Source organism: Apodemus sylvaticus, chromosome 1 (genome assembly GCF_947179515.1).
Source record: "Apodemus sylvaticus chromosome 1, mApoSyl1.1, whole genome shotgun sequence".
Classification (NCBI taxonomy): Eukaryota; Metazoa; Chordata; class Mammalia; order Rodentia; family Muridae; genus Apodemus; species Apodemus sylvaticus.
This window is the reverse complement of record NC_067472.1, coordinates 90,689,687-90,761,775: the sequence shown is the minus strand read 5'-3', so window position 1 is coordinate 90,761,775 and position 72,089 is coordinate 90,689,687. Positions and strand designations below refer to the sequence as shown.

Sequence of the window (72,089 nt, the reverse complement as noted above, 5' to 3'; positions counted from 1 at the left end):
AGGAGGAGGAAGGGGCGGAGGAAGAGAAGGATGAAGAGGAAGAGAAAAAGAGAGTAAGAAGAAAGGAGGAGAAGAAAGGAGGTGAAGAAAGAAGGAGAGAATAAGAAGAGAGAAGGAAGAAGAGGAGAAAGAGGAGAAAGGGAGAGTAGATTAACATACGTTTGCCACAGCAGGGGGACTTTGTAGCCACAGAACACATCCTACTTGCCCAAGACCAAAAAGCCCTGGGTGTCAGTGTGCCAAGTGCTGCAGTTCTGTTGGGGATACCCAGGCTGGAGGAAACTCAAAGGGCAACTGCTTCTCTCTAGAGTTGGATACTAGTAAGGAGAAAGTCAAATTTGTGGGCCTGCCATCCAGACACCAGGATTATGGCATTTAAATCTCACCAGCTTATGCCTTGAGTGTTTGAAAAGGCCAGTGGCCTCCATGGGGCCACCTCCTAAGACCAGTAGAGCTGGGGTGATCCCTGAACAGCTGGCTCCACACCATAGCTTCTATGGCAACAGACTCTCTCACCAAATATTGCCACTTCTAGGTTGGCTGCCCTCACTTCTTTAAAGGGCAGGTAATCTAATCTCTTTTTCTCCCCAGAGGAGAATACTGAGACCAAGAATTGTACAAGAAGCCCTTTGCCCATGGACACTGCCATGGGTTGAGTAAGAAATATCCTGACTACGCTCTGGTTTTGAACTCATGTCCCCAGAGGGTAGAAGCAATTAGTAGATTGTGTAACCTTTAGAAAGTGGGGTCTAGCTGGGATTTTGCAGTCCAAGCTGGCCTTTCGGGTGACAGCATGGCCCCACTCCCTATGGGATTCTGTCTCCTGATATGCTGGGATCTGAGTCACGATACCCCTTTCTCCTTACTCTATAAACTCTGCCATGCCTTTTTGGCCATGACATCTCAGATCCTGAGCCTAAATAAATCCTTCTTAATTTTTGTTGCTTTAAGTGTCTTATCACAGTAATAATAAGACAGACAGACAGACACTTTACACCCCAAAACTTTGAGAGAAAACATAGATACGATTCTAATCTGATAGCAACCGTGCTGGGGAGCCTGCTTGCCCTGGACTCTGAGGTGCATTTCAGGGTCACATTTTAACCTGCCATGACAGGGTCATTTGTCTTGGCCTACTCATGACTGACTGAAGATGCACTCACTCCTGGCTCTTCGACTTTTGAGGAAATAAAAGTAGGTGATGGAGCCCGTTTCTTATTGTGTAATAAAAAAAAATCATTCCTTAAATATAAAAAAAAAAAAACACTTCAGGGTGGGTCTCACAGTTTCTAAGTCAAGTGCTTTTAGGGAAAAAAAAAACAAACCATAGAAATGTACTTAGAGTTGAAAGAATTCGTCCCTAAAAGTGAAGCTGCTTGGGTAGATGTACTAGTAACTGGGCTTCCAGAGTCCCTGACAGCCACTACTTACACTGCTTACAAGTTGCAATTAGTACCAAAGACTGCGATGAAGAACCATCCCATCACAGGCATATTTATAAAACAACTTCCATCAGCCGAAGGAAAAATGGACAGAACTCTATTACAAGCTTTTTATATTTGAAGAGCAATTTCTAATAATATCTCTAGCAGCCATTTCCGAAATTGACTTAGTGTGCATGATCTGGGATTAATGTTTTCTGCGAAATCACATGCTCGTTTGAACATAAACATTTTGCACTTCCGTTCCACCTCCTGGTTCAGAAGAATGCACCTCCAACGTATAAAATGATCTATCAAAATTAATTGTGAATGCCCTAATCCAATCAAGTCCACCTCATTAGGCAAACATTTAAATTATTAAGTTAAATAGTGGGATATTTCAATATAATCTTGTTAGGCTATTTTTATGGCATTACAAATGCCGTCTACATATGGGCTCAGCCTCCCAGCCTCCCCTTTGTTAAAGTGTTCACATCCTCTGGTGCTGGACTTCACGGGTCTGGCATTGCTATGAACCCTATATGGGTTTCATGTCCTCCCCCCAGGCATTACTAAAGGAGCACTGGGGGGAGATACAGGAACTGAGGTTCTGAGAGGCGGAGCTTTTGGGTAATCACAGAGCAGTCTGTGACAGCATATATGAGGAACCCTAGCTTCCTGCATCTGCCTGCAAGCCTCTGCAGCCTCTCTTTTCTCCCCTTCTCTCCTCTGCCCATTTCCCTCTGTAATTTACATGTAAATGTATTAATAAACTAGTTCGGGCACCTTTGATGTCTTTTAAAGATTTGTCTCATTTGTGTTTATGTGTGTTTGTTCAATGCGTGTGTAGGTGCTCCAGGAGGCCAGAGAAGGGCAGCAGATGCCCTTGCAGCTGGAGAGAGGAGCAGTTGTGAGCTGCATGGGGCGTGTGCTGGGGGGGGGGGGGGGCGGAATTTGGATCCTCGGAAAGAACCAAGAGTGTCCTCAGTAGCTGAGTCATCCCTCCAGCCATCTTGCTTTAAATAATAACTATTGTGCAAATTATTTTTTTATCCACTCTGTTGATACAAGATCTTTCTCCCAACCTGGTTGGTTGTGCTTCACAGAGCTTTAAATAGCTCACCCTTTCCAAATTCTTTCAGTCAGCAAACCACTACTTATCATTCAATAGTTCCTTAAAGTCCAGCCCAACAGAGGCATGTTGAAGAAATAAGATCCCTCAGAGCCAAGCGCTTTACTTAGTCTCTCCAGGTTCTGTCCATTAGGAGGAGGAAGAGTGAAGGAGGAAACTAATAGGAGCTAAGGCCGGCTGGAGAGATAGCCTTGTCTAAACAGGCTAGAGGGATAGCCTTGTTTAAGGTTCAGATGTCATTGCCAGGATCGTCTTGGGAAGCCTAGAGTAGATGCCATCCTTACAAAAGAACTTGACTTCAAGGTGGCCAGCTCCGTGATGCCTGTTTAAATTTCACAGTGGCCTTGGAGGAAGGTTAAGGCCTTCTGCCCACTTCTGCTACACCGTGAAATGAGGAGCGGAGTGCGCAGTGTCCTCATGTTCTGTTCAAATCTAGGCAGGATCCTCCCCCTCTCCACCCTCCATCCTCTTCCTCCCTCCCTCCCTCCCTTCCTTCCTCCCTCTCTCCTTCCTTCCTTTCTTCCTTCCTTCTTCCCTCCCTCCTTCCCTTCCCCCCTCTCTTCCTCTCTTCCCCCTCTTCTCTCTTCCTCTCTTTTTTCCTCTCTCTCTCTTTCTTTCTCTCTTTCTTCCTCTCTCTCTATTCCTCTCTTTCTCCCCCTCTCTCTTTCTTATATCTTGAGGCATGGCTGGCTCAAAGTTTTAACTATCACTAAGATATTTTTAAAGGAACCTGAACCCACAAAGTGTCATGAGTTCCAGCTGAATCTTTCTCTGGTTCCAAAGTCATGTTATGACCTTCATGGACTATAAGTACAACTGCCTTCTATTTAGATAGAACTGTAGATGGAGATACACACACACACACACACACACACACACACACACACCAGTTATAATGACAGTAATGCAAAGAGGAGTGTATTAAAATATCTTAAATTATGTTTTCTTCGACCTAAGATTTTCCCCAGATTTTTAAAAGAATGTAAACAGTGGTGTGTGTGTGTGTGTGTGTGTGTGTGTGTGTGTGTGTGTGAATTTTGTGGATTCTGGCACTTAGAAGACAATGGCTATGGGAATCCCAAGCAGTAAGAGCTACTGGCTATTTCTTCATCTGGCAGATGGGTACCAAGAGACACAATCGTCTCAGAATATCTCACTTCTTTGTGCCTGGGTAGGAAGGAATGACAGTCTTTCCAGTCCTCATCCTTCCTTTTTCCTGCCTGGAGACAGATTGAAAAGCATTGCTGGAAACAGTTGTCACCTTGCTAACACCCATGGAAAAGGCACGTCGAAGTCCTTGCTGGAGGTAGGATGATGATCACTGCCCTTTGTCCTCACAATCAAGATATGGTGTCCTTGCCATCGTTTCACTGGTCTCATGTGCACCATGTTCCTTGCCCACTGACACATGACATATAATCTGGTAAAAGTTTTTCCAAAAGGAAAATAAACATGGAGGCCATCCTGGAGTTGCAACACAAAAATAAATATAGGAAATTATGGAACCCTTGACACAACAAAGTCAAGACTCAGCCTTGTTTTTATTTGTTTGTTTGTTTTTGTTTTGTTTCTTAGACTACTAACTCAACTATTGCCACTCTTTGCTTTTCTCCCAGCAGTTTGAGCATGAGAAGAAATGTCCAGAAGATGGACGGGAATGTGTGCCTCCGAGGAGGCTGGGTGAGTCTACTTGTGTGCTTTCCCTTTAAAGTAACAAGCACTCCTGAGCAGGGGCTACAATTATGCTCATGATAATATTCAAAGATACATGTGAGAGCTGCCGACTTCACTGCATGGGATGTCAGTATGAGAAATCCTGGAGATTAGCCAACCCCTTCTTCCTCAGAATCTGCATGCAGAATTTCCAAATCTCTTCAATGAATGTGCACACACTCAGAGCATGCTCTTCAGTGATACCAAGGAGGTCATCTGTGAGGCACAAGCTACTCTTTCTAGAAATACAAAGAGAGACACTGGGAAAGAAAAGGCAGCAATAGCTTTAGACATTACATGCTGCAGCTACAATTTTCCAGGGAGGAGATGCTTACTGGCACCATAATGGCACAATTGTTGTAGGGGTAACCAATTGATTCCTAAATGGACCTGATGTAGGCTCAGTAGAAAGGAGTTTATAGATGCATTTTTTTTTATTGTTACTGTTGTTGGTGATGGTTTAGTGTGTTCATTTTTAATATCACCAGCATCTAGACTGTGCCCAGCACCTACCAGATACTTTAAATAAATATATCTTATATAATAAACAAATGAATGAATGCCCATTTAAGACCCAAATGTCAAGCCATCCTTGTCCATTAAAACCCAATTCATCCACCAAGCTATTTCAAATTTTATTTCCTGCACACGTATCTCCATTTCCTTACCCCTGACTTAATGGGATTTCCAGCCTCTCCAAGGCCTCCTAACATTCTATTGAACTCTGTTGTGGACTGTTTCAATCTCCCTGGGCCAGGAACATTTCATATCACCCTCAGCATCAGTCAGCACATTCCTTGAGCCCCAGAGACCCGAGCATTTTCTTTTGATGATGCCCATCTATGCCTGTACTTGTACTAATACATTATAATGGATCTTTCATAAAGCAGAGGCTCCTAGGCTCCTAGGTTTGTTTGCTTATTTGTTTGTTTTTTCTAGTTCTACAATTTTCTCTCTAGACATACAACTGCCAACTGCTTCGGTTCTTCAAAAACTTACTAACTATACAAAAATAGAAAGAGACCCAGGGACCAGCACAGACACTTTCAGGGAGCAGCCAGTGTTGTGCACCCTTTCTGTGCAAACACCTTAAGCCCAAACTATCCCCATAGAGAGCAAACTAACACTCCCCAGGAAACCCCACACATTCAGGCATTCACACTTCAGAGAAAAAAAATAAAGATTCTGAACAGGAGGGGGGAGGAATGGAATCATGGGCCACAGCCATCACATACAGTGAGAAGCACTAATTATTCTGTGTAGCCTGAGTTTTTCTTAGTAGGCAAACTCTTTTGAATATTAACAAATATTTATTTAGGAATTAATAATTGACATCTATTAAAGCATAATTTATGGAGAGTGAATTCCTCTTGGTTTGGGTTCCCACTGCTCTGCTACAACTGGCTTACCCACAGCCACTGCTTCTTTTGTTGAAAGCAAGATGCACCGTGTTGTGTTGGGGGTATATAAGCAAGGGGACAGGGTGTACTATGTTGACCATACAGATAGAGCCTGGGAGAGAGGGCAGTGGGTTAGAACATAGGTGGAAACTAGTAGTTCTTTCAACCCTCCCACTCCTGTCTGTTTGTCTTGGGGTCCCACCCCTACCCAATGTCCCACTCCTACCCCAGGCCGCACCCCGACCCAATGCCCCACTGGGCATCTCTATATCTCTGCATTGCTTAGCATATGAGGAAGATGACATTTCCCTATCCACCTTGATTGGGTTGGAAAGACTTGTTTACCAGGAAAGAATCTCTTCTGAGTCTAAGCTAGAACACAGTGTGTGTGTGTGTGTGTGTGTGTGTGTGTGTGTGTGTGTGTGTGTAATGAGGCGAGGTCACCTTCTGGGGGTCCGGTCAAAGGTGTGACTGGATCTATAGGACTGCTGGGTGCCAGGACAAGTCAGCCCTCATACTATCTGCTTCCCATCTCTGCTCATTCTTTATGCATTTTTCTTTCCCTTATTTTTTCTCATTTCTTTCACTTTTATGATCCCCATGGCAAAAGCACAGCCTCTTCACAGCTCCCGAGCTTGCCTGACACACCAGAGAAGGCAGTACACATCTCTTTGTCTATGCTTGCCCCTCAGCCCTGCTTTGTGCTTCATGAAGAGATATGTATGTAAAGCAAGCCATGGGCAGCAGTACCGGCATTAGATACAATGCCTGCAGCTCATCATACATGCAGTAATTAACTCAGTATGTACTCAGGTCCCACTGTGTGCCAGGCAAGTTCTGGGGACAGAAAAGTGTGCAGACCAGACAGGACCTTATCTCCATAGCATCAGGCCCTTCTGAGGCAAGAAATCAGCATCACCAGAGAGCTGATAGGAATCCACTCATTGGATCTGACTTATGTGTGTGATGATGTCCAGTCAGTCTTCAAATTCTGCACAACTACAGGTTGTTGCTATGATCATGAGCATTTTCTAGGAAATATGTAACCATATGTTTAAAAAGGAATAAAGTGGAGGAGATACAGAAGTAGGAAATGCAAAGGTAGGTCTATAGAAATCAAAATAGGACAGAGATTGATTTTGGACCAACACAGTAATTTAGTGCTTGGGTCCTGGAAAATTTAAATGACAATGGCAAACTCCAGCTTGATGTCTTCAGGGAATACCCAAGTCAAAGCTAGAAAGCCTCCTGTCTGAGCTGACTTTAGGCCAACCATGGTCTGGGCAAGAGACAGAAAGGTAAATTAGCTGGAAAAGTACTCTGACATTCTGTAATTCTAGGGATCAATTTTCAGAGCCCAATCCAAGGACACAATGCCATCCTCCTGGTCTTTAAGCAGAGCAGTAGCTCATCATCTTCTCTACCCTCTCAAGATGAGAGTGTACACCTCATTTTAACGTTAACTAAAAAGCAGCATGTCATCTCCTCTGGAATGCAAAACTGTGAATTTGAGTGAAATATGCAGTTTTCATTATGTTAAAAGATCTACTCATTACAATCAGGATAAGAGGATGTGAAAAGACAAATTGATCCCCACTTTAAATGTATTAATCAGCTCGCAACTCTTGTCACCAGTCAAAACAGAACCAGCAGACATTTATTCTGTCTCAGTTGTGTTTTAGAGCCCATCCCAGGAGGTCACAGAATCAGTGAGTCACCCGTACCGTGTGTGGGAAAACAGCCACAGCACTTGGCAGAGTCCTTTCCAGCTTACAAGTAGGCTAAGCACACACACACACACACACACACACACACACACACACAAATATGTTTACTCATTGCAAAACTCTATGCATTCTTCCTGATCCCACACTTTGTTCCAGACATTGGTCAAAAGTGGTCCTTGTTCTTTGCCAAGTTTAATCTGGGGTAAATGAGCAGGCAAACCCTGACACTGACGTGTAACTGGAGATAAGTCAATGATCTGTGTGCAATGCTGTAGCACTAAGTTTCAGACTGAATGTTGTAGATTATAGGCAAGTGGGCAGCCTGGAAGGATCGCTTGTATAAATGCTGACTAAGTTTTAGATCTAGGAAGAGGCAGTGTTTAGTAAGGAGAGAGTCAGCAGTCTTCAGTCTGTAAACTGGGGACAAGTGTTCACTGTTCAAGAAGACTGTGTCTTCTCCTAGTAGTATAGAACTCCATGTTAATATCCAGATTAGCCAAGACACACTCAGTCCAATGAAAATGGTGAAGCTCCTATGGAGGGCCATCCTTCTTGCTGTCTGTGCTACAGTATGACTCAGGGCTCTGTATGCCCACGACAGTCAGAACTTCACAAGTATAGGAAGCAAGGGATGGAAGATTGATTCTCAGAGCAGGAAGAAGGTGAGACCCCTCAGAAGTGAGCTTCCAGGGGTGAAATAAAGCTGAAAGGAGGCCGATGGTTGGATTGGGTTAAGCTAAAGCAGGAGTTCCATAACTGAGAACCCAATGGACGGTCTTCCTAGTCTTCCTTCTCTGAGGGTGTATAATGATTTAAGGACTCAAGCATGGTGGGTATGGAGATGTTCATCAAGCTTGGGACACAAGGTGCTCAGCTTGTTCAGAATCAGACTGTCAAGAATGAGACTCATTGTTCAAGGCCAGTGTCTTCAATCCTCCTTGTCTAAGAACAGAGAGTCAAGGCAGGGTTGACCTGTGTGAGCCACTTAACTCCTCTCTCTCTCTCTCTCTCTCTCTCTCTCCATCCTGCTAATTCTCAGAAAGACAACTGGAGTGGTTAATCTTTACTGTCTAGAGAACTGGACTGAGACTCTTCATAGGAATGGCTCCTCTGCGCAGGTCTATGTAGGTGCATCTGGAAATAGCTAAGTGAGCAGAGAGGTCCACCCTGAACGTGGCTGTCAACATTCACCCATCAAGCCAGCTGAGCACTAGTATTTATCTCTCTCTGCTTCCTGTCCCTGGACAAATGGCCAGCTGTCTCACATACTTGCTGCTGTGCCTTCCTTACCATGATAGACTGTCCCCTCTAGCTGTGAGCCCAAACAAATCTTCCTTCCTTCCTTCCTTCCTTCCTTCCTTCCTTCCTTCCTTCCTTCCTTCCTTCCTTCCTTCCTTCCTTCCTTCCTTCCTTCCTTCCTTCCTTCTGTTGCCTTTGCCAGGCATCTTGTCACAGCAGTAATAAAATATGACTAACAGGATGCTTACCATTGCTGGGCACAGATTTATGCCAAGCCTGGCTACTAACTGAACTCAAGTGCTGAAGAGTCATCAGGTATCATTGGGAAGGCAGATGGAACCATCTAGAAACAAGATTTCTTTTGCCAGTTTTGCTCCAACCCTCATGGAAGACATAGAACAGTTATCTGAAGTTAAAAAAAAAAAAAAAAAGATTAAGCTGCCTCTGGTGTGACATGCTTTTCCTCTGGGCAGCCTTAGGGTCAGACAATCATTGCATTAAGTTGAACCTTACAAGTGACAGGATTTTTTTAACTCCAATTATCTGCTGTTGACAATTCCATTATGGGGAGAGAGAGGAGTGTAAGCTCCATCCAGGATTCTCCGGAGCAGAGCATTTATCTGGTTTTATGAGCCCATGAGAGACCATAATGTATATTTTATGAGCCCATTCTCATTTTTAATCTGCTGTGATAAGATCACTATGCTAGGACAGAGAAACTCACTGAAACAGGCAGCCCAGAAGAGAGGCAAGGATACTTACTGTCTGGGAGAGTCTTGGCTCTTCCAGGGTTGGCCCTTGGTGGGGGTGGTCTCTGGACTTGGGCACCTTAGTATGGTTTCTCCAGCAGGGTGCAACCTCGCTCATCCTTCCAGGTTCCACTTGATCTCTGAATGGAAAGTATTGATATGGGACACAGACTTCAGACAGTGACACAGACAGTCATCTTAACCACTCTGTCAAGTCATAACAACATCTGCACTTCCCAGTAAGAGGCTGGGATATATGCACACTAAGTTTTCATAGTCATAAAACTAGTTTGAGGCACAGATATCAAATGAAAGTTTTTTAAAGTCAAAGGTTGATTTAGTTGGACTAGGTCCTTTGCTCCAGCCACCATCCCTGACAATGGCTATCTCCAGTCATCTCCCGCTGGGATCTTTCAATCCTTTCTCAATTCAGTCTACCCAGCCAGAGACAGCTGGGTACTGCTAAGTAGAGGCACACAATCCTCTCTGAATACCCACATGTTCCCACTCCACTTCCTGGCCTCCTTTGCAGCTAGGCCAAGCACAAGCCAGACAGATCAATGGTCTGAGAGTGGGGGTAACCTGTGTTGCTTCTAGTTCAAGTATCAGAATTAGATGATGAAAATAGCCTGGTGTCTGAAAGACTATTGAAAAGGATCCTCTATGTCCCTGACACACAGAAGACTTTATGAAATCACTGGGGCTTAGAGACAGTTTGGTCTCACTGATTGGTGTGTTCCCTTGGAAGTCATGGGAAACGGGCCTGTTTATAGAACCTATCATTTTTTCATTCCTTCCTTGTCTGTTTGATTCCCTCCATATATTCTCTCTCTAACCCCATCTCCCTCCCACCCCACTCTCTTACCTAGAGGGTTAGCTGGCAGGGGCTGCTTCAGGTTGATTTCTTGGGGTAAATGAGGAAGGATGTGGAACTTAATCTACTGTTGAGGCTGAGACACACTCAGGTCCGGCCATTCTGGGGAAACTGAGGAGAGGAACATGTCAAAACTTTGATTTTTGTGGAGAAAGACTGCCCAGTGGCACACTATAACTTGGTGGCAGTCCTCTAGGAAGTGCTAGTGTTAAAAACTCTGACGGGCTGGGAAGATGGGTCAGTGGGTAAAGTACCTGCCATGCAAGCAAAGGAATTGAGAGGGTGACATCAGAAAGCTGTCCTCTGACCTCCGCATGCCTGCTGTGATGTACATCACCCTCAGTATAGACCAGCCTCTATGTACCAGGCGCTGCATTGGGTTCTTTCTAGAATTATCTCAACACATCACTGGATATTAATGCAGTTTAGGGAGGTCTAACAGGTGTCCATGTATCCCCAATATTTTATTTTACACCTACCCATCCTGGGTTCTAGAGCCTCGGATCCTGTCTTCAGACATTATCCTGGGAATCCAGGTAGCTGTCTGGACCTGGCAGGCTCCACCTTTTCTTCTGGACATGACAGTGACCAGATGCAATGACAGTTACTGGTTTTATTGAAGTGTTGCAAGGTGACTATGCATGAAATGCTGATTTCCAGGGCTGAAGAGATGGTTCCACTGGTAAGGGCTTGCCCTTCAAGCCTGAGAAGGTGAGTTCAATCCTCACAGCCTGCAGAGAACAACCAGAAGTGGTGTGGCACGTGACTGTGTGTAATCCAAGCTCCAGAGGAGTGGAGACAGGCAGAGGCTGGAGCTTCACAGGTCAGGCAACTTAAACTAATGTGTCATTTCCAAATCTGTGAGTGAAACCCTGTCTTTAAAAGAAATCACAAGGTAGATGGCATCATGAGGGTTGATACTCAAGACTGACACTCTACACCACACACCTGAACATATGATACACATGAGCACACATACCAGTACAGACACACACACACACACACACACCACATTGTGTATCTGGAGGTCAGAGGACAACTTTGCAGAGTTGGATCTCTCTAACCCTTTTACTTGTAATGCGAGTGCTTTCCCTACTGACCCATCTCCCCAGGCTGTTCAGAGAGTTTTTATTTAACATATAGCTGGACACATCATTTTCAGGCAGACTGTCACCCAGTGACTGTGTGACCCTGGGCAGGCCACTCCATTCTCCTTCTTCTCCACAACATCAAAGGCTTACAAGTTCATCTCTTCAGTTTTTTGGGATGTCCAGATCTGTGTGTGTGTAAGGAGCAACTGGAGGAATGAAAAGTAAAGAAATGCCTTTCTCTTTGTCAATTTCATTGACAAGAAATCAATCAGAAGAAACCCTGGCCAGGGTTAGGTATACAGAGAGAATGGGGGTGGGGAGGAATATATGCATATGGAGGGAACAAAAAGGAGAATCGGAAGGGACAAAAGAGAAGGCGTTTCTAGTGAAATTCCTCACCTCAAAGTTTACAAATTGACTCAGTGGCTCATTGAAGTTAACCAGCAGACAGGGACTTTTTTTTTTTTTTTTTTTTTTTTTGGCTCTGAGCAGAGGGGGCAGGAAGCACATTGAAAAAAAAATTAAAAGCCACAAACACAGAGCAGAGACTACAGATACTGAACAATAAAAGTCCTGGTCAAATTGCAGATCCAAGTGTCTGTATTAGGCTGCGTTTGTAGTCTCTGCGTGTTGAGTGATGGGGAGGCCTGATTGTGACCGGGAAGTCACACAACAATGAAGTCTGATGTTTTGTTTCCACTTTTCAAAGGCGCTCCTTTTCTTCCCCCTCCTGGTGATAAGGCCCAGGAAATGGTTAGTGACATGCTCGTGGGAACCTCTGGAAAAGAATGCACGGGTATCAATGGTGCAGCCACAGGCCCAGGGGCAGAGCTGGGGGGTGGGGGAGCTGAAGGTTCCCAGTGTGGGCTGCAGTGGTGAGATAGCATTGAGGAGACCGCTGGAGCCCTGCGCCCCTAGTCTGGGGAGTAGGCCCCTTTATTCAGCCAGAATGGGTGGAAGGCCAGACAATGGAGCGCTATATTTGGTTTGACAACAAAGGCCTCAAGAAAGATTTGATAGTGTGGGGATGGCCGGGTAGGCGGTACAAGAATCCTGCACAATATAGGCTTTGCAAAGGTATTTAGCAAGGTCCTTTATGCCAGGAGCGTGCCAGGGTATGGATATGTCCTGATCTCTAATGGTTTTGTGTCCAGGTCAGCTTCTGTTTGCTGGAGAGAAGTCCCTAGGCAGAGCTCAGAAGTGCCAGGGTGCCCTGGTGCCGCAACAGTCAGATACAGCTGCTGCCTCTCTTCCTCTTCATCCTAGCTCCTTCAAGCCCAGGACCCTAAATGAGGGCAAGCAAGAGGAGGGTCATTGGTGCAGTCACACAGGTATACTAACTGGAAAGGGGCTGCAAGTCTAGTCTGAGCATACAGTTATAAAGTTTATACAAGTGGCTCTCATACACCGAAGTCGGGTAGCTCCACAATGACTGCTTGTTACAGGGCAGAGAGATGGGGAAATTGGCGGGTGCTCAGCTCAAGATGCTGGTAGCCTTGAAACAAGAGGGCCCAAGGGTGCAGCTCCATTTCAAAGCTGAGGGTCCAGAAGCACCCAGGAGAGCCTCTGGCTCAGCTCATTGTCAGTGGCCGACAAAGTGGCATTTGGTGTCCCTGGCGATGGTAGAAGATGACAAAGTTAGCTTGGTACTGTCAGGCTGGCCTCCTCTTTTCCTCTGGAAGTTGCCAGCCTAAAGGATGGCATGGCCCTCAATCAGGGCAGATCTTCCCACTCAGTGTGCTCCCCTAAATTCTAGTTGTGTCTGGAAACACCTTCACAGGGGTAACCCAGAAGTGAGTTTTATCATCTTTCTTTTTTTTTTTATTTTATTTTCTATATTCTTTGTTTACATTCCAAATTCTTTCCCCTTTCCCAGTTTCCCCCTCCCCATATGTCCCATAAGCCCTCTTCTCTCCACCCATTCCCCAATGATACTTCTCAATCCAGCTAGATTGACTATCAAGACTAATCTTCATTTTTAACCAGAGAGAAAGTGCCCAAAAGAGACCAGCCCTGCTCAGTAAGTCTGTCCAGTGTCTAGAAAAGCAAGCTTCAGAGCATGGGGATGTCTGAGGAAAGGCCATAGACTGAAGACAATAACCTTAGAAACACAGGGTATGGGGCAGTTCAGTCCAGTGGTGAGCCCAGCTAGATCAGAAAGTGCTTTGGGCCATGGGTGTGGAAAGGGGGTTACCACCTGATAACAGTTTTGACGAATGTAGGTCAGACATGGAGTGTCGGTAATTATTTCGAACATTAATTCTGTTTATTCGTTGTTTGTTTGAGTCTTGTTAACCTTATAGGGTTGGTTGCCTTCATTCCAGGCCAAGAAAAGGAGTATGACATCAGGCAGACTTCAGTTGTGGTGAGAGACAATGTAGTCACCTCAGAAAGATAAAACACTGTGGAGGCACAGGGAGGAAATGGATACTGGCCATCTACCAACAAAAAGACAGCTCATAGAAGCCAATCCACTGTCACCCTGATATTTTATTTTATGTGTCTGAGTGTTTGCCTGCATGTATGCATGTGTACCACATGACACGGTGTCTTGAAGTCCAGAAGAGCACATCAGATCCCTTGGAATTAGAGTAACAGAAGGTTGTGAGCTTCCATTCAGCTGCTGGGAATTGATTCTGGGTCCTCTGGAAGAGCAGCTGCCAGTGTTCCTGTCACCTTGACCTTGAACCATGAAGAGAGTCATTTCTGTTGCTTATGCTAACTAGTCTGTGGAACTCTGGTGTGGCAGCTCTAGTTCACTGATCATTTTATCGCTCCAAACACTGACATTATTTGAAGGAAAGGGGCTTGGCATAATAGAGGTGCTTAGTAAGTGCTCAATGGAATAAATAGCAGCTCATTTTTACTTGGAATTTATACCAAGCTCAAGGAGATCATGCAAGCCACAGAGAAAGTGGTCCTGTTTCTAATTCATAGCCAACTTCTATCTCAGCTTCCATTACCCATGAATTAGTTATTCTTGTTGTTGTGACCTGACAGAAGTCAACTCAACAGAAGAAGAGTTTATTTGGGCTCAAAGTTCAGAGGTGCACAGTCTATCATGGTGGGGTAAGCCTGGAGATGGTAGCAAGATGCGGCTGGTCACACTGTAATCTCAGTCAGAAAGCAGAGGAACACTAATGTCGGTGCTTAGCTTGCCTTCTCTTTCACCAGGTATTATGCAGCCTGAGACCTTCAGTGTGGGCTTTTCCTCTTCAGCTAAACATCTCTAGAAGCATTTTCACACACATGCTCCTACTTGATTCTAAATCTAATCAAGTTTATAATGACTATTAATTGCCATACCTATATACAGTCAGTGATTAGGATTGAGAAGTGTTTATGGAGAAGAAATTGCTAATTTACCTAGGGTCATCTTGAAATGACTAAGTTAACACTTTCCTATCCCAACACTGTACCTTCCTGGCCACTTCCCAGTCTTCTGCCCTTGGCATCTTCAACAGCCACCTCTACCTTGGCCAAATGGACCTTGACCATGGTCCAAACCAATTATGCAGTACCTAGAAGATACCTCTGAGTCTTGCAAAGAATGAAGGTGTTACTAGGCAACTCTGAGTCTCTCACTAATGTTAAGAAGCCTCTACACCAATACTGTTGTAATTATGGTTTTATCTTTATAAATGCTGCACTCCTGAGCTTGGGCAACAACAGACTTTCCAGAGTCATGAGCTCACTCTTGACCTAGCCATTGATGAAGGAGTCAAAACTTCCAATCATCATAATTATCATAGTTGTTAATAGCTATCTCATATAGATCATTTCTACATCTCTATCAGCCACAGGACTATTCTTCAAGACAGGCTCCACACACTATGGGCTGAAATTCATGACAGAGCCTGTCTTTAGTATATACTACTGGATGACTGAGATAGGGCACATGAGCCAGAAGAATAGAAGAGGCACTAGTAAGGCATCTTAGGACAAATATCCAAATGAGTGAACTGATTTCCCTTCTGTTGTTCCTTGGGATTATTCCTGGTCCTGGGATAAATCTGGGGCTGATCCCTCCAGGAAACTGTGAGGAGTTTCTGCTTGTACCTGGCAAGCATCCAGCTACTGGTAGTGATGAGTGATCAGGAGGATGGAGAGCAAGTGTGTGTGCTAATGAGGGCTGGGCATCAGCCAGGAAGCAGCATCTGCCATAGGATGCCAGCTTTAGAGGTAAGCACTGCAGGCAAAATCTACATACATTCACATACATAGGTGCACACATGCCAACATGTGTAACTTATGTTTCTGTTAGCATGGAAGGCATTCTGCTCTATGCTGTGGCACCTACACAACACTGGGCAGGAGCCACAGGCATGATATACATACAAAGCCTGGCATGTTTAGCATGCTTATGGGCACACAAATGCATAGATGTTTCTATGACTCCATCCACTAGAAACCTTAAGTTTAGTCTAGGGTGTGGAAGTTAAGGCAAACTAACTATAATGTATGAAAGTTGTCTTTCCTCAAGGTCTATATCTCTTCAGCATTTCAGAATATCCTCCCAGGACCCAGAACAAATTGATATTTTTACTCTTTAGGTCTTCCCTATTTGTTTTCAGATGAGGACCAGAATCAGTTACTTTGGAAGTCACAAAGTGCCTCTCAGTAGATTACCACCATTATTGAATTATGGGGACAAAATGACAATATAATGCAAGAATTAAGAAAAAGCAGCAGGCTAGCAATCAGGAGATTTAAATTCTTCCAGGTATATATGGCTAACTTCCTCTCAGATTTCTTTGTAATGGTTGTGACAAGTATGTTCTGAAGCTCCAAAGAAATAGTGCCACATTTGACTAGTAATGCCTAAGTCAGCATCAAAATACAAAAGAAGATATGTATTAATCGGAGTTTTCTAAAAACATAGAACTGATAGAGTATATATGCATACATAAACATAAAATACATTAATGCTTATATATTAAAGGGTATTAGTTTCATTATATTAGATTATAGATGTGGTCTGGGTTGAGTGCTCTATCAATGGCTGTCTCACACTGGGAAGGCTAGGAACCTGTAGCTTCTCAGTTCCTGAGTCTGGATGTCTCAGCAGTCCCTGTTTTGCCCTGAAGGTCTAGAAGATGGTGGTTTGAGTTTACATTCAAAGTCTGAAGAAGGTGCTTCTGCTATTAGTGAAGGAATGTTGCAACAACAGAATAGATGAGCTTACCAGCAAGAGTGGGGACAGGCAGGCAAGGCTTCTTCCATGGTACTGCCATCAGAAGGTGCTGGCCACATTTACAGTGCATCTTTTTGCTTCAAATCTTCCAACCAAGGAAAATCCCTCCCAGGAATGCATAGCAGCTTCTGTTTTAGTTGATTCTAGATGCAGTCAAGCAGACAGCCAAAGTTAGTGACCATGGGGTATATTTGACCTGTATTTTCACAATAAAATTTAAGTGTGTGTTGTGATGGTCCTCAGTGCAGGATCTGGATGTCTGGCAGCATGAGTGAGGACAGGGACCATGCATGTACCTGTTTCTTCTCTCGCAATTCTCCCTCAATCTTAAGAAAACCTCTGGATTGCTGATAAGATACTTTGTACTTTGTGACCTATGTGAGTTCCATGGATCCTCAGTTTACCATCTGTCTATGAATGGAGAGATGCCCTTCAGGATCTCCAAGGCCATGTAGTAAAGCTTCAACCTGTGGTCATGAAAAGAGCTGCAGGGCCGCCCAGAACATTCTCTGCTCTCTGCGGATGTCCTCTGCAACTCAGTGGAACAATGCACTTGCCTTCCAGTTACCAGAGTGGTCCCAGATACCGAATCACTTCTGCATTCTCTAAGCACCGTGACTCAGACTGATGATGTAAAGGTGAAGACTTGGGCAGTACTGAGGTGTCTAACCATCATCACACTACTTAGACAAAACCAGAGGATTTAATTAGGGATGTCAACCCTGTCCTTAATTTCTGCCTCTTGATATCTCAGCTCCCTTTGCATTAATCAAGACAAATTCCCAAGAGGACCTGGATTTTTAGAATGTGCCAGACATTACACATTACACTTCAGGTTACTTACACCATTTAATATGCTCCACTTGCCTATTGTATAAACAACATATGCATTTTTAAAGTAAAAGAAAATCCAAAGAGAGACTAAATGCAGCAAAGGAAAAGTTGATCAAGAATCAATATCCTATATTGGACTGGTTTCCCCAAACTACCTGATGAAGCTGTCAATGACAGAAACTTGCATCATTACTCTTTACTGAAGAACATCAAGGTACCCTCCATGGTCATTTCCAACTGGGGATGAGCCCCATCAATCAGAACTCTCCCTAGGGCGATAGATCTGACCTTTAAAACAGTAAAAGTATTTTGAGAGCTGTGCTACTGGAGAGACCAACACTCATCCCAGCCAGTTCTCCAAACAGCACCATAAGGTTGCTAAAAGCACCGGTTGTGACAACAGAACCCACAAACTACCTTTGGGAATGCATGGCCTGCAGTCAAATATATTGATTACTTGCCAGCCTACAGCTCACTTTCCAGTCTTCGAAAAGACCTAGAGCAGAGTTCTCATCCTGTGGAGAACAAGCTCTCCTTTTACAGGGTTTGCATATCAGATATCATACATATCAGATATTTACATTATGATTCATAACAGAAGCACAGATATGAAGTGCAAAATAATTTTATGGTTGTGGGGTCACCACAAAATAAGTATTAAAAGGTCCCAGCATTAGGAAGGCTGAGAGCCACTGATCTAGAGTCTTGTTATATGATACTCAAATTATGGAAATGCAAGCCTGCTCAGTATATGAAAACCCACAGAAAACTAAAATCTAAACGACGGTCAAAACCTGTGAGTGAGGGTGAGTGTGCTAATGGGCTCTAATGATGCCTATATTAACATCTATCCTGAAAGGCTCAGAGAAAACCACCAGAGGATACAGGAAGAGAATAAGAACCAGACGACAGGAGGGGGCTGAGATGCTGTCTTATGGACAAGACATGGCTACTACACTTGTAATCTCACGGTCGCTGTTGTCACCTACAAAGCAAAGCTACATGAGAGCCAGCCAATCAAAGTTCCAGCAGAGGCAGAGTAGATGGCCTCTGGGCCCCAGTGTTTACTGAGAAGCCATTGGGAGTTGATAGTTGCTACAGAAAGAAGAGCTGTCCTTTGGGGGAACTGTAATGACTGGTAGGATTCCAGCAACCCTCTAGCAAATACCTCCAAATCTATATACACAGGAAGCACCAACCACACTCAGTAGGCTATCAAAATTATGAAAAGAAAACACCATGAAGTTGGGATAGGGATATTTTAGAAGGTATATTGGGAGATTTAGAGGGAGGTAAATGTGAGGTAGATGTGAGCAGTTTTCATTGCACACCTGTATGAAATTCTCCAGAATGAATATTTTTGTTGTAAAAGGTTTAAAAAATAATCTAGGACTCATAGGAGAATAGATGTTCTGTAGATAGTATCTCCCAAAAATCACATGGATTTTTGAAACTATCAAAAATATTACAAGTAGTAAGACTATGTATATATGACACAATAAAAAGGATAGGAACTTTCATAAAGGAACAGAGGACATGAAAAAATCAAGTGAAAATTTAAGAACTGAAAAATACACTCTTTGAAATGAAAAGCTCATGGGGTTGACTCAATAGCAGTAAGGAGAAAGAAAACGGGGCACACAAAGGTGGTTCAATCAAAACTATGTGATCTGCCCCTGCTAAGGTGGACACACATCCCATCGTCAACCCTCAGGTTCAGAAGGAGGCACAGTCCCAGAGAGAATAACCTTGGCACAATACCCTATTATTAGCTGCCTACCTAGACTGCAAGTCAGCCATGCCCACCCCTGCTGCAGAAGTAAGAAGCATCTTTGGGGGTCATCGTCTATTCACCGACTAGTCCCTGTTGCTTCCAGCACATTCCTCTGTCCTGTCCTGGTTCTTGACTTTAAAGATCATCCTCCTACTTCCTTTTTCCTTTCTGGCTTCCATCCTGACTTTTAGTCTTAATAACTAAGCATCAAATAACTTAATATCCTTCCTGGTTTGACCTTGAATTCTCTAAAGATCTTGGTCCATACTTTCATTGAATATCCACTCCTGGCTATGTACACGGGGTACATTAATCCAACAGCCCCTGGTCCAGTTAACTGGACCTCCGGGGGTGTGTGAATGTGTGTGTGTGTGTGTGTGTGTTAACACGTATGTGTGTCTGTATATGCATGCACACCATATGTATATACAGGTCAGATATAAATTGCCCAAGTCTGAATCTTAGCTTCTTTTTTAGATGATGTATTAGATGCATGACTGGGTAAGTTATATACCACTTTGTTCCTGCTTTTTCCTCTGTTGTCTGCATGTCTCTAGCACAGTATGACTTTGGGTTTTTGTTTGTTTGTTCTTGTTTTGTTTTTATTTTTGTTCTTTACATACATTACATCCTGACCACAGTTTTTCCTAGTTCCACTCCTCCCATTTATCCCCATATCCCCTCTCCCCTAGATGCACTCCTCCAAATTTCCCTTTTAAAAAATATCAGGCCTCCCAGAGATGCCAACTGAATATGGCAAAACAAATTATAGTAAGACTGGGTGAAAGTTTTCATATTAAGAGCGAACAAGGAATTCCAGTAGGAATAAAAAGATCCCAATTACATGCAAAAGAGTCAGAGATACCCCACTTCCACCCTTAGGGGTCCCTCAATAACACCAAACTATGCAAGCATAACATATATGTAGAGGATCTAGCTCAGATCCATAGATGGTCTGTGACTATCACTTCAGTCTTTACAAGCCCCTATGAGACCCTAGTTGATTCTGTGGGCCATCTAATACATGTTTTAAAAACACTTGTGCAATAGGTAGTTCTGTGGTTACGAATTCTGCTCCTTATTCTCTTTTTCCTCCATCCTCACATTTGAATAACAGGAAAGTTGAATTTCTTGTACCTTGTGTGAAATGGAAAGATAGTGAGATGAAGTTTACCTCATAAGTTGTAGTCAGAAGTGATATGTGTCTCTTGTATGTAGATAAGCAGTCCCTTAGAACTTCCTTCTTTCCTGCCACAGAGGTCATATTTCCAATATCAGTTACCTAGCATCCCTGAGTCATGACAAGCAAGAGAATCAACCATCCTTTTGAGATAAATCAGTCATGAGTATCAATCAGCCTTGTGGGGTAAATAACTGAGATTTAAGGATTAAATTTGTCACAGTTTGGTCTATACTAACTCAGTTGTTAAAAAGATTGAGATAATTTATGCTTTTAAAAAACCACATCATTTGTGCAACGTGTCCACACATACAAAATGCTCAGTCACTTTCAACTTTAACTATTTACATTGCTATAACTCATTTTAGTATTTTTTGCATGAATATTGGTGTATGCATGTATCTGTGTTTCTCTTATTGCATTAAACAGCTGATTAATCTTCCACTCTTGGCACTTAAGGGGTAAAGTGGACTGTAGCTTTAAAGGCTCCCAACAGTTATGGCAAAGTCTCTAGATTTACAGAAATGCCAAAGGGGTGCTCTGATCTTAGTGTCACCAACAGACTTGGCAAATAGCATTTTAATAGGCAAGTCCTATTATCCACTTATTATCCATGTAACTTCCCCCAAAGTCAGCTAAAGCAAAAGCAGAAAGGAGATGGTTTCTTTGGCCAAGGATAAGAGATGGGGAGAGACTGGATTAGATCATCCTTCCCCACAGTCTGAAAGATGGTGGGTCTGTGGGGACCACAGAAGACCTCCAATTAATTATTACTAGAGAGCATGAAATTATAAACAAAATTCCTTATAATAAATTTTTCAAATGAGATCACATGTTTTATTTACAGTACTGGCCCATTTTGGGCTTTAACATCTAGAAACAAAAACAAACTTTTTTTTCAAACAGATAAGAAAAGTTCTCAATAGCCTTTCTTTCTCTGCTTCTGGGGAGGACATGCTGTCTGTGCTGGCGAGGGCCAGCCAGGCTCTGAACTGGAAGAGTAATTCCCCCATTTGCCTTTGTTGACAGGACTTAGGCTCTGTGGATCTCTTTATTTAGACATGGGAGAAACAAAGTCTAACTGAGGTTCAGATGTTTTGCTTCTGCATTCAGCATAATAATTGGCTAGAAAGCAAAACATATCTAACAGGTAATCTGTAAGTGAAGAAGCTTCCAGGTCTCAAGAGATGGACCAGTGGTTAGGAGCACACACGGTTCTTGCAGAAGACTAGAGTTTGGTACCCAGCATCCTCATTGGGCAGCTTACCTGTGACTCTATCTTCAGAGAATCTAGATACCTTATTCTGGATTTCATAGGCACTGCACTCATGTATACATAACCATACAAATAGCCATATAATTTTAAAATGCTGAATAAAAATAAAGACATGTCTATGAGCTAGCTTTCTGTAGCCAAAAAATTGGGAATCCAATTAACAAGAATATTCTGCAAAGAAAATGAGCAAAGAGGAGATGAGCTGAGGTTCCCTGTCTCCTTTGCCTTTGTCTGCCTGGAGCCTTGTAAGACAGTTTATGAACCTTGGAGAAGACTACTATATGGAAACACCCCTGTTCTCACAGTCTTGCATTTGACTTTACTCAATGATGCCAGTTACTAAGCTGTCCATATTATCTATTTACTGATGAACATGAGAATGCAGATCTGCTGGAATGAAGAAATGAAGCATTAAGAAATCAGATAAAAGCCAGCTTAGGGGAAAATCCTGGAGGTAAGGTTGATGTTTTCCAATGAGTATTATTAGCCTAAGCCAGAAATATTTTGGCCTACATTCTTATAGATACTACATAAAGTCATTATAAATTTGGTGACTTACAAAGACATAGATGTGTTCTGTTATAGAGGAAAAATATGCAAAACCAGTCTTTCTTTTGTTGTTTTTAGGGTTTTTTGTTGTTGCTGTTGTTTTCTTTGTTTTGAGACAGGATTTCCCTGCATAGCCCTGGCTATCCTGGAATTCACTCTGAAGCAAAATTATCTACAATCAAAATAAAATCAAAATGTTGCAAGTACAGTGCATCCTCTGGAGTCTCCAGTAAAAAAAAAAAAAAAAAATCCATTTCTTGCATTTTCCAGTTTCTGGCAGCTGCTAGAATTTGGCTTGTGGCTGTATCATGCAAATCTCTACAGTCATCTTCTCCTGATCTTCTCTTCTTCCATCTGTCTCTCTTTCCTCCTGTCTCCTTTTATAAGGTTGTTTGTGATGGTGTGTAATTGCATTCACATAATCCACAGTTATCTCACCATTGTGAAATCTCCAATTTGTCACATCCACAAAGGCACCTTTTCTATTTAAGATAACATTTACTGGTTCTAGAAATAGGATGTTGATGGTTTTTGAAGACCATTATTGAGTTTATCCAAAGTAGTTATAAGATAAGAGTCTAAAAACAAAGTGTGACCCAACTATGGAATCCTTGGTTTTCATCTACACAAGCTTGATTTCTCCTGGGTTCAGGGTCTTGATCTTCAGACCAGAGGACACAAAATGTGTTTCACTAACCTGAAATTGTAAATGTCACCAGGACATTTGGAGATCCTGTGCAAGCAGAGTCACGGGTAATCAATGAGTGGTGAAAACAAGCATGAATGTGCCTAGACTCCAGAAGAATCACTGGGCTTACCATCTGGTTACCCTGTATTAGAAGAGAAAGTGGATGAATAGATTTAGTATGCGTTGTCCAATATAAGCAAGGCTACTGAAACTTCAGACTAATTAGGATGAAAGTCTAAGATGCAAAAATGGCCAAATATCTCAGAGTGAGTGGCTGTATGTTATGAAGGAAGAGGGACACTGGAATCTGTGGTAGAAGAGAGAAAAATAAAAATGCTCTGGAAGGTAATTGAGTCTAACACTTACCACAGATCTCTTGTGGTAAGTGTTAAAAGTTTTGAAGAGCATATCAAACTTCTGCACCATATCCAGTTTCTCCACCCAGTCATATTTTCCAAATCCTTGTCCAGTATCTAGCCTGATAACTCTCTCAATCCACACTTTTTCCAGTCCTATAGATCTAGTTCCAGTCTCACATCCAGTGTCCTGTTCTACTCTGGCCACACTATTTGCTCTGAAAACCTCTAGGCTTCTGCCTCCTCTCCCTACATATCCCTATGGACATAGGCCCCTCCCATGCAACATCTAACCTTTTCTCCTGCTAGAACTACACTCATACTCAGGTGGACAGGTACATCCTGTACACCATTCAAGTTCTCTCTATCTATCTGACTTCATTCCATTCAAACTATTTCCAATGTCTAAATACAACCTGCCTGCACATTCTTTCTTCTGCCCCAACCTACTCTGCCCACATTAGACACAGAACTAACAAGTGTTCTTAGTTCTTTCCAGACACTTACCAGTGTGTTCTTTCCAGAACTTACCAGTCCTATAGAAAAGTTTGGCACTGAGAGTCACCTAGATGAATCCTAGGACACAGAAGTTAAAGGAACAATAAAACATCATCAAAGAATTCAGGGAGCTCAAAGGAGGAATTAGAGAGATCAATGAAACTAAGAAGAGGGAATTTGTCAAGTCAATCTGCTCTGTTTTATTTCTTTGAAAAAAACAAATATTTTATTGATTCTTTGTTGGTTTCACATCATGTACCACAATCCCACTCATCTCCCCATCCCTCCATATTTACCCTCTGCCTTGCAACCTCCTAGCCAAATAAACAAAATAAAACAAAACAAAACAAAAATATACCTCCCTGTGGAAGCTGTGATGTGTCACAGTATGTCCAATAGGATACCCTTTTCTACACATCTTTACTTTCAAATGTTCTTAGCATTGAGTCAGTCCAGTCTAGCCCTGAGAATGTGAGAATGTGAGAGTTGCAACTACTCCTTCCTGGGCAGTACTGAAGAACTGGCCGTGATGGTGTGAACACAGGAGAGACAGCTCTCAGGGCTAGGCTGTACTGTGCTTCACCAGGGCCAGCTCTAGAATTTAATGAGAATAAATGCCCAAGCCATGCCCAAAGCCATGCCACAAGCTGAAGGCTGATGAAAATAACAAAGACAATCCAGGACATGAGAACAGAATTCAATCAAGGTATAGAAACATCAAAGAGGACTCAGGCTGAAATGAAGATGTAATTGAAAACCTAATAACTCAGCTAGAAAGCTCAAAGGTGCACATTACAAGTACAATGAATGAAGAGGAAGACAGAATTTCAGGACCCTGTAGTCTCTGTTCCTGGCATGTGGATCACGATGTGGTCTTTCAGTCTTTCTGTCACCATCCTTCCCCACCACTGAGGGCATCTAGCTCTCTAGAACTATAGGCAATCTCCATATGGATATAGTAGTTACTTTTTTTGTTGATGAGATCAAATACTGTGGCCATATGCAACTTAAGGAAGAATTTATTTTGGCTTACAGTTCCAGAGGGCTTGAGACATGGGAAGAAAGGCAATGACACAAACCCTCTAAGTCCTCAGTGATGTACTTCCTCCAGCAGGGCTCTATGTCCTAAAAGTCCCATAACTTCCCCTAATTGTGCCATGAACTAGCAACAAAGTAGTCACCTATACAAGCCTATGGGGGGCATTTCTCATTCAAACCACCACATTCCACCCCTTGTCCCCAATAGGCTTGTGGCCATCTTATGAACAAAACTCATTTAGCCCAAAGTCAAAGGGCCTCACAGTCTTTAATAGTTTCAGTGCTGTTCTAAACTCCCAAGTCTATAATCCTAGCACTTGAACATAGAGCTCAGACGCGTGGCCATATTTGCTGCCTGCCAGGACAGAAAAGGATCACTAGGTACTGTACCACCCTGAGCTTTAGATTTCATCTTACACCAGTCAGAATGGCTAAGATTAAAAATTCAGGAGACAGCAGGTGTTGGAGAGGGTGTGGAGAAAGAGGAACACTCCTCCACTGCTGGTGGGGTTGCAAATTGGTACAACCACTCTGGAAAGCAGTCTGTCGGTTCCTCCGAAAACTGGGCACCTCGCTTCAAGAAGATCCTGCTATACCACTCCTGGGCATATACCCAGAGGATTCCCCACCATGTAATAAGGATACATGCTCTACTATGTTCATAGCAGCCCTATTTATAATTGCCAGATGCTGGAAAGAACCCAGGTATCCCTCAACAGAAGAGTGGATGCAAAAAAATGTGGTATATATACACAATGGAGTACTATTCTGCCATTAGAAACAATGAATTCATGAAATTCTTAGGCAAATGGATGGAGCTAGAGAACATCATACTAAGTGAGGTAAACCAGACTCAAAAGGTGAATCATGGCATGCACTCACTAATAAGTGGTTATTAACCTAGAAAACTGGAATACCCAAAACATAATCCACACATCAAATGAGGTACAAGAAGAAAGGAGGAGTGGCCCCTGGTTCTGGAAAGACTCAGTGAAACAGTATTCGGCAAAACAAGAACGGGGAAGTGGGAAGGTGTGGGTGGGAGGACAGGGGAAGAGAAGGGGGCTTACAGGACTTTCAGGGAGTGGGGGGGCTAGAAAAGGGGAAATCATTTGAAATGTAAATAAATTATATTGAATAAAAAAAATTAAAAAAAAAAAAGATTTCTGGTGGTGTAAACCACCAGGGGTCTGCCTGCACTCAGGAAGTGAGCACATAGGCGGGTTTGTATGCCAGCCGACCAGGCACAGGGCCTGTGTCCTGCCCAGTGAGCTTCGAAAGGAGAGAAGCCCCGCGGCCATACTCGCTGCCTGCTGGGACAGAAAAGGGTCACTAAGTACTGTATCACCCTGAGCTTTAGATTTCTGGTGGTGCAAACCACCAGGGGTCTGCCTGCACTCAAGAACTGAGCACATAGGCGGTTCATCTGCAAGCCATTCCATCACAGGACCTGTGTCCTATGTGAGAATCAACAGAGGGAGTGACTCCCACCACAGCATCTTCGCTCCATAATAGAGCAGACAGAAAACACCTAGTTGACCTTGACAACCTAAGAATAACATTGCTTGAGGCAAGACTGAGAAGGGCTCCAAAGGCACAAAAGAGGAAGGCAGCATATCAGTAATCTGTGCCAGAAGAAATCCAGTTATCCAGTGTTGCAGAGATAACCTTAAAGATCCACAGTAGGTTGAAGCACCAGCCAGTGACAATAAGACCATCTAACACCCGGGACAACTAGATGGCTAAAGGCAAACATAGGAACATTACTAACAGAAACCAAGGCATCATGGCAGCATCTGAACCCAATTCTCCAACATTAGCAAGTCCTGGATACCCCAACACACCAGAAAAACAAGATTTGTACTAAACAAAGAAAGAATACTTAGAGCAGTAAGATAAAAAGGGCAAGTAACATATAAAGGAAGACCTATCAGAATTACACCAGATTTCTTACCAGAGACCATGAAAGCTAGAAGATCCTGGGCGGAGCTCATGCAGACTCTAAGAGAACACAAATGCCAGCCGAGACTACTATACCCAGCGAAACTCTCAATTACTATAGATGGAGAAACCAAGATATTCTATGACAAAACCAAATTTACACAATATCTTTCTACAAACCCAGCCCTACAAAGGATAATAGGGGGAAAACACCATTACAATGAGGGAAACAATAACCTGGAAAGAGCAGGATATTAAGCTGCTTTCATCAAACACAAAGAAGATAACCACACATGTATAAAATTAAAATCAAAAAGGATAGGAAGCAATAACCACTACTCCTTGATATCTCTTAACATCAATGGACTCAATTCCCCAATAAAAAGACATAGACTAACAGACTGGTTATGTAAACAGGACCCTACATTTTGCTGCATACAGGAAACACACCTCAGTGTCAAAGACAAAAACTACCTTAGAGTAAAAGGCTGGAAGACAATTCTACAAGCAAATGGTCCCAGGAAACAAGCCAGAGTTGCCATTCTAATTTCAGATAAAATTGACTTTCAACCTAATGTCATCAAAAGAGACATGGAAGGTCACTACTTCCTGGTCAAAGGAAAAATACAACAAGAAGAACTCTCAATTCTGAGCATCTATGCCCCAAATATAAGGGCGCTCTCATTCATAAAAGAAATTAGTAAAGCTCAAAGTACACATTGCACCTAAAACAATAATTGTGGGTGACTTCAATACTCCACTCTCACCAATGGACCGATCAGGAAAACAGAAACTAAACAGGGAGACAATGAAACTAATTGAAGCTTTGAACCAATTGGAGTTAACAGATAAATATAAAACTTTTCATCCCAAAGCAAAAGAATATACCTTTTTCTCAGCACCTCATGGTACCTTCTCCAAAATAGATCTTATAGTTGATCACAAGACAGACCACAACAAATATAAGAAGATTGAAATAATCCCATGCCTCCTATCAGATCACTATGGAGTAAAAGTGGTCTTTAGTAACAGTAAAAACAACAGAAAGCACACATACACATGGAAACTGAACAATACTCAACTCAATGATACCTTGGTCAAGGAAGAAATAAAGAAAGAAATCAAAGATTTCTTAGAATTTAATGAAAATGAAGGCACAACATACACAAATCTATGAGACACAATGAAAGCAGTGCTAAGAGGAAAACTCATATCTTTGAGTGCCTCCAAAAAGAAATTCGAGAGAGCATACACTAGAAGATTAATGGAACAACAGAAAGCCCTGGAACAAGAAGAAGCTAATTCACCCGGGAGGAGAAGAAGACAGGAATCATCAAACTCAGGGCTGAAATCAATCAAGTAGAAACCAAGAGAACCATACAAAGAATCAACAAGACCAAAAGCTGGTTCTTTGAAAAAATCAACAAGATAGATAAACCCTTAGCCAGACTAACCAAAAGGCACAGAGAAAGTATCCAAATTAACAAAATTAGAAATGAAAACGGAGATATTACAACAGAAACTGAGGAAATTCAAAAAATCATCAGATCATACTACAAAAACCTGTACTCCACACAACTGGAGAATCTGGAGGAAATGAACATTTTCTTAGACAGATACCAATTACCAAAATTAAACCAGGATCAAACAGACCATCTAAACAGACCCATAACCCCTAAAGAAATAGAAGGGGTCATAGATAGGCTTCTGACCAAAAAAAAAAAGCACAGGACCAGATGGTTACAGTGCAGAATTCTATCAGACCTTCAAAGAAGACTTAACACCAATACTCTTCAAACTATTCCACAAAATAGAAACAGAAGGAACACTACCCAACTCCTTCTTCGAAGCCACTATTACGCTGATACCAAAACCACACAAAGATCCAACTAAGAAAGAGAATTTCAGGCCAATTTCCCTTATGAATATCGATGCAAAAATACTAAATAAAATTCTTGCCCACCAAATCCAAGAACACATCAAAATGATCATCCACCATGATCAAGGCTACCCCGTCTCTCCATATCTTTTCAATATAGTTCTTGAAGTCCTAGCTAGAGCAATTAGACAACCTAAGGAAGTCAAAGGGATACAAATTGGAAAGGAAGAAGTCAAACTATAACTATTTGCAGATGATATGATAGTATACTTAAGTGACCCTAAAAACTCTACTAGAGAACTCCTACAGCTGATAAACAACTTCAGCAAAGTGGCTGGCTACAAAATCAATGCAAGCAAATCAGTAGCCTTTATATATTCAAAGGATAAGCAGACTGAGAAAGAAATTAGGGAAATGACCCCCTTCACAATAGTTACAAACAGCATAAAGTATCTTGGGGTGACTCTAACCAAACAAGTGAAAGATCTATATGACAAGAACTTCAGATCTCTGAAGAAGGAAATCGAAGAAGATCTCAGAAAATGGAAAAATCTTCCATGCTCATGGATTGGCAGGATTAATATAGTTAAAATGGCCATCTTGCCAATGGCAATCTACAGATTCAATGCTATCCCCATAAAAATCCCAACCAGGTTCTTCATAGAGCTAGAAAGAACAATTCTCAAATTCATCTGGAATAACAAAAAAACCCAGGATAGCTAAAACTATTCTCAACAGTAAAAGAACTTCAGGGGGATTCAGTATCCCAGACTTCAAACTCTACTACAGAGCAATAGTGATAAAAACTGCATGGTATTGGTACAATATCAGGCAAGCGGATCAATGGAATAGGATTGAAGACCCAGAAATGAACCAACACACCTATGGTCACTTGGTCTTCGACAAAGGAGCTGAAAGCATCCAGTGGAAAAAAGATAGTCTTTTCAACAAATGGTGCTGGTTCAATTGGCGGTCAGCATGCAGAAGAATGTGCATCGATCCATTCTTATCTCCTTGTACCAAGCTCAACTCCAAATGGATCAAGGACCTCCACATAAAGCCTGACACACTGAAACTAATAGAAAAGAAACTGGGGAAGACCCTGGAGGACATGGGCACAGGGGAAAAGTTCCTGAATAGAACACCAATAGCTTATGCTCTAAGATCAAGAATTGACAAATGGGACCTCATAAAACTACAAAGTTTCTGTAAGGCAAAGGACACCGTCAAAAGGACAAAACGTCAACCAACAGACTGGCAAAGGATCTTCACCAACCCTAAATCCGACAGAGGGCTAGTATCTAATATATACAAAGAACTCAAGAAAGTAGAACCCAGAGAACCAAATAACCCCATTAAAAAGTGGGGTACGAAGCTAAACAAAGAATTTTCACATGAAGAACTTCAGAGAGCCGAGAAACACCTTAAGAAATGTTCAACATCATTAATCATTAGGGAAATGCAAATCAAAACAACCCTGAGATTTCACCTCACACCAGTCAGAATGGCTAAGATCAAAAACTCAGGAGACAGCAGGTGTTGGTGAGGATGTGGAGAAAGAGGAACACTCCTCCACTGCTGGTGGGATTGCAAGATGGTGCAATCACTTTGGAAATCAGTCTGGCGGTTCCTCAGAAAACTGGGCATGACACTTCCTGAGGACCCTGTTATACCACTCCTAGGCATATATCCAGAGGATTCTTCAGCATGCAATAAGGATACATGCTCCACTATGTTCATAGCAGCCCTATCTGTAGTAGCCAGAAGCTGGAAAGAACCTAGGTGTCCTTCAACGGAGGAATGGATACAAAAAATGTGGTATATTTACACAATGGAGTACTATTCAGCCATTAGAAACAATGAATTCATGAAATACTCAGATAAATGGATGGAGCTGGAGAACATCATACTAAGTGAGGTAACCCAGTCTCAAAAGATCAATCATGGTATGCACTCACTGATAAGTGGATATTAGCCTAGAAACTTTGAATACCCAGGACATAATCCACAAATTAAATGATGTCCAAAAAGAATGGAGGAGTGGCCCCTGGTTCTGGAAAGACTCAGTGCAAGAGTATAGGGGAATTCCAAAACAGGGAAGTGGGAAGGGGTGGATGGAGAACAGGGGGACGGAAGAGGGCTAATGGGACTTGTGGGGAGTGGGGACCCAGAAAAGGGGAAATCATTTGAAATGTAAATAAAAAATATATCAATTTAAAAAAAAAGAAAAGAAAATAGAGATCAGCCTTGGCTGCATATTGAACTCCAGGTAATCTTCAGCTATGAATTAAGGCTTTGTCTCATAAAAGAAAAAAATAAAACAGAACACAAACATCAGGGTGACATGATTTCTTAGAGTATTTATTGTATGTAGACACCATCCTGAACATTTCATATATGTGATATGAGTTTATTTACAGCTTGTAGTAATCCTAGGAAGTAAGTTATAAGAAGTGATGAGATATGGATTTAGAGTTGATCCTGAACCAAGGTAACAGGGGTTCAACATGACTTCCACACCTCCAACCATGCTGCCTACCTGCAGTGTGGATAGTATTGGTGAGGATGGTGAGGACTTGGTAAATTAGGTAACTAATCTGCTGCATTTGCAGTTGATGGTCCTTCTACCAACATGTTGATAGCTGAGAAAATGCTGACATGAAAGGGCACTTGGATACTGAGGCTACCCAAGTTAAATCAACTAGAAGTGGCCTTTTTTATCCATTTGTTCTATGGCAGTATATGTAATAGATTAACTTTGGTGTCCCTGTCACCATTCCATGCCACCAGCTAAATTGATAAGCAGGTGGTTGCTAGAGGAATTTTTCTCAGCACCAACTTTTGCATTCCTGAGATGTGAGCTTCACCAGGCCAAACATCCAGATGGTTATTTTCCAAGAAGGCCAAGAAGCAAGGTACAGCATGGCTGGCTCTGTCCCCAACTTTCCTGCTTCCGAGACTGACCCTTGTGAGACATGATCAGCATCAAAGCCTACAGGGATGGGCAGGGACGGCCTGAAGGCTCTGCACTGGCCAGGCCCCATCAAAGGCTCTTGCCAGGCTCTGCTCTGCTCTGAGCCTGCACAGATCAAAGGCCTCTGTGCAGAAGTTGGGTTTCTGGACAGCTCCAGTTCTGATCATCAATTGTCACTTTGGCAGTGACAGCAGAGAGTCCAACATGACAAGACTGCCACAGCCAAAGCTCCCACGGAAGACATCAGAGCATCAACTCTAAAGGGCAGGAAGCCACTGAAGGCCCCTGTGGGCCTTGACCCCTGGTGGGAAGGGAGAAAAGAACTAGAGAGGCCTGAGAGGAAAATGTTTGGAGCAAGATCACTAGAGTAAAGTTGCTGTGAGGGTGGGGGTAGGGAGGAGAACCTGGACCCTGGCATTGATATTCCTGCCATTGAGCCAGAACTGACTGCTTCATTGTGGCTGGGAAGCACAGCTGGAAAGCTCACAAACATTCATTGTCTCACATGTATGTACATGTGGTCATAAACTCAAATGCACATACCTGGTCATATATGTGGATATATGTGATTATGACCACATCCCTGTCATACAAATTCTCATGCAGACATACTATCTATACACATATTTTCCCTTACAGTCATCATACTTACCTATATACATGTACGTGCACATGTATATATAACCTACTATACACCTCGCCATGAACACATACATAATTATGCACACATACCAGATTCTTTGCTAATTGTAAGGTCTTAGATTGGGAGTCTACCTGGGGTACTGAAGATGATGGACCCTTTGGGCAAAAGATTTATGCAGAGAATTCTTAATGTCACAAACAGGTAGCCTAGAGAGGCTTCCAAAGAGATGTTTAAGATGTATAAGGTTTTGGAGACAGGGGGCTGTCATTGGCATATAATTAATAAGTAGTCCACAGGATGTTCTTATAGTCAGGTTGTCTGTGATTTCTGAGTAATGGGGGAAGAGAGAAAATTTGGTTAATGTGTCTAGCATATGGGATGTGTCACCTATACCCACTCCTCCATCCCCATTACTGCTTGGTGAATTTCTTTCTGGATGTATATACACTAAGCATATATTCTGTAGCAGCTTCTGCCATCTTTTAGCATTTTCCACCTTCAGCATTCTCCTTGAAGCAAAGATTCGTGATTCAACAATAGTTTCTAAGTGCAGAAATTGCCTGTAATCCACATCTAATGTCAGCCATTCTCTAAGTTCTCTGTAGAAAAATATAACTGTGATGTCCAAAACTATATCAAACAGGATTTATGTCAGCTCTTGGAAGGGGCGTTCTGCCAATAGCAGCTATAAAACTCTCAGCACCTTAGACTCCTGTTCATTGAGGGATATCTGGTTTCCAGAAATTTCAACCAACAGAAATAGCTTTACCTCAGAAAATAGTTACATATTCTGAGTCAATAAAGATTTTTATTTTTTAAAGCCTAATGGCCTAGCTATGATAATCAATCAGAGGTATTGATTATAATTGGGAAGTTGAAAACACTTTAAAAAGTGATTAATATTAGAATTCCATTCAGTTTAAGATTTAACTAATGAATTTAACTAAGAACCTTTTATAATTGAATTCACGTCTTGGTCAAGCACCTCCTGATTCATGATCAAAATAACATGACTGAGAAAGTGAGCAAAAAAATTCTAAAAACTAGCTCAGGGTCTCCTCCCTGAAACCCATTCCTAGAGAAACAAAGTGAGCATTTGCAGAGGGTAGTGGCATATGCCATCAAGTGTACCATCAGAGCCTGGGCTGTTGCAAGCCATGGTAGCTGACAGGTTAAGTAAGAACCTGTTTAGGAGGCAGTCCTCCCCTGTGGTGAGGTCCCCTCCCTGGGGCAGATGTTTATAATAGCAGGCTAATGTGACTATACAAAGGTCTTGCTCTCTTGGCCCCACTGGACAGTAATAAAAGATTGTCCCAACTCCAGATTCCTGCAGAATCAGCTGAGGCTTCTGTACTGATCACTTTAGAGTTCAACTGAGGGCCCCCAATAATCCTCCTGAACCCACAGTTTTTAAATACAGAAATTGGCTCCAGCCGAAGTGGCCTGCTGTAGCAGCATCTCTCATCAACATGCTGCCATCAGACATGGCAGTGGCTCCTTATTTACCTTTCCAATCCTAATATAGCATCAGCCAGTGTATTCATGGCATATCCCAGATCTCCGTGTCTCTCCCCAACTCCGTGGCTACCACTCAGTAGGAACTACATTGCCACCTGGTCCATCACCAACAGTCTCCAACTTGGTAACCAGGTTTGGCTCTGGATCTCCACATTCTATGTTCTGCACAGTAATGAAGGCAAGCTTACCAAAAAAATAAGTTATCCACGATGTTTCTTTGCTCAGAATCTTTGGGATATTAAAAAAAGAATCCCAAGTTATGTGTCTGCTGCTATGGGGCCTGGTATCCCCTTGCTCTGTGATGTCATCTCTTGCCTCCTCCTGTCCCTCCTCTTTCTCCTTCTCCTTCCTAATTTATCACCCATTCTGTTCCAATCTCTCTCTTGTGGTTCCTTGAACACAAAGGATATGCTCCAGGCTCAGGTAATTGTCTCTCTTCATGGATACTTGGGGACTGTTCTTCTGTCATATTTGACTCTTTTCCAAACCTTACTTTACCTGAGAGGTCTTCCTCAGCTTTTTTATTGCTGTCATTTCTTCATAGCAACTGTCACCACCTATGATAGCATATACAAACATACACTAACTTCCTATTTATATCTACCCAATGTGACTGCATGTGCATCTGACTGCTGGTGTTACAACTCTGCTGCAACTAGTTATAGACAAACACAGAAAGAAACAAGGAAGAGCAGTTTAAAAATTAACAGAGCTTGGAGACTTTGGCAGAATCCAAGAGAACTTTCCCAGAATAGATGGTGTGTGTGTGTGTGTGTGTGTGTGTGTGTGTGTGTGTGTGTGTGTGTGTGTGTGTGTATTTTAGCAGGTGTTCTCTGAATGGGAAAAAAAAAGTTCCCAATATTCTCAAGCACATACATACTTGGTTCCCAAGCAGTGGTGGGGTTAGGGTGGTAAGGCCTTCATGGAAGAACTATGCCACTGTGGGTGGGCTTTAAGATGAAAAGCCTCTCACCATTTTCCCATTTGAAATTTCCAAATTCAAGATGCAAGCTCTCAGATTTGTTTCTGCCACCATGCCTGCTGCTTGCTGCCGTGCTGACCCCACCATCATGGACTCTAACACTCTAGAACCATAAACCCAAATAAATCCTTTCTTCCATAAGTTGCCTTGTTTTGTTGTTTTGTCACAATAGAAAGGTAACTGATCCAAAAGTACATCTCTAAGATAGATCTGCACCCTGCCCTCCTAAGCTAAGCTGAGGCTAGGGGCTGAGATAGAGTGACAGTTCTCAAGGTTAGTTATGAGATGCTTATGAGTCCTACTTCTCCTCGTCTGCTTGGGCCAACATAAGAAAAACTCTCTTCTAACCCACCACAAAGGGAACAGGAAGATTAGTTATAGTGGCTTGGGACATCTGGCCATAAGGTTTCAGAGCCACTGAATCTACTACAGAGTATAGAAGGTCCCCCAAAGTATAGAGTCTGCCAGGTGTGTGTCCAGTCTTTTGACACTGTGACCCAACATTGTCATTTACAAAGTTTCTGCTCAAGAAACATGCATTGAATTAACTGCATTCAAAAGGATTTAAAAAAGAGAATTCCATAATGTTTTGAGTGAGTTTACAGTTTTGTGTTAACCAAATGTATAGTTCTCCATGGACACTCCTGCATGCTAGGTTGAACACACTTTAATATTTAGAAAGTCCAAAAGCCATAAGATGATCTGTAGAAACCAATAAACTGAGGCTGGCTAGTTTACGATTACATCACACCCACTTCCTCCTTTCCTCAGCTGTTAGCCCATCGACCCAATCCCATAACTTGATGTCATGTAGCCCTCCATACATAGAGCTCTGATGCTACCATGAGGAGGAGGAATAAGAAGAGCCCCCTTGTTATTCTTTGGATCAAAAATATATCCCTAGAGGTTCATGTTTGAATGCTGGAACTTGAGGCCCTATTTGAAGCCTTTAGGAGGTAGGTCCTAGCTGGTGGTGATAGTCACAGGTCACTAGGGTCCAGATTTCTGGTTTCCAGTCTAGCTTTCTCTGCTCCTGGTCTATGCCTTGTGATTAGATACTGCCACATGTTTCAGCTTCTGCAGACAGAGGGCCTCTTCCAGCATGCTTTCCCTGCCATAAAGAATTAAAATCCCTCTAACACTGTAAGCCAGGATTGATCTTTCCTCTATTCTGTTTCTTTTAGGTGTTGTGTTACAGCAGTAATGGTAATGTGCCCTGAACCAAGATTATATTCCTTTCAACAATGGGCTTCTCAAGTTCCCAAAAGACAAACTGGTGGGTTGAGAAATCACACTGGCTCCCTAAAACCACTCCGACAGGGTATTAACTGATCCATCTGTCTCAACTTCCAGTAGTTTACCCAAAGGAATACAGGGAGCTCTCTAGAGTATGGATATGACAATTAGTAAGAATTCAGGTTTTTCAAATGTGCAGAGGTGAATTTCCAACCCTCAATCATCCATATGCCGACTATGTGGCTTCATTGTGAACTCTATGAGTGTCTTTGTCCTTGCTCTGTTTGAAATGGAACACCCCCATGGTTACCTTACCAGGTGCTGCTGGGACCCAGTGGGATGACACAGGCCCTGGCCCAGGTGAAAAATCCTTTTAATTGTCCACTGCCCCTTGCTTCTTCCTTGGCTTCATGGATAGAGTTCTTTCCACCCAAATCAGAACTAGAAACTTCCTCCTAGCAGTACATGTTCTGAGGCCTGAGCTGATATGTCTCCTGTGCCCTCTCAGAGGAGTTTAACTGTTTCCCAATACCATGTTTCAGTTCTCCAAGCTCAGCCCAGTCATAGCATCCATCACATGTAAGCTGATGGTCATGTCCATGTTCTTCTAAGCCAAAGAGCTACTGCTTAGCCCCTGGGTCCCCTTCCAACCTTGAGTTCCATGAACCCTGAGGGGACTCAAAGAATAAATAGAGGCTCTTCTTATAGGAAGTGGGTCAGGGAAGTGTCAGAGTTCAAGCTGGGGGAGAGATGGGATTGCAGTTCTTCCCACAGTTGCAGTGAGTGTCTTCTACCTTGATTCCTAAGCCCTCAGCAGCATGGCATCCTAGAAGGCTGGGGGACAGGCCTTCCACGTCATCTTTCATCTTAGTTCATGGTGTTTGTCCCTTTGATCCTTGAGCAGATCAAACAAAGCTCACTAATCAATGGCTTCCTTCTTGCCTTTCAGAGCAGATCATCAAACAGCCAGCATCTTTCCTGTTTCCAGCCCGCATCTCTCCCTGTTTCCATTTTTTCCTCTCTCTCGGATTCAGATACAGCCAATTGCTCTGAGGTCTAGCCGCTGGGCCACCTATCACCCCTGCTTACATATAAGTGTGATTGTCTGCTTAATTTATTTAATTCTCATTAGTATAGATACCTTCAAGACTCACTCGAAGATATATGATGGTTAATTGCCTCTTACCTATGCCCTTAGCAAGTGGATTCAGATCTGTACTAGTATTCCCTGTACTAGTAATTCCAGATTAGTCTAGGAAGCACATGGTCATGAAAGAAATAGAGGAAAGACAAGTAGGGCAGCCTAGCAAAGACAATTCATTTTGAGTATCTTTTTCAATATTTTTAAATGAAATATTTCCACTACTATGTACTTCACTTCGTAGTACTACACTACTATGTACTATGCATGTGGATCTGGTAAGCTAATAAATATCAGACATCAGGAGAAAGTGTAGTATTATAAGTACATACAAGTCTTCTTTTGCTACACTGTGGATTGTGTAAATATTCTAGTTACTTCTCTGTTGCTGTTGTAAACACCATGATCCAAAGCAACTTAGGGGAAGAAGGGGTTATCTTATGCTTTTAGGTCACAGTTCATCACTCAGGAAAGTCAGGGCTGGAATCCACGCAAGAGTAGAGGCAGAAACCACAGATGAAAGTGCCTTTCCGATTCCCTACCTGCACTGTCCAAAGATCAGTGTAGTTGTACAACCCAGGTATAATCCAAGTACAATCACTGCCCAGGGAATGGCGCCACCCACATGGGCTGGGCCCTTAAACCTCAATCAACAATCAAAGCAACACACAGACAACTCTTCAGGCTGATCTGGGCAACTCCTCAATTGAGATTCCCTCTTCTCAGATGATTCTTGATTGTGTCTTGGAGATAATTAGAATTAACCATGACAGTACAGAAAAACCCATTGTTTACTGAGTACTGCAACTTAGCAACATTTGTTGCTCTGTTGGTTATTTCCCTCCTTGATTATGGGGCTGATAAGGAATTATGATTAAATTAAGCTATATATTTCTAACATGGTAAAAACAAATTATAAAAATGGAAGTGCAACATCTATTGATAGTATATTACTTTTGTCCCCTCTTAAGGTAAAAAAAAAATAAAAAATAAAAAATGCAAGTGGAACCATTGTAGTTTGAACATTTAAGTCCTTATTATCTTTTTACACTGTAACAAAGGCTAGACTGTGGAAGATCTGACTGGACTTCCTGGTTTCCCCAGGACTGAAGCTAGGTATTTGTTAGGATGCAACTAAGATCACACTTGGGAATCTTTGTCATGGGCTGAATTCAGTGCTTCTTCAAAACTCATCTTTTTAGGTCCTAAGCCCCAATCCCACAGAATGTAGATATATTTGGAGATGGGATATTTTATAAAGAGTAAGCCCAAATTGTCATCAGGGTAGACCCTAACCCACTCTTTATAAGAGGAAAATTTTGGATATAAAAATAGACACTGAGCCAGGCAGTGGTGGCACACACCTTTAATCCTAGCATTTGGGAGGCAGAGGCAGGAGGATCTCTGTGACTTTGAGGCTAGCCTAGTGTATAGGGAGAGTTCCTGGAGAGCCAGGGATACAGGGGAAAACCCTGTCTTGAAAAACCAAAAGAAAAAAAAAAGACATTGGAAACAGAAAAAGGACCATGTGTGACAGCCACACACAAGCCACAGAGGCTTCAGCAGACACCCACTCTGCCCACACCTGCATTGTGTACTTCCAGGCTCCACGATAAGAAGAACTTAATTGGAATCCAGAACAGCCTGGGCTGCAACGCTACATCTCCAGGTCCTGCAAGACACAAGAGGGGCATCCTGGAGGCCGGCTGGGAGGAGTCAGTGTGCTCTGGTGAGTCCAGCAGGCCCCGGCGGGAGCCTTCAGGTGTCTGCTTTGGGATCTGAACAGCCTGGGCCACAGCACCCTGTCTCCAGGCAGTGTAGGAGGTCAGCTATGCACCAGAGGCCACCTGGGAGGAGGCAGCTTGTACTGGTGAGTCCAGCATTGACAAGACCAACTAACACCAGTGAGAACTAGATGGCAAAAGGCAAAAACAGGAACGTCACTAACAGAAATCAAGGCAATATGGCAGCATCTGAACCCAATTCTCCTTTTTCAGCATATCCTGGATACCCCATCACACCAGTAAAACAAGGTTTGGATTTAAAATCACTGGTCATGATGCTGGTACAGGAACACATGAAGGACATACTTAAAGAAATTCAGGAGAAAATGGATCAAAAGTTAGAAGCCCTTACAAGGGAAACACAAAAATCATTGAAAGAAATCCAGGAGAATACAAAAGCCAATAAGGAGGAAACGGAAAAATCACTTAAAGAAATACAGGAGAACTTTGGTCAACAGGCTGAGGTCATGAAAGAGGAAACACAAAAAGCTCTTAAAGAATTACAGGAAAGCACAAGCAAGCAAGTGAAGGAGCTAAGCAAAACCATCCAGGATCTAAAATCAGAAGTAGAAACAACTAAGAAAACTCAAAGTGAGACAACTTTGGAGATAGAAAACCTTGGGAAGAAATCAGGGGACATAGATGCAAATATCAACAACAGAATACAAGAGATAGAAGAAAGAATCTCAGATGCTGAAGATACCATAGAAACCATGGACTCAACAATTAAAGAAAATGCAAAATGCAAAAAGCTTGTAACCCAAAATATCCAGAAAATCCAGGACACAATGAAAAGACCAAACCTAAGGATTATAGGCATAAATGAGAGTGAAAATTTACAACTTAAAGGGTCAGCAAATATCTTCAATAAAATTATGGAAGAAAACTTCCCTAACCTAAAGAGAGAGATGCCCATGAATATACAAGAAGCCTACAGAACTCCAAACAGACTGGACCAGAACAGAAATACCTCCCATCACATAATAATCAAAACACAAAATGTACTAAACAAAGAAAGAATATTAAAGGCGTAAGGGGAAAAGGCCAAGTAACATATAAAGGAAGACCTATCAGAATCACAGCAGACTTTTCACCTGAGACTATGAAAGCTAGAAGATCCTGGGCAGATCTCATGCAGACTCTAAGAGAACACAAATGCCAGCCAAAACTACTATACCCAGCAAAACTCTCAATCACCATAGATGGAGAAACTAAGATATTCCATGACAAAACCAAGTTTACCCAATATCTATCCACAAACCCAGCCCTACAAAGGATAATAGGAGGAAAACACCAATACAAGGAGGGAAACTTCACCCTGGAAAAAGCAAGATAGTAACCTTCTCTCATCAAACCCAAAAGAAGTTAACCAATCAAATTTTAAAAATAACATCGAAAATGACAGGAAGTAACAATCACTATTCCTTAATATCTCTTAACATCAATGGACTCAATGCCCCAATAAAAAGACATAGACTAACTGACTGGATACGTAAACAGGACCCTACATTTTGCTGCATACAGGAAACACACCTCAGGGTCAAAGACAAACACTACCTTAGAGTAAAAGGCTGGAAGACAATTTTACAAGCAAATGGTCTCAGGAAACAAGCTGGAGTAGCCATTCTAATATCAGATAAAATTGACTTTCAACCCAAAGTCATCAAAAGAAACTCTGAGGGACACTTCTTGCTGGTCAAAGGAAAAATACAACAAGAAGAACTCTCAATCCTAAACATCTATGCTCCAAATGCAAGGGCACCCTCATTCATAAAAGAAACTTTACTAAACCTTAAAGCACACATTGCACCTAACACAATAATTGTGGATGACTTCAATACTGCACTTTCCTCAACAGACTGATCAGGAAAACAGAAACTGAACAGGGACACAATGAAACTAATTGAAGCTTTGGACCAATTAGATTTAACAGATATATATAGAACATTCCATCCTAAAGCAAAAGAATATACCTTTTTCTCAGCACCACATGGTACCTTCTCCAAAATCGACCATATAATTGGTCACAAGACAGACCTCAACAAATATAAGAAGATCGAACTAATCCCATGCCTCCTATCAGATCACTATGGAGTAAAAGTGGTCTTCAATAGCAACAAAAACAACAGAAAACCCACATACAAGTGGAAACTGAACAATATTCTACTCAATGATACCTTGGTCAAGGAAGAAATAAAAAAGAAATTAAAGACTTTTTAGAACGAAATGAAAATGAAGACACAACATACCCAAATCTATGGGACACAATGAAAGCAGTGCTAAGCGGAAAACTCATAGTCCTGAGTGCCTCCAAAAAAGAAAATGGAGAAAGCATACACTACCAGCTTAATGACACACCTGAAAGCCCTGGAACAAAAAGAAGCTATTTCTCCCAGGAGGAGTAGAAGGCAGGAAATCGTCAAACTCAGGGCCGAAGTCAATCAAGTAGAAACAAAGAGAACCATACAAAGAATCAACAAAATCAGGAGCTGGTTCTTTGAGAAAATCAACAAGATAGATAATCCCTTAGCCAGACTAACCAAAGGGCACAGAGACAGTATCCAGATTAACAAACTTAGAAATAAAAAGGGAGATATAACAACAGAAACTGAAGAAATTCAAAAAATCATTAGATCCTACTACAAGAGCCTATACTCAACACAACTGGAGAACCTGGAGGAAATGGACAGTTTCCTAGACAGATATCTGACACCAAAACTAAATCAGGATCAAATCGATCAACTAAACAGTCCCATAACACCAGAAGAAATAAAAAGGGTCATAGAAAGTCTCCCAACCAAAAAAGCACGGGACCAGATGGCTTCAGTGCAGAATTCTATCAGACCTTCATAGAAGACCTAACACCAATACTCTTCAAACTATTCCACAAAATAGAAACAGAAGGAACTCTACCCAACTCGTTCTATGAAGCCACAATTATGCTGATACCAAAACCACACAAAGATCCAACAAAGAAAGAGAACTTCAGGCCAATTTCTCTTATGAATATTGATGCAAAAATACTTAATAAAATTCTTGCCAACTGAATCCAAGAACACATCAAAACGATCATCCACCATGATCAAGTAGGCTTCATCCCAGGGATGCAGGGATGGTTCCATATAAGGAAATCCATCAATGCTATCCACTACATAAACAAACTCAAAGAAAAAAACCATATGATCATCTCATTAGATGCAGAAAAAGCATTTGAAAAAATTCAGCATCCTTTCATGCTAAAAGTCTTGGAAAGAACAGGAATTCAAGGCCCATACCTAAACATCGTTAAAGCAATATACAGCAAACCAGTAGCCAACATCAAACTAAACAGAGAGAAACTTGAAGCAATCCCACTAAAATCAGGGACTAGGCAAGGCTGTCCTCTCTCTCCATATCTTTTCAATATAGTACTTGAAGTTCTAGCTAGAGCAATTAGACAACATAAGGAGGTCAAGGGGATACAAATTGGAAAGGAAGAAGTCAAATTATCACTATTTGCAGATGACATGATAGTCTACTTAAGTGACCTGAAAACCTCCACCAGAGAACTCCTACAGCTGATAAACAACTTCAGCAAAGTGGCTGGTTATAAAATCAACTCAAGCAAATCAGTTGCCTTCCTATACTCAAAGGATAAGCAGGCTGAGAAAGAAGTTAGGGAAATGACACCCTTCACAATAGCCACAAACAATATAAAGTATCTTGGTGTGACTCTAACCAAACAAGTGAAAGATCTATACGACAAGAACTTCAGGTCTCTGAAGAAGGAAATCAAAGAAGACCTCAGAAAATGGAAAAATCTGCCATGCTCGTGGATCGGCAGGATTAATATAGTTAAAATGGCCATCTTGCCAAAAGCGATCTACAGATTCAATGCAATCCCCATCAAAATCCCAACTCAGTTCTTCATAGAGTTAGAAAAAGCAATTCTCAAATTCATCTGGAATAACAAAAAAACCAGGATAGCTAAAACTATTCTCAACAACAAAAGAAATTCTGGGGGAATCAGTATCCCTGACTTCAAGCAATACTACAGAGCAATAGTATTAAAAACTGCATGGTATTGGCACAGTGACAGACAAGTGGACCAATGGAATAGAATTGAAGATCCAGAAATGAACCCACACACCTGCGGTCACTTGATCTTTGACAAAGGAGCCAAAAATATCCAGTGGAAAAAAGATAGCCTTTTCAAGAAATGGTGCTGGTTCAATTGGAGGCCAGCATGCAGAAGAATGTGAATTGATCCATTCTTATCTCCATGCACTAAACTTCACTCCAAGTGGATCAAGGACCTCCATGTAAAACCAGACACACTGAAACTAATAGAAAAGAAACTGGGGAAGACCCTTGAGGACATGGGCACAAGGGAAAAGTTCCTGAACAGATCACCAATAGCTTATGCTCTAAGATATAGAATTGACAAATGGGACCTCATAAAATTACAAAGTTTCTGTAAGGCAAAGGACACTGTTAAAAGGACAAAATGGCAACCATCAAATTGGGAAAGGATATTCACCAACCCCACATCTGATAGAGGGCTAATATCCAATATATACAAGGAACTCAAGAAGTGAGACCCCAGGGAACCAAATAATCCTATTAAAAATGGGATACAGATCTAAACAAAGAATTTTCACCTGAAGAAATTCGAATGGCTGAGAAGCACCTTAAGAAGTGCTCAACATCATTAGTCATTAGGGAAATGCAAATCAAAACAACCCTGAGATTTCACCTTACACCAGTCGGAATGGCTAAGGTCAAAAACTCAGGAGACAGCAGGTGTTGGCAAGGATGTGGAGAAAGAGGAACACTCCTCCACTGCTGTTGGGGCTGTAAGATGGTACAACCACTTTGGAAATCAGTCTGGCAGTTCCTCAGAAAACTGGACATGACACTTCCAGAGGACCCTGCTATACCTCTCTTGGGCAAATACCCAAAGGATTCCCTGGCATGCAATAAAGACACATGCTCTATTATGTTCATAGCAGCCTTATTTATAATAGCCAGAAGCTGGAAAGAACCCAGATGCCCCTCAAAGGAAGAATGGATACAGAAAATGTGGTATATTTACACACTGGAATACTACTCAGCAATTAGAAACAATGAATTCACAAAATTTTTAGGCAAATGGTTTGATCTGGAAAATATCATCCTAAGTGAGGTAACCCAATCACAAAAGATTACACATGGAATGCAATCTCTGATAAGTGGATATTAATTAGCCCAGAAGCCCTGAATACCCAAGGCACAAATCGCATAACAAATGACTCCCATGAAGAAGAATGGAGAAGGTCCTGATCCTGGAAAGGATTGATCTAGCATTGGAGGAGAATATAAGGACAGAGGAAAAAAAGGAGGGAGGTGATTGGAGAATGGATGGAGAGAAGAAGGCTTATGGGACATATTGAGAGGGGGGAATCCAGAAAGGGGAAATCATTTGGAATGTAAACAAAGACTATAGAAAATACAAATATATATAAAAAAAAAAAGAAGAAGAACTTAATTTATGTTCTTTGGGGTACTTTGTTACTGTTGCTCTGGGAGCCTCAGCAGATTAATATAGTACCCTTGAAAGCGAGGAGCAATAGTAAAAGCTAATGGTTTTAGGGCAGTAAACTGACATACATTAGATCTTGTTACTCTTCACAGTAAGTCTGCATAGGGGCAACATCATTTATCCTCACTTTACAAAGAACCGCCTAAGGCAGAGCAAGGCAGAGCAGGCTGCTACAAAGTCATAGCTAGTAAGGAGCAGAAGAGTGGCTTCATTCTGTGTGCACCAGAGAGCAAAGCCCAAGGCAGGAGTTGCAGTTCTGACACTTTGGAAGAACAAGCCAGCGCCATGAGGAACCTCCCAGCAGGTGCTGAGGATGAGATAAAGTGAAAGGTGAGGCAGGGGGATTGAAGGCTCTGAATGTATCTGACCAGAGAGAAGCTGAACCTCCCTGAACCTCTGTGGCCAAGCTACATACAGTTTTATGTATCATCTGCAAGGAGAGACCACTGCTTAGAGCAGTTACCAAAGCTAAGAAGGGGAGGGGACTTGGGGAAAATGACTCTCTTTTTCTCCCTGATTCTGGATCACTCCATAGGAAACAAAAAACCCCTGCATTCCCAAATTTCCAGATGTACCTCTAATTTGTTTGGGGCTAAAAAGATAAGAATAGGGCTGGGGACAATCTTGCACAGCAATTTCTTTACTAATTGGACCATGTACACAGCCCTGTTCTTGCTATTTATTTAAACTCCCCTAAAACATGTTAGAGTTGTGCCTGGGCTGATCTGAATTCAGATCCTTAGCACGAAGGCCTAACATGATGATGCGATGGTGTGGTGTGTGCCAGTAGTAACATTAGCACTAGGTTGGGAAAGGGACTGAGTGAAGACAAACAGATTTATGAAACTCATTGGCCATCCAGCCTTGCCAAATCAGTGGGCTCCAGGTTCAATGAGAGACACTGTTTCCAAAGGTATACACACAAGTACATGTGCATACACCCACACACCAAAGGATTGTGAGCAATCACATAATACAGAATTTTCATCTTGAAGCCCTAAACTCTAAGGTGACAATATTTGGTTTGGTTGGTAGGGAGGTTGAACAAGTACACTAATGTTAGTATTCTTGAGCAAAACCTCAACTTCCCAACCTTTCTTTCTGGGAGGACATAGCAAGAAAGTAACCATCTGCAGGCTAACAAGAACCTTCACCAGAAACTGAATCAGGAGATGCTTGAGCAATATATTTCTGTTGTTTATGTATCACTCCATATAAAGTGATTTGTTAGAGCAGCCCAGATAGACTAAGCAAGCTTACTAATAGAAGGACCCAGATACCATGTATCTATTTAGAAGTGACACCTAAGGAAATTTGACTGATAAATGGCCTATTTACACCCCTCTCTATTGTCAACCATATCATGCTTTTGACTTGAGAAGCCACGTCAGAATATAGGATTTTTTTAGGATCCTGCTCTATGGAGTTGAGTGTAGTGAGTAGGGTAGACCCTACTTCCTGTTCCCAGCCTACAAGATCTGCTCTTGTTACTCCCACCCCTATTTGGGTCCTATACCATGAATAGCCTTACAAGTTTACATCTGGGAACCAAGTTCTGTTCCCAGTCTCACAGCCACCCCGGGGTCACATTTTAGACTCAGGATAACTCAATGATTTGAAGGCTATTTTTAGGAGTAGAGGCCAGAAGGGGCCCCCAAAGCAGTCTGGAGGTTATTTTCTATGGGAAATGTGGTACCCACATACACATAGTGTGACCTACAAGGAGAAGATGAGGGTGCTAGGTTCATAAATCATGCTAATAGTGCTTCTCATATTCCTCACTGCAATGGAAATGGTATGGGTACACTGGAATAGAAATACAACAAGCGGGTAGAGAGCCATGATGCTCCTTTCTGAGATAAGAGTAAATCATATCCTATGGCATGGCATTCTATCAAAATGTAGAGAGTTGTATAAGACAGAGAGAGAGAGCGAGTGAGATAGAGAAAGAGAGAATAAATATACTTAAGGCATCCAAGAAGGGTAAGAATTCCAAGTCAAACCCAACAGGGTTTGAACCTGCGCTATCTGGTTCCCTAGTCTATTCTTATTAGTACTTTATAGTGTTTAGGGGGCACAGCTAAAGTAGGAACAGCCAAGAACACTTGAATGAACAGCGGCAGCATTCGAAGTATCTCTCAAGAATCTGACGTCGGTGATCCTCTTGCCTTTTTGAACACATACTCAGTTCTTAGGGCAGGGCCTTGCCTTCTTGCAAAGCTATCACAGAAAGGCTCCAGGCTCATTAAAGAAAGATAAGCACTCATGAAGGAAAGGCTCCCCGTGTAGGTCATATTCATGGACTACCACTGGATTATGCCATAGAATATGCCGAGACTTGGAGAGGGAAGTAGCTAGTTTGAGGTGCCTGTGGTCAAGATTTGAATTCTAGTATAATCTTACTCCATATTCCCAGTGTATTTTAATTGTGTAATACTGAAGTTACCCATAGTGCCACTAAATGATATCCACTCATTTGCAAAGGCATTTGTTAGGAGCATTTCTTGACATCCATTGATTAGCTTGCCAGGAGAGAGATATGGACCAGATTAGCCTCTGCTAGAGTTCTTACAGAACAAGGGGAGGGGTGGACAGATAAAGTGTAGGACTACCAGGTAAGTGGCACCAAGACTCAAGGCTTTAAGAAACAGAGGGAGCACCCAGACATGAGTTGCCAGAAGTCATTACCCTAGACCCTAAGGGTGAACAGGAAGTAGCAGGCAACAGGGAGATATCCTCTCCAAAGAAGAGAGATGGGAATCAGAGCTCAGACAGGGGTGATCCCAGAACAGCCTGGAGCCTCCAGAAATTGGAGTGTGCTGGAGTTTTGAACATGCAGTTGTCAAGCTTAGTGAAGCCCAGATGGAGATGAGCAAAACCTCTGAATGACTTCAAGGCAGGAAATGGCCAGATCATAGACAGGCTGTATCATGAATGACTATCTTTCAATGGCTTCTATCCTCCCTCCTCTCCCTAACCCTGACTGTGAATTCCTGCTGAATCCTGTTTCATTTATTTCTAGCTTCTGCCTTGTGTGGGGCCTGACATTCACGTGCTAAATGAGTGAGTGTGTGAATGTATGAATGAATGAGTAAATGAATGGAGTCAATAATTAAACTATTGCTACATGGTTTCCTCCTGATGATTTAGCTACATTCTTTGTACTGTGCTGTTTCTGATTTTAGTGGAGGACTGAATGTGGGCTCTGCACACAGGCCTTGAGGCGATAAGTCTATGTGTGTGTTGTGTGTGTGTGTGTTTTACATCAGCCAAACCAAATAAACACATGGCAGAACCCCAGGCCTGGGGCTCCTCCACTTGGCACATTCAGCTGGCACGTGGCAACCCCTCCTTAGTCTCCCTTAGCACCTCCCTCTGAGTCTGAGGCTTGGCTGGGGATTTGATAGCATCACCCCCTCTCCCCCCCCAAACAACTCCAGCAGTAGCAGCAGGACTCCAAGCACTTGCAGAGCTATTCCCTTTAATTAGAGAAACTACTTCTGTTTGGAAACTCTTTGGAATACTGGTTGGCAGAGTGGAAGGCAATGAGGACCCCATGGGCAGGGCTGTAAGCACACTTCCTGCCAGGACAGGACAGTCATCTGACACCCTCACAGTTTCTTGCTCCACTTCACCCCTTCCAGTTGTACCTGCTGCCCACTTCCTTAAAATTTCCTTTGCAAAGAAAGTCCCAAACTTGGGACTTTCTTTCCAGAGATGTCTCATCAACTCTTCAAAAAGACCCAACTAACCATCAACACCATCAGTATTCAGCTCCCTAGGTCAAATGATGATATCTTCCTGAATCTTCCCAAACAGCCAGGGATAGACCTCAGTCCACATTCAGAAACAGGACTGAAGCTAGACACCTTCTTATACTAAACTATTCAGTTTTTCTATTATATGGGGCTACATAAGGTCCATTTTCAGGCAAGTATGTGATGTGCTTTGAGCACATTGTCCCTGTAGCTCATATACCTCTTTCTCCCCCACCCCCATTAGTGCCCTCTGATTTTAAGTCCATTTTTATCTACTTTCATGTCTTAAAGACATATGACATTATGTATTCCTGACATCTAGAACCCATAATGAGAACAAACATATATTTCTCTTTCTTAGACTGACCTGATTCACTTAATAGACTATCTCCAGAGAAGGGAGAGATAGCTCAGCACATCTGAGCACTTTCCTACCCATCTACAGGACCTGAGTTCAGTTCCCAGTGCCTAAATGGGTGGTTTACAACTGACTGTAATAGCAGCACCTCGTGATCTAGAGGGCTCTAATGCCCTCTTCAGGCCTCAGCTGCACAACATTGCATATACACACAAACACATACACACAATTTTTGTTAAACTATAAGACTATGCCCAGTTGTATGCACCCATTTTCCTGTGACAAAACTTCCTTCTTTACAGATGAAAAAAAAAACACATTCCATTGACCATATTTTCTTTATCATTCCTCTGTGTTTGGACACCTACACTGGATCTATGACTTCACTATTGTGACTGGGACTGCATTAAGCACTGATCAGCAAAGGTCTCTGTGATGTGCTGACCTGTATCCTTTGGGTAAATACTCTGGGAGGCATAGCTGGTCATGTGGTGGTTCTATTTTTAGTTTTATGAGGAATCTCCATACTGATTTCCATAGGGGCTGAACTTGTTTACATTCATCCCAGCCATGAGTTCTCTTTCAGTCTTGTCTTTCTTGGCCGCCAACAGTGAGACTCAGTAGGCACTGTCTGTTGTAATACCCTGTGAGCTACTGAGCCATATTCTCCCTTCAGGCTCCTCTGCTGAGCTTCTCCAGGTTTTGCAGGGGTCTGGAGTTATGCGGCGGCCCCCTGCTGGTCTCCTTCTGGCCAATCTGTTCTGTCTCTAACTCCTTCCTCTGTCCAGTCACCACATTAATCTTCCTTAATTCCTGATTTGATCCAGCATTTCCTAATCTAAGGAAGCACTTAACCAAATCTAAGGCAAGTACTTTCAGCCGTGCCTACGGAAGACAGTGTTGTTTCTCAATCAACATATGTTCATAGTGATTCGGATCCTGTAGTAGTTTATGTGGTCACCAAGAATGAAGACTACATTTTAAAGCCTCTTTGCAGTCAGGTGTGGCCATTTGACAGAGTTTCCATCATTAATGTTTTCCTGTACTGGAATATACAACATGAAGTAACATTCTTTTATTATTTTTTTGTATATATTCTTTATTTACATTTCAAATGTTAACCTCTTTCTCAGTTTCCCCCTCCCTGAGAGCCCCTATCCCATCCTCCCTCCCCTACTTCTATGAGGGAGTTCCTCCACCCAACCAACTCCCACCTCCGTAGCCTCTATTCCCTTGCACTGGGGCTCCACAGGACCAAGAACCTCTCCTCCCATTGATGCCTGACAAGGCAGAATAAAGAACATACCTTTTGTCATCCTTTCTTCCTTCCTGCAGGGTGGAATGCAGATATGATGGCTGGAACTACAGTCATCATCCTGAGCAACAGACCATGCTCATCTTTCCTTCCAAAATCTCTCCTGAGAAAGGAAGATGCTTCTGTTCTGATTAACCAGACATCTGCTGTTTGAAGGTTTCTCTGATGCCCCAGACAATCCCAGCTGTAATGAATTATCACAGTGGTGCTCTGGGCTTCTCATATACACGAGGCACCAGGAGACAGGTAAGCAGACTCGATTGTGATGCCTGCAGGAAGCTGGAGACTGGGATGGATTTGCTTATTTTATCATTCTTGTTGATTGAGTCATTCATGCCATTTAACAAGTATTTCCAAACTCCATCCTGTACCAGGCACTCTCAGGTACTGAGAAGGCCAGCACAGATTGGACTTCATCCATTCTCACGGGGGATGCAGGTCTGGGTAGAGAAGACATTTTTAATAAATAAATGAAGAGCCATAGAGATTGTAGAAGTGGGTACACAAATAGCAATATCAGCATAGTTTGGAGAAGTAGATTAGTGGTTAAAAATACTGCAGTTGCTGCTCTTCCAGAGGACCCAGGTTCACTATTGTCTGCATCTCTAGACAGGAGATCCAATGTTATCATCTGCCCTCTGTGAGCACCAGGTATACTTGTGGTACACAGATATGCATGCAAAAAAATACTTATTCACAAAAAATAATACTAAAATAAATTTTTAAAAAAAGAGAGTGCCTGCTGCTCTTCCGGGCTTGGTTCCCAGGATCTACATGGCAGCTTACATCAGTGTTAACTCTAATTTTAGGGTACATGATGTCCTCTTCTGGACTTCATGGGCACTACACACATATAGTACATATATACACACATGAAGGCAAAACACTCATTGTATGAAACAAACAAAAATAATATATATTTTTAAAAGTGAGCAACAGAGGCAGGAAAGGGAGTAAAGTCAAGTCTGTGAATTGTACATACTTTGAGGAGAAGGCTTCATTTTCCTCTCCCCAAACCAGAGGCTGGATGCTAAAAGGAATTCTGGATCAGAAAAAGCTCAGAAGACTTGTTTCTCTCTCTTTTTTATTTTTTTATTTTTTATTGAATATTGTCTTCATTTACATTGCAAATGGTAAAACCTTTCCTGATTTTCCCCCTCCCCCAAAACCCTCAACCCCTCCTCCCAGCCCCTGCTTCCACTATATGCCCCTCCACTCAACTCACTTCCACCTCCCTCCCTTGATTTCCCTTTGTTGTGGCCTCTATTGAGCCTTTACCTGACCAAAGACCACTCCTCCTACTGATGCCTAACAAGGCATTCCTCTGCCACATTTTTGGCTGGAACCATGTGTACCCCTTGGTTGATGGTTTAGTCCCTGAAGACTTGTTTCTCTACTGCTTATAGCCACTTCCTTTTCAGAAGTGGGTGCCCTTAAGTAGGCACCCACGCTGGTTTTGTCCTGTCTAAGGCATCCTGGGCCTGAGTTCACTAGCTTCTTTTTCAGTTTGTGCCATGAAGAATTAGATGATACTGTAGAATGAGAATTATGGAGCTGGTGGTCCTCCAGGTACTTGAATTTTCTTAGCAACTGCATGCTCAGAGAAGGAAAGAATTGAAGCCTGTATCAGCCCAAGGAGATCTTGTCTCCCAGAAGGCACAGTTGTTACTTGTCAGAACATCTTGCAGGAGAGACTAGAACAGAGAAGATGATGGACACAACCACACCTTGATCAGGACTTCATTGTCATGTCTACTTCCTGATCTCTACAGTAACCCAAAGTTCATGTCAGTACCCTGAAGATAGAGTAGAAGTCATTGGATCCCTTAATGAGTTGCTTTTCTCAGTGCACCCATATCAAATGAATGTCAATTTCTGCCCTTTCACAACTACTTGTAACTGGCTAGTTGAGGATGGGTGGCCAAGCCTAGCTTATTAGGGTTGGCCCTGATAAGACTAGGCTCTGACCCTAAGAACTTCAGTAACAAACCTACCCTTGCAGATCTGAGGTTTAAGAACCAAAGTTATAAGTAGCATCTGGCACATAATAGAAAGTTGGTAAGGTCTTTCTGAGGCCTTTGCATATCCTCTACTTCTCTGCTTCAGCATATGCCACCTTTAATTGGAAAATTGAGTTGAAATTGATCCTGTCTTAAAATTCTTTTAAGAATTAGTTGGTAGGCTTTTAATAACCATGAATCCATGATTACAATTGCAAGAATAGAATGGAGGTCTGGCCTCCAGCTCTGAATGTAAATACTTCTAGATGTTCGAGTAATATTTAAAATAGGAAACCATTCATTCTGCATAGAATTGAGTAATTAGGTCTGCAAATGGGTATTACCAGTCCATGTGTGAGCCTGTACATCAGCTCTTTCTGGATAAATGTGTTCAACATGACTTTATAATGGATTAAAGGGACAGCAAAGTGTCTTAAAAATCCTTATTGTATAAGCACAAGTACCTGAGCTTAGATTTAACTGTTCATATAACAAGATAGATGGGGTCTAGACTGTACCTGTATGGATCCAATGATGGATCATTTAATGGATACCAACCTAGCCAAAATTGCATGCGCTCCAGGTCTAGAGAGAGACTGAGAGATAATATATCAAAAAAAAAAAATAAGGTAGAGAGTGATAGATGAGGATACAGATGTTTTCTCCAAGCCTCTGTGCACACACAGGTACATGCATGCATACACATATGCACGCGAAGTTAAATTAAAATGATTTTATAAAAGTGACTTACTCACTCGAATCTTATATTAACATTTAAAGAGACCTCTCATAGTAGGCACTGCAAAGACAAACGTTTCAGGTGGCAGTTCTTCTTTCCTTCCTGCTTTGTAGTCCTTGCTATGTAGTCTCTCTGCTCTGGTGAGACAGGGTCTCGTGGATCTTAGACTGTCCCCAAACTTAGTATGTAGCAGAGGAAGATGAGCTTCTCATCTTTCCAGTACAAATATTGTAAGCATACACTAACCACCCCTCATGTATGGGATGCCAAGGATAGAACCCAAGGCTTGTTGCATGCTAGGCAAGCACTCCACTAACTGGACTATATGCCCAGTTATGGGATAATCTTTGAGATTCCCACATGCTCAAATCCCGTTTGAAGTCCCCTGGAATCTGAAGAATCAGGGCCTTGGACCCAATAGTAATCGAGTCATCTCTGCCTCCCTGGTTCCCTATCTCTCCTCCATGAGTGCAGACCCCTCCCAATGGTCCTCACTCTCCTTCACAGCAATAGTGAACCCCACTGCTATGTCTGTCCTTGTTCATTCCACCTAGTTTCACGTGTTCTATGCTGTCCCTAAAGATACCCACAGGGAACACAAACCTGACACGTTCTTCCTACCAGGAGCATTTTGCTTCTGGGGCAAACAATCTTCAAAGAATGCCTTCAGAGAATAGACAAAAAGAAGGCAGGGCCACATTTGCCAGCCACTGAGGACCTTAGAAATAACTCCTCCAGCTGCTCGGTTCTAAAAAGGGAAAGCTGAGACCCAGAAAACTGGAGTATTTTGCCTGATAGCACACACAACATTTCACAAAATTCTCCAGCTCTTTGTGTACTTCACAATCCATTTCTCCAAGTGCGTCTTGTAAAGATGTTTTGGACACGTGGAAGAATCAGACCTACAACCCTAAGCCAGCATACAGGATCTCCTTGGGATAAAGACTATTTAGGAATCAGAGCATTTGGGGAACCTCTATGGTTACAAGTATGTCAAGAGAATGGAATAGTGATGGAGAACAACATGGAAGGAGGGCCAGAGCTTGAGGGTTGGGGATCAAGACTCAGCAGGGATCTTGGGTGATAGGAGGGATGGACTTTCCTTGCTTGTCTAGAAGGTTTGAGCCTGTAGAGCAGTGGTTCTCAATCTGTGGGTTGAGACCCCATTGTGTCTAGTGATCTTTTCACAGCAGTCACAATATCAGATACCCTGCAGATCAGATATTCACATTATGGTTGATAACAGGAACAAAATTACAGCTATGAAGTAGCAATGAAATATTTATTCACATTATGGTTGATAACAGGAACAAAATCACAGCTATGAAGTAGCAATGAAATACTTTTGTGGTTGGGGATCACCATCACATGAGGTTCTCTATTATAGGGTCATAGCTAACATTAGGAAGGATGAGAACTACTGCTCCAGAGTCTAGCAGGTGGATTTCCAGCTGAGATCATTAGTGTCTGTTTTTCTACTTTGGTTGTCTTTCTTGTTGGCAGGAGCCTGACTCCTCTAATGGGGAGGAGAGGGGTACCTTGATTGACTAAAGAAGTAAATGAGAACCTTTCTTCCATAACAGGCCAGGAAGTCTTCTGTCAAAGCCTACTGGTAGACTCACTAGATTCCACTAACCATTGCCTCTACTCCTCTCAGTTCTCAAACACACAATGGGAGGATTAGTCCAGTCCAGGAATTTTATAGCTTCTCCTCTGTAGCATTTAAAACACATGCTTTTGCCTCCATTCGCAGAAACCCAGTATTCACAGAAACTCCCAGCCATAATGCCTGACACTGGAGTCTACCCCATTCATTTCCATTCTTAAGGAAAGCTGACACTCATGTCCACAAGGAAGCCCTGGGAATTCAGCTTTAAATACCAGATGAGAGAACCTCCTGTCGAGTCCAGTTCTCTCTTAGAGATTCTGTTCATTATACATTATAATCTGACATCCTGGTGATATCATGTCTCTTTGTAATTGTAACATCAGCCTTATGAATGGGGGTGCTGGTTCAGAATCTCTAGTCCAACAGAGAAATGAATGACTAGAAGGCATAAATGACACAAAATTCATCTGCTATGCAGAACAGACTCTGGTCAAGTTTTCTTCAAGTCTTATGTTTTTGCCTGTGGGGTGGGGGTGGGGGGGAGAGGTGCCCTCCAACTGGAACACTCTGGTCTTCATTCAAGGTCTCTTGCCAAAAGTCACTTTTCTGGAGACAAGAACTTGGACCAGATGTGATGTCAGGTACCAAGCTGGAGAAAAGGCTTATGTTTTAGTGTTAAATGAGAGAACTTCACCAAAAGAAACTTGGGGGGAAAGGGCTTATTTGGCTATGCCTCCAAATCGCTGTTAATCCTTGATAGAAGTCAGGGCAGGAGCTCAAACAGAGCAGGAACCTGGAGGTAGGAGCTGATGCAAAAGCCATGGAAGAGAGCTGCTTTCTGGTTCACTTAATGTGGCTTGCTCAGCCTGCTTTCTTATAGAATCCTGGACCGCCAGTCCAGGGATGGCACCACTACCACCCTCTCCCATCAATCACAAGTTAAGAAAATGTTCTACAGCTGGTTCTTGTGGCGGCATTTTCTCACTTGAAGTTCATTCCTTTCAGATGACTTTATCTTGTGTCAAGTGGACATAAAACTAGCTAGCACATCGAGTGGCCCCCAAGTCTGTCTTCAGGAAATTAATGTGAGGTTAAGGTTTAAATGGCAGGCAAGAGGTACATATTAACTAAAAAATCCTGGCCTAGGTAAGATCCTGCTTGTCATTGTCTAGGCTCTTAATCTGTTCTTCAAGGTGGCCTGATAAAGCATCACAGGAAGACAAACATGTCTGGATGACACCAGGCTTTAACCTTTCCCTTCCTCAGTATGAGATTCCTGGGGAAATTTTAATTCTTTGGGGTTTATTTCAATCGCCTGGTGGCCACAGGAACACAAATGTCTCTTCAGAACATGGTATGACTCCCAGGATGTTTTGCTTTAGTTTAACTACTAGCACATGTACCAGGGAAGGACATGTCTAATGAAATGGCTGAGTGGTTGGTGAGTCTCTTCTACTCAGGGACAGACCATTGTGAGAACTAGAACATATCATCTGCTCAGGCTACCATATCTTTAGCAGCCCCCCTTTCATAGATACAGAGTCAGTTACCCAACTATGTCATTACCTGTGAGTCACCATTTAACAGACTTGCCCAAGTCTTCACACACCTGAGAAGTGAGTTTACTTCAAAGCCATACATGATGTTCCCTAAGCCCTTCCCAGACTCCTGTGGGAAACAGAGCACCTGGCCTCAGGCTCTTCCTATGAGACCTCCCTCATCCTCAGAGAGTATAAGAACAGTTTTCTACCTCTCCCAGGTGGCCTCTGATGCCTCTCTTTGGAGACTCCACCATTCTGTCTGAATCTGGTACTGGGATCTGAACTCTTTTTTGGAGCCCCTACCATGCTCTTTTCTCTTGATCTGTCTATCCATGGCATTAACAACTCTTCTCCTTACCCCTAGTTACCCAACCCAATTTCCTCTTGAACCCCTCTTCCCATCTAGATCCAAACAAAGACTAGATCTCTGAATGTGTCATGTGAAGTATGTATCAAGCTGCACTCTGGAATGCCTTAATGAGACAAAAATCTTGCTCTTAAGGGTCTATTGATTCATGTAAGTCAATAGAAATCCTGGTAAATTCCTAAAAGGATCCTTTATCCCTCCTCACTAGAATATTGGTAGACTCTAGAACTCAAAATGGCCAGGAAGACTCGTTGTTTTGGTGCATTCTTTGTTCCTTTGACCCTGTTCTTTGGAGTTCACTGACCTGGCAGTGGATTCTATTTAAGAGCTGAAACTCTGCAGTGCATGCCGGATCTTCCATCTGCAGTTGCTCAATGTTGCTGATTTCATCAGCTGTGCACGCAGGACTTGAGTATATCCACATTGCTTTCGTCACTTCTGTCCTTACTTGCCACCAACCTAGTATGGAAAACTGCAACTGGAGTCATTGGACGGAACCAATACTCTTGCTGTATCTGCTGATAACTTTGGGCTGAGGAAGAACCGAGTGAAATAAAATAATACTTAAAGCATTAATATTGAGCCAGGGTCATAAGAGATAATATGTTATTATTGTTAGAAACATGAATGTTTCTTGTTGATACCTGAAATAAGCACCATTAATTTTTAGATATATTTATTATTTTATGCATATGAATATTTTACTCTCATGCATGTCTGTGAACTCTGTGTATCTAGTGCCTTCAGAAGTCAGAAGAAGGCAGGGGATCCCTTTGGAGTCATGGATGATTGTAAGGGGCCAAGTGGGTGCTTGGGACTTAAATCCTGGTCCTCTGCCTAAACAACAAGGGCTCTTAACCATGAGCCATCTCTCCAACATAATAAGCTGCATTAGTGACAGTCCTTGGCTCTCACTCTAAGTGGCTCCTTAACTATAGCAACTAGGATTTGGGCCACCTAGTCACTGAAACTGTGGGCTCCCTTGCCTAGCATTTTCGTGCCAACCTGGATTGCTGGACTTCAGTCATTACCATAGTGACCCTTAAATGGAGCTGTCCTTGGAAGCAGAGAAATGTGTACTCCCTATTAAATTTAGTCACATATAGAACTTATGCATGCATAAGCAGCCCTGTCTAAGGTGTGGCTCCTCACACCAATCCCTCAGTTCCAGGCTATCCTTTAAGGCAATTTGATAGAGAAGATGTCATTCATCCATCCTACAAACATTCTAAGTATTTGCTTTGAGTTGGAGTTGTACTCAAAGATAGGCCTACAAAGACAAGTAAACCTTGATCCTTGTGATCCCTATCCTCCAGATACAACTTTGGAAGCAAAGTTGTGGTGATTTGAATGCAAATGGCCTCCATAGGCTCATAGGGAGTAGTAGCACTATTAGGAGATGTGACCTTGTTGGAGTAGATGTGGCCTCATTATAGGAAATATGTCTCTGGAGGTGGGCTTTGGGGTTTCAGAAGTCAAGCCACGACCAGTGGCTAACTCTTTCTCTTCCTGCTTTTGCTAATCCAGATGTAGAACTCTCAACTCTCCAGGACCATGTCTACCTGCAAGCCTCCATACTTCCTACTAAGACAATAATAGACTAAACCTCTCAACTTGAGAGCCAGCCTCAATTAAATGCTTTCCTTTATAAGAGTTGCATGGCTATGGTGTCCCCTCACAGCAATAGAACCCCTAAGACAAATGCCACATTAACTACATCCAGCTATAAACACTGTGTTCCCTTACACATGACATATGTTTCTGGATAAGCCAGCTGAAATGAACCTTCCCCAGGGTTAGAGAGGTTACTCAAAAGTCAACATTATTTGCAACAATTGCAGAAAACATGTGTTTAATTGTGTCCCCTAAGTGCCTTCATCCAAATCCATTGTGAGTTCATGTCTCTTAGGGTAGCCATTGCCTGTTTAGGAGGCCTGTTCTCTATTAGATGAGGCAAATTCTATCTCCATAAGTATAAGGAAAAGACCAAGAGAATGTCAGTCGAACAATCTCTCTACAAGCAGTGATGTACAGACAAGTGGCCTGTTCTTCAGTAGACAGGGGAAAAAAGCTCCTGAGTGTCCCACAGCTGTTCTGGGGCTGCTCCCACCTGCAGGTCTGGCCCTGCCCCAGCTCTGGAGCAAGGCAGGAAGTCTTTAAGCACCTTCGGAACCCGATCCAATGAGGCTTACTGCCATTTGCTTTGCTTGCCTGCCTTATGAGTGAGTCATTTCCCCAGTACTGAGTTCAGGATCCCACAACTTTCCCAACTCACCTCTCACTGTAGGTCTGGCCTTAAAGTTGGTTTGTATTTCCTAAAGTTTCTATCATGTGTCTCCCATATGATGTCTCATGTTTACATCCTGTAAAGTGCTTCACAATCTAAGACTAGAATGTTTAATGCAAATCTCTGGTGGCTTCTCCTTTAAAGTGGCTTGGGGATGGCCGCCACATTCTTGCCAGCCCCATCTTCACATGTTGAAGTTCTTCTGCCCTCAGCTGATCTCTAGCTAGACAATTGAGGGCATAGATCCCATTCCGATTTAGAGACTGCAGTACTACTCAGCACTCAGCTTCTTGAAGGTTGAGACTGCATTTCAGAAGAAGAGGGCCTGTCACATGTATGTCACTGTAAGAATACTAGATGAACAGAATGGGCAGATGTGTGCCCAGCATCATGGCTTGCCTTCTCTAGGATGAGGTGACAGAGTGCCCTGGCCTTAGACTGTTCATCTTTGAAGCTCCTATTCTCTTTGATTCTTCACTCTGATAGCAGCTTCTCCATCAGAGCCTAGCAAGCCACATCTCAGTCCAAGTTCTCCTTAGAGCATCAAAAGTTTCCCTCAAGCCTCAATGGCCACTATGTTCGGATCACCCCTATCTTTGGCCAGTCTCTTCTACTATGCTCTGTGGACAGACCTGTCCCCAGAGAGAGGCGTCTCTGTAATAGCTGGGTTTTGTCAACTTGACACAAATAAGACATCTGAGAATAAAGAGGGAACCTTAACTGAGGAATAGTCCCCATCCAATTGGCCTGTGGTCTTGCCTTTGGGGCAGTCCCTTGATTTGATGACTGGTGCCACCCTGGGCAGGTGATCTTGGGTTGTTAATGAAAGAAAGCTGAGCAAGCCATAAGGAACAAGCCCATATCCAGCTTTCCTCCGTGCTTCCTGCCTCTACTGTTTCTTGAATTTTTGTCCTGACTTTCCCTAATGGAATACTGTCACCTGGAAATGAAAATGAAATAAATCATTTCTTCCTCTAAGTTGCTTTTGGTCATAGTATCTATCACAATGATAGAAAGCAAACTAAATCAGTGTCCTGCCTTGTAAGTTCTAGAGTCCAAATCTTTGAGTCATCCATTCATCAGACCCTCTGGACATGTACTTGAACCATTTATATGTATACTGCCTCCAGGAACAACCTTGAGCCTCAGCTGTCTAGGATCATAGAAAGGCCTTCATAACCAACCCCTTGACCTAATTCCGTAGGAGAAGCCTGTATTCAGCCCCTGCATCTAAGCCAGCTGTACTCTTTCAGGCCCCTTCAAACATGTACTTTGTTGTAGTGTTGTGAGGTAGGTATCTAAAGCCACTTTGATGGAACTTAGCACTTCCCATGATCCTCTAATGCTATAATGAACAACCCCACATTGTGGCTAAATTCTAAGAGACAGGAAAAATAAGAAGACCCCCCCAAGCCCTCAACTCTCTCAGCTGACTAGTCTTTGTTCCCACAGAACAAGCCACAGTTCTCCTTTTCTCAAGAAATAGCTCTAAAGGCTAAAGAAATTCTCAGTTGCTTAAGTAGGTTCAACCCCCAGAACCACATTAAAAACAGAAACAAAGCCCAGCATGGTGGTATTTGCTTGTAATATTAGCACAAGAAAGGTAGAGACAGAAGGATCCTAAGGTTCACAGCCAGCCAGCCTAGTATATTGATATTCTAGGCCAGTAAGAGATTCCATCAAAAAACAAATAAAGTAAAATAAAATAAGTATGCAATACTTGAGAAATTATTCACAAGGTTATCCTTGAGTATACATACATACATATATATGTTCAAGTGACCCCACACAGACACATTTTCATTCTCTCTCTCTCTCTCTCTCTCTCTCTCTCTCTCTCTCTCTCTTTCTCTCTCCCTCTCAGAAACCAGACATACACTCCAATATAGCAAACCCTTCACATCCCTCTGGTAGACTCACTCTGCTACAGAACATCTCAGGTACTAGAGACCTTGCAATACAAAATACAACACCTTCATGTACTATGCTCTTAATGAGTTGAGCCAAAGATTCTGTGTCAGAAATGTGTTAATAGTCTCTTAGCTCTTCCTTCTGAACTTCCATGATACCACCACAAGCTTGGGGAGAGTTCAAAGCACCCCCAGGGAATCTAATCATCCCCCAGTTTATAACCCTTTTCTCAAACAGCCAAAATCCCATTTCTCTTTAAATGTCCCTGTGGGACTAAGAAGGGTGTCTGATAAAAAGATAAAGCTGTGAGTTCAGAAGCCCATTTTAGGTTATTAAAGCACACCAATGTCTTCGAGACATTTATTTATGCCACATCCTAAAGAGAAACATCCCCCAGCTTCGATTCGCCAGTTCCCTCCAGCTTTGAGCCAGTGCAGGACCCTTGACAGCTGCAGGCAGCCTTCACCCTCTGAACTCCCTCCCAGACTCCACACCCGCGCACACTCCTCATCTCTAACACCCTTTGCCATGGGGGCTGGCTTTTTTTTTACATGCAAATTTCACATAAAATCTTTCAAATGAAAACAGGTACTTTTCATTTTGCTCCCATAAACAGACACTTTCTAAATATTTAGACATCTGTATATAATGCCCTTAAACTGTTTGTTCTGAAGCATAAATAGGTATCTACATGTTTGAGTTACTGTCTGATGTGTTTCTCATTTAAGGAGAAAACATAAAAAATAATTGGAATAGCCGTAGCCAGGAACAATGCTTACCCAGCATGTCAGTGTCTTTTATTATGTCTTAAAGTAAAAGCTTCAATTGTGTCTTTCCTTCTGCAGGAAAATAACCACAGCATGTGCTGATTAACCCTTTTTAGTCTTCAACTAGCTTCAGGCAAGAGCACCAGCTACTTGTTCCAGTTCAGAGTCTGATATGTTTGGACCAATGGGCTGGCTATCTGTTCCTCATGCTTACTTTGTTGTTGATGGGAATGGGTGCTTCTTTTATTTCCAGTGTGAGAAAGGTACAGCCCTTTCTTCAGCCTATGTTTTTTTTTTCCTTCCAAAGTATGGAGTTGTTGAGGAATAAGAATACAAACTCTGTTGACTCGCCTATCTGACTTTCAATTCTTACAGTCTCCATTAGGCAGGCCTGTGTCTTCCTACCCATTTAAATGGGCCATGAAGTCTAGTTCATGAAAAAAGAAAGATTCAGGACCCAGAAAAGAAAGCCCCAAGCTATTTCCTCAACCATTTGCTTTGTACATTTCTCTTTCCCATCGCAATGACTCTAGTGGGGTTTTGTTTGTTTCATTGTCTTACATACATGTGCATGTTCCTTGGTCTCCCTGCCGCCTTCTCTCCCTGTGTGAGTACGTCATGGGTGTAGAGATCTCCCATTGCACCAAGAGCTCATCAACCTAGCTGGACCGGTTACAGGGACCCACTTGTTTCTGTGCCTCCTTCCAGCGCTGCTGTGAGAGGCAGGAACTGCAGCTCCAGACTTTTATTCGGGGCCTGGGGATCACCTTCTTCGTAACCCCTTTGCAGTTTCCTTAAATGTCTGGATTTTATTATGAGACAGCTTTATATCTAAACTTTCATTTTCAAACAACATTTTTCTGACTTCTGAAGCTCCTCTCAGTGTGCAGGTGAAGTGTTAACGTTTACTCCATCCTTAAGAGGATTATTCTTTATGACTTGCTTCTGGGAGATCTAATTCATTTCTCCCTGTAGTCTTTCAACTGAAAGAGCTATCCAGCCTCTGCCTGGACCTCAAAACTATGGGGAATTCTGTACTGTAGGAATCAGTTTCTTTCACTGTTGAGCAACAGCTAGTAGAACTACTTTGTTGTTGTTGTTGTTGTTGTTGTTGTTTTGTTTAACAGGGGCTGTGTATCCAAAGCTTGATCACACTGGGTAGCTGAGGATGTGTGGAATCCTGACACCTCTGCCTTCACTCTAAGTGCTGGAATTACAGGCGTGTACCACTAAACCTGGTTTATGCAGTGCTAGAAAACAAATACAGGGATTTGTGATCGCTTAACAAGCACCCTAACCACTGCACTGTATCCTAGAAACAGTACTACTGTTTGTAATAAGGTAAAATTCCATGCAACATCTACCCATTGTCCCCATTCTTTTTTTTTTTTTTTTGACATATGAAGCAGATAATGAAATGCCAGTTTTATAAGGTACTCTGCTGGGTGTACAAAATGAAAGCAAGAGAAAGGAAGCTTCCATTTCTGCAGAGTCTGTGAGAAAAATAAGAGACAAAAAAAAACAGTAATTTTGGCTCCACCTGAGAGCCACGGAGACAAGGAGAGTAAGCACTCAGGACAGAGGCATCTTCATAGGAAGGGAAGCCAGCTCTTAGCCCCCGGGGAAGCATGAAATCTTGCTCTCTTAGGGTAATCTCGGATCACCTTTGGAAGTGGGGAGTAGCAGAGGTGGCAGAGTAGGTTCAGGACCCGCAGTCTCAGGAGACTCCAGGATCCATGCACATGCGCATTCACAGTAGAGGAGAGGCTTTCCCCAGCCTATGGCCGAGCCGCTCCTGGGTGGGCGGGGATGAACAGACTCACAGACATTTCTTCTTCTTTCCTCTTCTCTTCCTCTTCTGCCTGTCTCAACGATGCAACCAGAGGGACCCTTCTCGGTGTTAGACAACACTACTGCTCATTCTATAACCCCCTGGAAGCTGAAGAGAAAGCGAAAAGAAAGTTAAAGTGCTCTGAGGCCAGGAAGGCCTAAATAATCCTGCCTTCTTGAACTGTCCTTATATCTTTTTTCCTATTATAATAACATTCTACTGGAATAGCAGTTATAAAGAAAAAGTTTGCTTTGGTTTCTGAATCTGGAGAGGATAGATTGTTGTTGGCAGAGTCCCAAGGTGTCACAGGCTAGCACATGGCAGAAACTACTGACTACGTATGTATTTATCTACACTCTCTGGTCTCTCTCTCTCTATGCCCCTTCCCTGCGAGTGTCTGAATATCTGTCTGTCTCTCTAGTGTTTAATCTCCTTAACTTTAAAATCTGACAACTAATTCTAATCTAAAATAGAAACAAATAGAACATTGTACAAGCCAACGAGCAGTATCTTTAGCCCATGGGCTATTCTTTATTTCCATGGGCTACCACTGAGGTCCTTGTATGGTCATTACCAGGACATACAATGTCCCTGTAAAGAACATTTTTTAGCTGGACAGTGGTAGTACATGCCTTTAATCCCAGTACTTGGGAGGCAGAGGCAGGCAGATTTCTGAGTTCAAGGCCAGCCTGGTCTACAGAGTGAGTTCCAGGACAGCCAGGGCTATACAGAGAAACCCTGTCTTGAAACCCCACCCCCGCAAAACAAATCAGGTAATTCTAGGTTTCAATGCTCCCAGTTCCTGTTTACTGGAACTTTGTACAACATTCAAATGGGCCAACCATTTTACTCCATGCCTCTCTGAGTCATGTTGACACCAACAGCCTCCGGTTCCTACCACTGGTCCCTAATTCACACAGGACTCTGGACTCTCTGGTACCAGGTGGCCGTCTTTCTGACTGGATTATATGTTGGAGAAGGGTGTCATCTGTCCTCACTGAGAAGCAGAGTCACGCACACAGATGGCATCTGACAAATACTGATGCAATAACCAGTTAAAAACAGAACCACTATGAATTGGTTCCCTCTTCTATACTTGAGATTGCCCCAAATCTGAAGTTGGTTTAGTCCATTGTTTGGGCTTTCTGATTATCTTGACACTACCATGCTCCCTTCTCTGGCATGTTTTACCCAAGTATGAGCTCCTTGCCATCCCAGTTAGCACCTTTGGGCCTCTTTTAGCTCATCGGTGGTGTTTGGAAATGTTTTGACTCTTCTGTGTTCAATACTAGCTAGCAGAGGACTGGAAACTCAGGCTTTATGCCCTCAGGTATGTGGCATGTAGTACTTTCCCCATTGGATTAGAACATTTGCCCCATTTCATTGGAAGAAGAAATGAGGACTCCTGGAGATGAAATCACATATCTAACCAAAGCCCAATTGCTTACTCAGAGGGACTGGGACTCAAACTTTGATTGCTCTGCCTCCCTGAAGTCACCGTCTTTACACTATGGAAGGTCTCTGTGTTCCATCGAATTAGATTTACATGCCAAGTCAGGGACCATCCGGGGTCCAGGTATCTCATGCATGAGTGAGCTGGGACTGTGGAGGCAGGAGAGGTCAGAGGCAGGAGTTAGATCCGCTGAGAACCCAGCACCAGGCACTTGGCTGAAAGCCAAGCATCAGCCTAGCAAAGGAGAAAATGGCTTAACTGGGGACAGCTGAAAGGATGTTTACCAGGACAAGCGGAGGAGATTAAATTAAACCCTGTTCACTCGCAAGGCCCCTGAGCCTGCACTGCTGTTTACTGCTGGAGCAGTGAAAAGCCAAATAGAAACTTGTTTTTCCTCTTTTCCTGGTAATAGCTTTTGGCATTCATCTCAGGACAAAGAGAAAAGGTTACTGACCTGGGCCAACTGCCATCTAACTCCATCTTCTAAATAAAAGACACATAACCCCCAAATGAGGGCAGCAGAAAACTGAACTTCTTAACTTTTAAGTCTCAGAGACTTTGGTGGGGTCACTGATAACTAGATGGATTACTTGAGTTTGGTGTGATCTTCAGAATTCTGTCTTGTTATAAAGGACACGTCAAAGCAGCTGGAAAAGATGAACAAGGCCAGTTGTCGCTGAACAAAATCCTCAGGCCTCAGCTGGAAAAAAAAAATAATCAAGCTAATGTTTGCAGAGCCCGGGAACATATTACCTGATGATTCTAGTCTTATTTTTGTCTTTGAATTTACAATTAAGACGGCCACTTTAAAAAGAATTAGAAAAATAAAACTATTGCAGAGGCAGCTTTTTAAAGTTGCAGAGACAGTTTCCCTTGTGCAAATGCTTTGTGTTCCTTTGTACTTCTGTCTCGTCTTTTCGAGCTTCTGGAGATAACCAGGTTAGAGTCGCCCAAATGATTATCTGACTGAGTGCTTCTGATGATATTGTTAGGAACTCTGAGACTGATCTCAGGTTGGAGAGGCAGCTCAGTGACTTAGAGCACTTTTGCCTTTACAGAGGATCTGGGTTCAAGTCCAGGTACTCATGGTGGCTCACAGCCATCTATGACTACAATTGCAGGCAATTCATTGCTTTCTGACTTTTGAGGGCAGTAAGCGTGTACTTAGTGCACCTATACATATGCAGGCAAATCATCCGCACATATAAAATAAGATAAATATCAACAAACAAGAAAGAAAATAATATAGTACCTAGCATCATAGGGAATTGTCTAATGGAGTTTAATTGTTCATTGATTGGGACATTCAAGTTGCTTTTTATTAAGGCATTAGATAGTTATTATTAATGTAGTGGATTGCTAGTAAATTAATTATTGTTTAAATGTAGCTCTTAAATCCAAAACGATTGAATGTGAAAGGCCTTATTTTGTATGGAACTCTAAGTCATACAGTATGTTGTTTAAATAAGAATTAAATATTTGATTCTAAGCATTAGCAGAGAATGTTAAAATCAGCTCGTTCAAATTCTAATTGATAATGGTCTCCTTTATGTCTGTGGTGAACATGTCCAATTGTGGGAAAATCTCGGTGCATGGCAGCGGCTATTTCTGCCTAGAGCAACTAAGTTACCTTCCTATCAGCAACTTCCCGCCACAAGAAAAAATGAGATTCGTCCTTTCCTATATGAGTGTCACTCTTCTACCATTCTGAGAGAGCAATTATGAAGTCACTTAATTTGTGTCTAATCATTTAATAAATATTTATTGAGGGCTTCCCTCACATCAAACACTTCCTTAGGTGCTGGAATGGAGTGAGGAACTCCACATACACCTCAGCCTCCAGGGATCTTTCAGGACTCCAATGTAGGTATGTTTGAGGAAAGTAAAAGACGCATGTGTGGCTCCCTTACACAGACTGCAAAGAAAGGAAAGGCAACCCAGAGCTGAGACAGTTGGCTCAGTCACTCAAACTCTGTGGAAGATACATGAAGCAAGAGAACATATTCAGAGACTAGGAACCGAGGAGATCAGACATGCAATGCAAGCGCGTTACCAACCTGGAGCTTTCTCATGTACATCATACTAAAGCCCCATGTGGGCGACACACTGTCCCACTGATTAAAGAAGTATGGAATGTCCTGGGACTAAGAGATCACAGATGTCACATCCTTAGGGATTATCTAAAGATGCCCTCCCATTTCCCAGAACTGGTACTGAAGAACATTGCTTCCTTAAGCCATAAGGCTTATCCTGGGACAAAAAGACAAAATTCCAGATATACAAAGTTAAACAGAGATGAATACACATCTTCACCGGCTGCCCTTTAGCATGTTTCCCAGGCACACAATCACAGTCATTCTCTAGGTAACTTTGATACATGGCAGGGTTCCTAAGCAATCTTCTGTGAGATAGCTAATGACACTAATCTTCAATGGAAACTTTCTCCTTCAGGAAGTTCAGATCAGTCCTCATGTTTTATGGATGGAGTCACTGAGGGAAAAGATCACAGATCAGGAGACGAGCAACAAGATCTCATCCTCAGAGCACTGCCTGTGCTCTTCCTATTTGAATGTAAAGTCTCCCATACAGGATCACATGTTTGAACTTGTCCTCAGCTGATGGCTCTAGTTTGAAAGGTTGGGAAACCTTCAGGATGCAGGGCCCTGCTGAAGGAGACAAATTTTCTAAAGGTGGTCTTTGAAAGTTAAAGCTTGGCCTTATGTTTGGCCCAACTCTCTGCTTCCTGGATTCTCCATGTATCCGGTAGCAGGTTAGAATGACTACTAGAAAATTAATTAATACAGTTACAAAGCAAATGTCACCATAGGCTAATTTTTAGCCTGTCCTAGAACCTACGGTATGTTAGCTGTTAAGACAGTAACTGCCCTGAAAAGTAGCAGTTTGACAATAATGTATTCAACTTGACAGTTTCCACCTGACCTTAGGTTTATGAATTGTTGTAGACACCTTTCTCTAAGACCTGTCCATCCTTGCTAGCAGTCAGTACTGGGCAGATACCTATTATTCCATCGTACTCTTCCTTCTTTGATGGGCCTGCTCTTCTGATAACACCCCCACTAGTCCTACAGATGAATGATCCCTATTCAGGAGATGCCGTGTAAAAGCGGATTTAACAGTCGGCCACTTGCAGTCCTGTAGTCAGCCAGTTTAGAAATGTCCATCTATCTTCTATGCAAAAGCTTCCAAAAATGTTGTACTCAATAGCTCAACCCCCCTGCGTCTGGGTGGCTTTCCAGGGACAGTTATCCAGGCCATGTCCAGAATCTTCAGGCTTTGGGTTTAGAGGCAGGTTACTGCTTGGCAAAAGCATTTAGCCTCAAAGGCTACCTACCCCAGGTTCTTCTCTTTCCCTCCAGATACACTGTAGAAATGGCTGGAACCTACCCTGGGGGCTCAGTACTAGCAGCCAACAACCATCATGCTTGACTTGAGTAGCAAAGAGTTTCAAGATGATTTGTCTAAAGAGAAGCAGCTATGGATTAGCCTTTGATTGCTCTTAATTCTCATAATGAGAAAATCTATAAAAAGCACCAGGAAGAAGGGGGATTTTTATTGTCTTTCTTTCTCCCTTTAATGACAACAGGGAGACATAATGAGGAGAGAAGGGGGCTTTCTTGTGGGTGCCGGGGTCTATCTCCCACAAGAAGGGTCTGGCACTATCCCAGCTCTGGAGGAAGGAACGCGTGAGAAAATGAAGCAGTTGGGGAACAATAAAACTTCCAGGGAAGGACATATGTCTTTGCAGGGAAAATAGGAGCAGCTGAGGATCCTGATGAGATCAAGATTTGTGTGTAAAAAAAAAAAAAAATTGTGTGTGACTCCAGCTACAGACCCCAGGACAGGCAAGACAGGCGACCATTTCAGAGATGGAATTTCCCCCGAGGAAGCATGCAAAGTACAGCCATGCTTAACTTGCACTGTGACTTATTCTTAACCTAATTTTCAAATTGTGAGAGGTACCAGGAATTCCAGCATGGCAAGAGACGGGCAAAAGAGACACGTGTGAGTCGAGTCCTTCCATTTGTTAGTCTGCCAGAAGCAAGATGGCCACCCTCAAAACCCTGACATAAACCATGGCATAAATGTTTAAATTCCTGTAGACTCTTAGCTCCCTGGCCTCCAGGGCCCTCTAGGTACTATCCCAGAACAAGATAATGCCCATAAATTAGCTACCATAGGTCCAGAAGACAACATGTAGCTTCTAGGTGTAGATTTTTCTTGGTGGGGGGAGGTCTTATCTTAGGCCTAACCTTCGGAGATATTTCAAGTCGAGGAAATCAGCCACCGTGGGTTGGTGTTTGTATACTTGGGATCTGTTCCTGGAATAATTGTTTTGGGCAATTAAAAGAGATTAAACTGAAGCCAGATAGGTAATATGACTCAGCCAGGATCATTTGAATGATTAAGTCTAGGGTCAAATGCTCTGAATCCTGTGTCAGCTCAATTTTGGGGTCATGAAAAAAGAAAGCCAGGTATGAATGGAGAGAGCTATTGGCCTTCATTTCAAAGACTCCATAAAAGGAAAAATACTGACATATTGAAGAAGGAATGAATTTGACAGCAAGAGTAAGGGCAAGCAGGAAAAGAGCAAAAGCTTCCTTCTTCCACACCCTTTATATAGGATGCCACTAGTAGGTGTGACCCAAATTAAAAAAGGATCTTCCCAATTCAAAAGCTGCAGACTAGAGATGAGTCTTCCCACTTCAAACAGTTTACAAAAAATCCCTCACAGGTGTACCCAGATACTTGAGTTTTAGTTAATTCCAGATATAGTCAAGTTGACAATCAAGAATAACCATTACACATATACTCAAGCAGAGCCTGTCATCAGAGTTGGCCTCAGTGTCTGATAGTCAGATCCACTTCAGGTGACATCTTTCGACCAAGAAGGAAGGAAATGAGAGAGTCATTCGCCTCATCTGTTGGAGAAGTCACTGGATTCACAATCTATCATTTCCCTGACATGTTTCTTTGATGATATGATATCCAGATATGAGCTTTAAAAAGTTCTCCACTGTCTAGCATATGAATATCCAGGACAACCAAGGTTTGGTTAAGAAAGTATTATGGGACTAAAAGATGGTACAGTAGGATTTGGGGTTCCATGAGTGTGGCAAGAGTGGAAGGAATGAAGATCTTCCTGAAAAACCATGATCCACAGCACAGAGAAAATGGAGTGGACATTGGTGAACTGGAGAAGGGAGTCTTTCACCACTGAAACTGGGACGATGCCTGCTATGATTTCAGTGGAAGTCTAGAATCCAACAGTACTATAATGTTTAGAAAGACAGACCAGTCTGTACTTCTTAACTTACTCTAGAGCCAGGTCTGGGGAGAGGGCTCATTGGGTAAGGGTACTTTCTGCTCTTTTAGAAAGCCCAGGTTCAGTTCCCAGCATCCAGAGAGTGGCTCACAGTCATCTGTAATCCCAAAGGCCTGATGCTGCCTTCTGACCTCAAACCGTACTGCACACATATGATGCACATGCACACACACACACATGTACACACACATACACACACACATACATACACACATATAGAGTAAATAAATAGAAATTAAAATTACTCTTGAGCCAAAGAAGAAATAGGTGAAGGAAGTTATGGGCATGCTTTCTGAGTTTAATAGTCAAGGTTCTAGGTATCACATGCCTAGGCTGGAATTCATGCACTCATGCAATACCTGCTGAACACCTATCCACAGCAGGTTCTTGGGTGCAGTCAGGAAGCTTGGACATTCTGTAGCTGGGTATGAGAGAGAAACATACTACTTCAGAATGAATTCCCACTGAACCATGTCTTGAGAAACTGAGGTAATAAGTGAAGGACTAAGATGAGGAGCAGTCAGTGTTAAGAGACTGAGCTGATTATTTATTGTAGCAGGCCTCAGCTGGACAACACAGCCAGCTCTTACTGTCAGAATGGCTCATAGATGGGCACTTAAGTTACATTGGTTCTTTCTGTAACCAAGATTATTTTCTAGCTGAGCAGGAAATTCTCTGGACATGTGCCAAGGACCATTGTAGAACCAATGGCTATCAGGCTACATTTTATAACCATAAGGATAGGATGAAGCCGAGCTCTGAAGAGACAAGAAGAGAGAAACTGGGTCTCAGTCATGTTCCGAGTTAAACTCAGCATTCTCCTTTTCCAGGAGATATCACATGCTCTATCTCTTAAGCTACTTTGAGTTGACTTATCTGATACTTTCTACATAAAAATATATTCTGATACATTGATATCACTTGGGGGTTTTATAGAAAAAATGACACATATTAATAGAATATAAGTGGTGCTTATGATCACATAAAAGAAATTGGCATCCAGTGAAATTAAATCTTCTGCAAACTCTTCAATTTTGTATTTTTTATATATGCAAAGGAACTGGGGGAGGGTATGTAAATCACTAGAGGACAATAGATGATGGAAGTTCCCAGTGTGTATTTACTTCAGCAAGCTCACTTGAACAGACCAAAGCCCATCAACATATTCCTAAATCAATGAGAAATCCTCTGGTGGTAGAAAATCAGGTTCTTAACCCAACTGGTGTCATGACCCGTATACTAGAATAAGGTGATAACTGCTCCCCTAATGCCCCCACAAAGGCCCATCTTAGAGGTTTACTTATCCCAGTTACTGCTGGGTCTCCAAAGCACTAAGTCTGCCACTCTAGTTTAAACCAAGAATAGTTAGCTTAGATTTGAGAGTTCCATTATCTCTTCCGGAGGGAAGAGACTCGCTATCTTATAGAGAGCTGATGCCTGCCATCCCTGTTCCTCCTATCCAAATAGTTCATCCTTCTGGTTGTCATGTCCAATAAGGGTTTCTCCTTCTGCCGTGTCTAAAACTTGCAGCTTCCTATTGCAGAATAATTGACAACCAAAATTCTTACAATGATCTTTATTACTCCTTATTAATGACTTTTAAAAAACAACAAAATAACTCACAATAATCCATATATACTACATGGTGGTCCTACTCACCATGGTCACTTGACTACCTAACTATACTCCAAAGTATCTTCCACTATCTGGACCAAAGGACTTTGAAGACAGGAATATATAATATCTTATCCATGTGTATGTTTCTAGCTCCCAGTATAATATCTGGTACAAAGAAATGCCATCCCCAGTTCTCAAATTAAAAAAAAAGTAGATAAGTATATAAGTTGTGTGTAGATGGGTATATAGATGGTAAACTACTATATCCCAAAGAATGGCACCAGGACTAAGTACCAAGTTCCTCAGAATGGGAAGGGACTTTAAAGAACAGCTTTCACAAGCCTTCATGTGCACAGGATGAGGCTGCACCAAGCCTTCAGTCCCCAGATGAGGCTGTACCAAATCTGTTGAGCACTGGCTGTATTTTTGAGTCAGTGTGAAGAGGTGGTGAGAGTTCAGATTCCAGCTCATTCTCAAGCCTCCAGCACAAGAAAGGATTAGCAAATACTGGCATCCTTTATCTCAGCTTAAGAGAGCTTCCATAAAGGCTTACTCTTTTGACACTGACAACAAATTTATAATATCTTATTATGTATTATCTATTTTACTGATGAGGAAACACACTGAAAACAAGTTAAAGAAGTCCCCTGAGTACTAGCTACCTAGCCACCATTCCATCTTAGGCCTAAATCCAGGTCTTAAGCTTCAACAAGAGGGAGTCAACCTCTGTGTCATTCTTTACAAGAGAATGATTATTTTTGCTTGTTTATTTTCTTTTGTGGGAGGCAGTGGATGCTGTTT

The 72,089-nt window shown here is 42.4% G+C and overlaps 2 long non-coding RNA genes across 2 annotated transcripts in view; both read right to left on the bottom strand.

Moving 5' to 3' along the window:
- Window positions 1–10,356, bottom strand: part of LOC127679371 (uncharacterized) — a 26,554-nt gene extending 16,198 nt beyond the window's left edge. Inside the window, exons 1-2 of the long non-coding RNA XR_007976749.1 lie at window positions 10,247–10,356; window positions 9,395–9,521 (exon numbers count right to left, since the gene is read on the bottom strand). This is a non-coding gene — a long non-coding RNA (uncharacterized LOC127679371). The remainder of the gene's footprint in view (window positions 1–9,394; window positions 9,522–10,246) is intronic.
- A 12,500-nt stretch (window positions 10,357–22,856) lies between these two features.
- On the bottom strand, window positions 22,857–50,055 carry LOC127679368 (uncharacterized). Its single transcript, XR_007976748.1, has 3 exons — window positions 49,814–50,055; window positions 23,705–23,773; window positions 22,857–22,983 (listed from the first exon to the last, which is right to left on the bottom strand). It is a non-coding gene; the product is annotated as an uncharacterized LOC127679368 (long non-coding RNA).
- Window positions 50,056–72,089: the final 22,034 nt, after the last annotated feature.